Consider the following 60948-nt stretch of genomic DNA (forward strand, 5'->3'; position numbering starts at 1 on the left):
AAACTATCGCATTGTAGAGGGAAGATAGAAAAGAGCAATAAGCGGCCAGGTTAGATGAATAATGAGCTCTTCATTCACTTTTAACATAAGAATGAAGCATAAGGAAGTGGAAGCTACATCACATTATTAGATACAATTGGTATAGTGTAAGTATATAAGATAACAATCAGCAAAGTGAGGACATAAGATACAGGATATAAAATGAAAAATGACAATAGGAATATGAAAAAAATAATAATCCATAAGTACATCACCAATATGAAAGACATCTCCAAAGGGATTTGTCTGCAGTTCCATTGCAAGACGGTATCAATAAATCATGCTGTGAAAATAGTGTTTAGTGCCTTTTTGCATTAATCCTCAAAAATGAGGTCAACTGTAATCAAGTGGCTAGCACAATTGATTCCAGTAACAAAATGGCAAGATCTCAGTGAATGGAAAAGAACAGGTTAGAGGGAATTTCGGTAAACTACATGTTTTCCAATTATCAGGTCTTATGACTTACTTGTTAGAGACTTAAAGAACAAACCAAAATTTCCTAAGGGGAAGATTGATGATGTTCAGGGGGTAGATTGGTGAGTGAAGATGTGGGATCTCTCTGGTCAGAGATTTAATTCTTGGGGTGGTGGGAAGGCAAGTATTTTAAAGGCAAAGCCATTAACATTCTGATTAAACCTAGTGGGGGTATATGCAAAAAAAAAATTGCTTTGATGTAATTTAAACCTATAAAAGTAAGTGAATGTTTTTCATTTTACATATGACAATCTTTGGTCAATTCAGGTGGAAATTCGGAAAAGAGGAATGGGTTCCGCACAGGTGCTGCAGTACCAATGCAGTCTGACATTGCACAACATGCCATTTGACTGTGTTGTTGCTATGTATGATACCTGTTATGGAGGAGTGTCTGTTTGGAATACTGCATTTGGAAGTAAGGAGCTAGATGTGAAAGGATATTTTATTTCCACCCATACAGATAGATGTCTGGGAGTGAATTTGGTGCCTTATGAAACAGGAAAAATACATTTCTGCCTCAAGAAATATGCATGCTAAAAAAGTAATACTTTAAAAAGTACTTAAAAATATGTTGTTTTGATTATGTTAATATTCTGGCTGACACATTTGATCCAAGCAGCTACTTCTGCTTTCTAACTTCTCTTTAGTCTAGTGGCTGATAATCTGACTATTGGTAATTTGCAGCTGATGGAGGAAGACTGAAACATATTGTTTTGATTTAAATCACGATTTAAAGGGCACCTAGGGATTTATAATTCCCCAGTGGTCTCAGTTTAAATGCTTTTGTTTTCCAAGCAAATTGTTGTCGAATGTCAAGCCTTGCGTGCTGACACTGGCTTTGGGGTGGGGGGACTGGATGCTTTTCTTCCTGTGTTAGCAAGAAAAATAAAATCTCTGCAGGCCACTACTGTCCCTCTGTGCACATGTGCTGCCACCAGATTTACACAGATGTGATTGTCTGCAATTTGGTAAACATTTCTTTTGATGATGCCCCAGAAAGAGAATCTAGTTCACTCCCTCCAGGCTATGCAGAGCTAACTGGGATGGAAAAGAGTAAGCAAATAAGTGGAAAACAGCCAGCAGAGGCAAAAGAGCGGACGGCAATCCCAGACCACTGGGAAAGTAAAGCACAAGGCACAGCAAGAAGGTTTTCCTGAAGCTGCCAGAGCAGAGGGCAGCCAGCTGATCTTGTTAAACACACATTTTCTGATGAATAAATGTTGTGCCTCTTGTTTGCAGAGGTTATTTTTCCAAGGGGATGCTGTCTTCCCCAAACAGCCAGGCAAACAGACACAAAAATACCATTAAAACCCTGCTGCTTGGACAGGACGTACCAGGGATATGTGGCATTTGCTTACTTACCCAAGCTAATGTGAAGGGACGTGATTTCAGTGTCTGTAGGACCGTGTATTCCTCTGCAGTGTGCACTCAAGCATTCAGCCTTTCAGTTACAGTTTGAGTCATTTTATCATACCTCTATTACTAGCAATACCTGAGCAGAGCAAATAGAGCACATCCTTTTAGTGCAATTGTTTTTGCACTTAACCTATTGGTTTATTTATTTGCGCATACCCGGCTGGAGGAACTTATTAAATAATAATGCTGGGATATGGTCCTGAAACAGCTGGCATAGTGTAGTCTTAAAAATCTGACAGCAGTGTCACATTGCCATAAATTCAACATTGCAATGGATTTATAAAACATGTGTGCTTTTATATGGGTTGTATTCCCACTTTGGCTGGTTTCAGTTTCTTCTTCTCGGTTTTATTTATGGCCTTGCTCAGCACAGTAGACCTGACTCATTTGATTGCTGCTCAAAGAAATTAAAATAACCCTGGATTTCTGAGGCCTCCCTGAGCAGCCAGAGAGCGTGGGAGGGGGGCAAGGCATGGCGGCTGAGTGCCAAGGCTGGTGCTATTTTCTTTCCTGCACATTGCACATTGGCAGGGGCTGTCCCTTCCCCAGTGGAAGGACTAGGCAGTGTCATGCTGCCACAGTGATTTCCAGGGGGTTGGCATTTCCTTGGAAACTCAGCAAAAGGCTGCTCCTTAAAAAAAAAAAAAAAGATCACCATGTTACCATGTTTAATTTTTTCCAACTAAGGCAGCAAATCAGGTGCCCAAAATGAAGTGCCTGTGCTACTGCAATCCTGTTAGACTGTCTCTGCTTGCCCAGCTGTCCTACAGGGGGGACGCAGCCCTTCTGTGTGCCCCACAGCAACCCCACCAGCTCCAGGGGAGGTCTTGGACACCTGGAGGTGTTAGAATGGCACTGGGTGCCTATGGCTGAGGTCCTTAAATATTCTCTGGCAACCTCATTTGCATGGAAAAATAGTGGGAATTGAGTAAGAGTATAAGCAAGGCAGGGGAACATTGAGACCTTAATGTATGCAGGAAGTCTATATCTTTCCCCATTCTGGTGTAAGGGCCATTGTGCTGAGACACCTCGTGCAAATAGCAAGCTTTTCTCTTTGAAGTTCTGGCAGATGGTTGATATGAGAGCTGCTCTGCTCTGGGTGGTTTCCTTGCTTACAGCTTTTTGTCCAGCTCTGTCTTTGACAGTTGAGCCCTCAGAGTGCTTCTCCTTAATAATCTTGGTGGTATTAATTTCCCCACCTTAGACAGAGGTAAGGGGCATGGAGAATCAAGGCAATCTATCTTCAATATTAAATTAATTTCTTCCAGTTGGTTACTGGGTTGCACTTGTACCAAGTCCTCTTGCACTGGGCAATGACCACCAGTGCTGGCACAGCAAAAACTCGTTGCTTTCCCACCCAGCTTCTCCAACCCATAGCATTTGATGCCTTTTTCAAGGACTGGTTTGAAATACCTGTGCTTAGGTAACATGCTGTACCTTTCCACTCAGAAGTAGTCTCTCTGCACAAAGGGAGGCTGAGGGCTGCCCAGGGCATTTTTGTTGCAGTAAAACCCTTCCCTCCATCAGCATCACCGTGCTCCAGCAGCAATGCCTGCAGAGGTCACTCCTGTGGGGTTTCTCAACACACCTGCTGTGGGACCAACCTCTGATTGTAAGCACATTTCACTTGTAAAAATCTCTCATCACTCTTGTCACTCTCTTTATTTAGGTTGGGAATTTTGCTGGAGCTTAAGATACCCCAAATCCATTTCAGTGGGATTTGTGTCTGATTCCCCTAGCTCCTCACCGCAGCCAGCTCTCAGCAGCAGTAAGCTTTTCATCTAACTCAGCAGTTGCCTCACTATTAGTGTGATTTCCCAAAAGATCTCATCCCGGATCAAGCTCCTGACAGAAACCAGCATTATAATACTTTATAACTTTATATAGACTTTATAATGCTTGCTGCCGAGACAAAATGATTCACCACATCTTTGGACCATCTCGCTCTTCTGTAGCACATATAATGAAGTTATTATGGAAGCCTTTAAAATAGGAGCATGTCTGTTTAAAATGTTTGCAAATAAGAAGAACTTGGGAACAAAATTAGCCTCGTGCAGAAGTTTCTAGCCTGGCAGATTTAAAGCAACGCAGCCCTGCCATGGAGCTGACTCACGTACCAGTCCAAAATCTCTGCTTCTTTTCCTCAACTTTACCAGAGCCCCCCCCCACAGTGGACCAGGAGATTTAGGGTGTTTTGCCTTAAGGTTTTGGGGTTTTGTACCCCAGGAGTGGTGCCCAGAGATAACAGGGCTAAGCCCTAGCTGGGGTATTGCTAATGAAGCTCTGAGCTCAGGCTGTGAACCCACCGGGAGGCTGGTACATCTAGTTAAACATATCTATTTCCAGTCATTTTAGCAGACAGTAGCCCACTGAAATCACGTAGCAGCCAGAGCAGTTCTTATGGCTTTTGCTGGGTCATTATCTGGGTTTCATAATCAAAAGAGCCAGACATAGCTGGTCGCACTTGCTAAAATCTGTGGCTCAGCACAGATATGAGCAGAACACCCAGGTCTGTTTTGCTGTTGTTTCTGTGTGCATTCCTGAAGGAGTGAGAACAAGAAGAGGGCTCTGCAGGACACCTCTGTGAGCTGAGGCCAAAAAGGACTCTTCCATGCCTGTGTGTCGGCAGCTGAATTCAGGGCTTGGATCTCTGTGGCTGGGCTGGACACTGGATCTGCCCTGGGGCTTATCCATGCAAAACATTCAAGAAACATTAGTTAAGAGGTTTTCTATTCTTGCCCTGCTTGCCCCACCAGTGATTAGCACTCCTCCTGCCCAGAGAAGGGTTAAAAACTCCCTAGCACTGGCTGACATTTTCCCATTTCCAGAAGTTGCTCCCCACAGGCAGAATGCCAGCAATAGTTAGATCTCCTCCCTAAACTGACTTGTCACCTGAAGAGCAACCGGGGCAGCAGGCAGTCAAGAGATTTTCCACTTGTAATTACCACGTCTTCCCTCCTATTTCTGTATCTAAACCAGTCTGGATCAACCTAGGTCTCTCAGACTTTCTCCCCAGGTTTCCCATGATAGCCATCACCCTTGCCCTGTGAGTGTTTTCAGCCACAGGTAGCAAATAATAACTGAACAAAGTGATTCCTACTCAGTACATCATATATTTATACAACATACACATGACATATTTTTCTTGTGCCAATTGAACTTACTTGATGGCACATATCACTTGTTCTTTGCTGTGCTAAGCTGTTGCTATAGTGTATTGTATTATATGAAATGCTGATTGCATTGAAAGGTTTTCCTAGCACTGTCCCACTTCTTGGAAATACCCACAGGTGGTTAGAAAGATGTTGACCTCAGAACTGTTTCATACATGTACTTTTAATTTCACCAGAGTTTCTCATGATTTATGTTGTTGTAGCTGGTGTCAAAAAGAGGCTTTTGTTTTTCAGAGTGTGGAAGGAGACTCCTGAAATTGCACCTGGGGGTGTGCCCAGCAAGGAGGCAGCAGGACATCAGGAGGAACCAGCCCGCTGCCTCCACTGAGCAGCAGGTCCAGCTTTGGATATCTTTGCTGTGCTTTCTGTACAGCCTAGTCAGCTGAAAATCCCACCACTTCTCCAGGAGACCAGAGGGAGAACACCATTTATCCCAGAAGCACCAATTTCTGCAGTTTGGGCCACCTGGTGCTTACCTTTGGGAGGAACATGAGGAACACAAGAGGTTCCATGGAAACACCAGGAAGCTGTGTGGTGTGTGGGTGATGAAGCTTTGGCACAGGCTGCCCAGAGAGGCTGTGGAGCCTCCTCCTTGGAGATGTCCCCAAACCACCTGGATGTGGCTCTGGGCACCCTGCTCAGAGTGGTCCTGCTGGGGCAGGGGGGGACCAGAGGGGCCCTGAGGTCCCTGCCCACCTCAGCCAGTCTGGGATTTCTCTGCTCCCCTGGCATCATGCAGCTTCAGCTGTGCGTTGCTTGCTGCATTGACACCTCCCTGAGCCTCTGACTAATCACGGAAAGGGAAGTCCATGCCCACTGCCTGGGCACATCACTTGACCTTTTTAGGCAGAGAAATTTTTGAATTCTGCTGAGGTCATTTTCTGAGTCAGTTCTGGGTTTACTGGGTCGTACTGCAGTCCTGGAGCCTTTGAAAAGCATCAAATTTGTGACTCATGTAATCTATATATTTGTTTTTATAGCAACAGTAGATTGAGTGGACTGTTGCTGTTTTTCCAGCCATATACTTTCTTACCTTGCTTTCATACCTGTTCCCAGTTGCTACATCCCATCTGATGTTACACCAGGTTCTTTAATGTCATTATTTTTAAGCTTTGTATTCCTTAGCACATTTTAGGAGACTATAGAAAAAAATATAATAATAAAAAAAGTATATATAGAAGATGAGGCAGGTTTTAAATACAGCTGATCACAGGAAACAAATCTTTCACAGACTTTTATTCTAGTTCATTTTATAAGCAGGGAAAGTAACTACTTTTGTTTAGTACACAGTGTTGGTGTTGACTGGATTTCTTCATATAGACATTCATTCAGTTCCACTTATTAAATGTGTTAAATGGCCTTCTAAAAGTGCTCTGTGATGTCATGTAGAATATCAGAAACATTTTAGAACAGCACCAATGCATGTTCTTCTTCTTTGTTATTTTCACTATATGCTGAAAAAAATTGCATGAATTTTTTATTCTAACAGTCCATCAGATCAGCTACAATAACAGTTTTAAAAGAGCAGATAATAACCTTCAGTCCCTCCAAACAATTTCAAGTATTAGAAGAAATAAGGGACTGGCTGAGAACTGATCTATAATTTCATTTATTTGCCTAAAATTTTCACATACTTAACTGAAATGACCTAGATATTAGTCCTAAATTCTTCTACAATTTGCTTGTAGAGCTGACAAATACCTGGAGAGTGTATACAGAACAGCAAACCCTGAGGGTGTTTAAGATGAGTTGCATTAGATGTAAAAGCTTTAACATAATAATCTTTCAGAAGCCTAGATAAGCATAGCAGAGAAGAGATAGATAGACAAAATAAAGAAAAATAAATAAATGACACCAGGCAGTGCCCCAGGGTGCTGGCTGAGTGTTTTTGCATTCCTTTTGAATTTTTTTCCTTTTTAAGTAAAAGGCTTTTTTTTTTTTTTTTTTTTTTTTTTTGGTCCTAAATCCAAACAGAACAGTGTTCTTTATAGCAGTTCATTTAAAGGAAAGGGAAAAAGCTGAGAATGGGAAGTCTTCAGTGAGAGAGGCTGAGACAAAACTCCAGGCCAGGACTGTGAAATCCAATCATTCCTGAGAGCCCCACAAAACCAGCTTTGCTTGCAGCTGCTCACGCCACCGCTGATTCTTGCTGTTGCTTTTTCAGCACGTAACGGGGGAGCAAGTACACCTAATCTGGGACTCTGCTTTGCAGTGAGCTCTGTGGTAAATGCAGTATTATGGGGATTTGCTAGTTCTGTGCTACAAGTTGAAAGCTCGAATATGAATAAGTATGTGTATGGGGATGAGGAATGTGCAAAGTGCTAGGGGAGACCCAAGCAAGGGAATGACAGGGCAATAAGCAGACTGAGTGTCTCTTGAGGGATGGGGAAAGTGTGGGGCTGGTGTTTGTGTGAATGCAAAGACACCCACCAGATGCTACAGAATACTTTATATCACATTTGGGACTATCTAAATAATGAGCATCAGGTTTAACCCAATACCCATCAGGGTACAGATTAAGGGCTCAAAGCCTCGAGGGCAGGTGGAGTAGACTCATCATCCTAATAAGTACACAGTGCTGTACAGTAGTGTGCATCATGCTTTGCAGTAAGTTGAAAGTCTCTTCTTTCTTCCGTCCACTACTGTTACGTAGTGAAAAACTATTGTAATACTTCAGACATAATTGCACATTTCAAGAAATTCTTTATTGTATATTATAGATTATAATAGTATGTAATTGTGTATCCACAGAAGAGGGAAACACAAATATTCTTCAATATCTATAAAAGCCTAGAGCATTTGAAGCTTATATACTCATCTGTGCTGATGAATCCTTCAATACAATTTGGTGGGTAACACTGACAATTAGTTAGTTCTACTCTGTTTAATTTCTTTCAGTTTAGACAGTTAAATACAGATACAAAGTTAGATAATTATACTCCAGTTGGGAGATATACTATAAACAAATGAGATACAGTGTCTAAATTGATTAGTAAATCTGCATAAAGCTTTCTTAAATGCAAGATATTTTTTTCATTACTGTGTAATTATTCATTGAAAGCCATCTGTTAAAAGACAAGTTAATAAAATGTGAAAAAGTGTAGGAGAACAACAGAAGTCAACTTATTTCAAAATAATTTTCTTGAAAGGGTTCTCTGGAAATCGATATATTCTATTAGAACAAGTGAAAGTTGTCACACAAAACTGAGTGGAAGAGAGGATTATATTTGCAGAGGCTTTGGTTATGAAAACAAACACATTTCCATTTCCAAATACCATTTTCATGTTGGTTTTTGAGAATCAAATAGAACATTTTAGCCAAACTCCCCCAGAGCACTGTGATATTTAAGCTCCTAGCAAGCTTTTAGCAAGTTTATGGAAAAACAAAAGTCACCACTTCTTTTCCACATGAAAAATTCCCCAGACTTTCAATGTTAATTATTTCTCACTGTAATTTTAAAAGCCGACTTAATTGCTTTCAATACGTTTGATTGCTTTTTCCTTACAGAATAGGATCACAGTGAGACTCAACAGACCATAGAGATGCTCTGATTAGAAATCCTCTCATTAACCAAAGAGGTAGGAAAATGCTGCAGTGAGATGCTCATAGGTAAATTAATATCTGTAGATTTGAATGAACTTTAAATAGCATCAGACTCCCAGCTCCTTCTCAATGTCCTGCAGTCACCTCCCTGCTGCTGCCCTGGCATCTGTGCCAGCCGGTGCCACTTCTGTCAGGAAAGCCAGGAGCCTGGGACATGTTTAATCCAGCTGCATTTTTTAACCTGCCTCTCAGCTAAGCAGCAAGGGTTGCCATACATAAACATTTTTTCAGAAATCTGATATTATTCCCTTGTGCCAATTAGGTTTAGCATAAGCATTTTTTTTTCCCAACTCTTTTTCCACTCTGTGGAAAAGCCTGATGTTTTTCTTCCTAAGCTGGGCTGAAAAGTCAGTGAGCTGAGTGATGTGCAGAATGGAAAGTTTAAAAAAACATGGATATGGCAAAATATTTGGTTTTGACTTTTCAAATAGAAGGAAAAGTTTTGGACATGTCCAAGTCAAAGTGTCTGGCTGCTACTCCCCTGGACTCGTCATAATTCAGACACCAAGCTGATTTCACTGTGGTTTCTCCTCTTCAGTTCCAGGAAATAAATCAAATTAAAACTCAGAGCAAGTTTTGCTTGCACCTTCCATGCAAGTTATGGTGGCCACGTGGAAAGAATGAACTCATGGGAAAGAGATGAGTTGCTCTGTGCTGTGGGTAAAACTACTGGATTTTAAACCAGTTTGTCTGCTAAGCCCGTATTATACTGTAACATTGAGGACTTCCAACCCATTTTGAACCATTTGCCATGTCTTTCTATTCTACTTTATTCTTCAGAACTGGAAAACATTCCTTGCACATACATATTGCACAAGCCACTTTGGTGTGTATCAACCCTTATCCAAATTCTCTTTGAAATACTGTTTTTACTGAATTCTAATGGCAGTCTATGCCTACCCACTTTAAATACTGCATGATTACCTTGCTATGGAGTATCTTGAGGCTGACAAATTTCAGATAAGGAGCTGAAAAAAATACATATTTATAATTAAAATAATTAATAAACTGTAAAGCTTGTAACATATCTTAGCTGGTACAGTCTTTGTATGGCACTTAAAATCATGACTAGAACAAAAAGAGCCACACAAATATACGGCTCTTCCTGTTAAAGAAATAACTGCATTTTAGGAAGAACAGTGATCATGCTTATCACACAGATCATATGCCATGTACTGTCGGTGCGTTAAAGAGAACATCACACAGAGAAATAAATCTGAAATATAAGCATAGCCTTTGTCGTCATCATCAATCATGTCTTTTTACCCTTTCTTTCAGGAATGATTCGACTGGTTGGGAACTAACTGTTGGGTTTATTATTTCACTTTAATTCACTTCACTATAAATATACTTAATGGTCATGCATATGTGTTTCATGACTTGATATGTGCTCTCCCAGTCGCAGAAGTTCTCTCAAGTAGCCTTTCCCAACTAATAGAGGAAAGCAACTGAACCCATTCATTTTTCCTTGTTTGGGAAGATTTTCCTATTTGGTGAAAAGCTTAAGAGTTAACTAAAGCCCCTCAGATTCTTTCCACTAGTCTTTCCATAAGTCATTCTGCTAACTTCAGCAACCTTAGGATCAGGCCTTAAGTACTGTATGCCATGGGGATTGAAGTCTAAAACAAATAATGAAAAGAGGATAGAAGTGAGAAATAATACTGATTGCTAAAGAACTATCTAAAATATTGAAACTCTGGTAGACTTCAGTCTCAACACCTCATGCCTGTGAAAATAACAAATAACAGCAAGGCAAGGCACATAAGTATTATCTATCTATTCTAGCTTGAATTGCTCAAGATTATTATTATTACTATTATTATTATTATTATTATTATTATTATTAGGATTACCTGTTCCTCTGTTCCTGAATGTTTTCTTTAGTGTATTTGTCAGGAAAGCCTTTTTTCTTGTCATGTCTTTCTCACCTATGAGATTTTTCTCTGTAAAAAAAAAAGAAAACCGTAACCCAGAAGCTGCAGTTTTTCAGATCATCTTGGAAAACAACATACTCTGTTTGTCCCTTTTATCTTGCTATATTGAAGAAACAAATAATTCACAGGTCTAACAGCCTCAACAAACTAGAAAGGAGTAGCTCTGAGGAAACAATATGGATATGGTTCTCGTTAAAAAAAAAATAAAAAAATCTGCCCAAACACTTCCAACTTAATTTCAGTAAATCACTGAAGGGGAACTTAATAATGAGGGCTATATTTTCAAACATCTTCCTCTGACAGAGCTAGCAGCAAATAAACAGGGCGATTTCTAAAGCTACAGAGCCTGGTTGCAGTCAGGGTAGATCCCAAGTGATTCAGACGTAGCTATAACATATTTTCTTAGCGTGGCTGGAAGTCTGAACAGGCTGTTTCTGTAAGGTATGCCACTGTTCTCAGTTCATGTTTTTTCAAAGCCCATACCCCTCTATTTCTACATGTGCTCACATAAATGGCCTTTCTCAAAATTCATGCTCCTTCAATGCACATATAGTCAAAATGTTTTTCTTCATTTGTCTTGGGGATAAAGCAATAGGAGGTATTGAAAATTTACATTCTGTGCTATTCTGATAATGCATATTTTGCTTTCTACATGCAAAGTGTAACAGCTTGCGATGGGCAATAAAGAATTTGAGGAAATATGACACACCCTTTGTTACCGAAATCTCTTAGAGCATTTAAAGTTCAGTTTGGATAATGCATTACCTCTTAAATTTTTTATTGTAGGCCCTGTGTTTTTTTCATCCACAGTATAATACAGCTTCCCATGGTGAAAGTTACCTAACATCATGTTTAATTAAAGTCTCTCAGCAAGCAATCCTATCCATTACTGCATAAAAGTAATATCCTGGAATATTCCTGGCTATTATCTCTGTCTGTGTCTGTGATGACCTATCTATCTATCTATCTATCTATCTATCTATCTATCTATCTATCTATCTTTCTATCTGCTTATCTATCTAGAGTAATTTACCAAGAAAGACCCAAGAAGCAAGCGTTATCATCATGCTTAGCGGAGATAGAAATATTTCTATCAGGAAATAGAGGAGTTTAAGAAGAACGAACAGGAATACAAATTTATAAATCTGCAGATCCAGATCAGCAGTGGTGGGGAGAGGCTATTTTTCTGCCTTCCCCATTACAGGATCTCTGTGAAGAAGGCTCTCATGAGTCTCCAGTTCTTTCTGGTCGGGCAGCAGGAAAGGGCTGTGCACAGCATTGCCTCTATACCTGTGACCTCTGACTGAGGAAAATGTAGTAAATGTTTGCTGCTATAGCTAGGGACACCATCCACACCACAGCATCTTCAGGAGGAAGGTTTACTCACTGCTACATCCCCTTCACCGCCACAGATTTAGGCCATTTTATCTAATGCCTGAAAAACATAAAACCCCCTTGCTCAAATCTGTTATGGGTTAGCTCTCATGGGATCTCACTAAGGCAAAACAACTTTTGATTTTGCATGTAAAAATCAGAGTATTACTCTGAGTTACTGTCATTGCAGTTTTGTGTTTGCAGTGCTATAAAGTTGTGCCATCACTTTCATTATAGACCCATATTTTCAGTGATGCATGTTGTGTCAGGAAAAATTATTTTAAAGCTGAAATTTAGCAGTGCAGTCCTCAGCTTATGAGCTTTATAAAGAAAAAATTCCAAACCATACTTCAAATAAAAATATTGATTTTAACTGATTCAAGACTCAGTGGATAAATATGAGCTTTTATCCTGCTTTGGGAACCCTGAGAACACATGGCTTGGATGTCCCTGCTCTAGAATTACACTTCCAGTTTATTAGACCAAGCAAGCTGTTGGTAACACACCTGAGTTTGGTTTAACAGTGCTTTATCATCTCCTCTTGAAAAGCCCATTAAGTCTTCTTAGGGCAGCTTTTTCTTGCTCCTAAAATGGGCAAATTCTTACAAGATTTCTCCTGGAAATCAACCGGGGACTACATGGAATTGATGAGCAGAAATTTTCCGTCCTTTGGGAATCTAAGAGCTAGATTTCCCATCATTTCAATCCCCTTGTTATCTTTGAGTAATGTATAGGGAAATAATTCATGCAGATGGGAATAGAAATTGGTACCAGACTCTCCATCTGACATACATTCAATGCAATGGAGGAGGCAGGCTGAGTGCCTGTAATACGGCAGCAGACAGCCAGCTGTAACATTTAGGATGGCTTCAGGCAGCTCTAGAGTATGATAGGGTTATGACCAGAAGAAGAGGAGATGGCTACGATACTAATATTTCAGGAATTTTTGAGTGTTATAATGGTGTCCTTGAAACCATAAATGAGGCTTTCAGTTTGTCTTGATAGCAGGCCCTCCAGTACCAGAAGCCAGAGGACAGAATTACTTACACATCCTATAGCCCACATTCCTCTTTTACCTCAGATGTTCCCCTCAACATCCCTTCTGGGCCAAGGTACCTTGAAATCCAGAGAGCATGCACCCATGTTCCACTTTTATGGAGCACTTGAGCTTTCTTGGTTGACTCTACCTGAGGTGTTTCCAAATACCAGCATCCATTGACCACCTCTGACAAGTCCCTCCAGAGCAAAAGCAGAGACAGCAAGGCAGCTCTTATTCCAGGCCTTTCAGACAAAACACCTTTCTGTGAAAGTGCAGGCAAACCGGAGACAGACATCCTCTGGTCTAAGAGGCTTAGCATGCAATTCAGTAGCTAGATGTGAAATGCCATATTGAAAGGTCATTTATCTGAGAGGAGTCACTGACACTTGAATCTCTGCCCTGACAATGTATGTTAGAGGTTTTCCTAAGGAGCCAACATGTAGTTTATACTAATTGGATTGAATTTCTTATTCTCTGCATGTGCTGTCCAATGTAACTCATTGTAATGCTTTTTCCTTCCCTTGAGATAACACTGAAGAAGAGACAGATTGTCAGATGCTGAAAAGGTCTGTTGAGAATTAAAAAAAAAATAACAAGGAAAGTATCAGACTTTCGAGTTTTGTTTGTTTCTCTTCACTAATTTGCAAGAAAGGTTAGAGTAAACAAATTCAAAATCCACCGTGACCTTAAATGCCTGGTATCAAAAGAGGGAGAAGGCTATGTAGAGAGGGGAGAATTTATGATAGCTGGAAATCCAAAACAACAACACTGTTTGGAAGTGAGGAAACATTGCAGAGGATAAGTTTTAAGACATAATTTCTCTGCATTTAAAGCATTTTTATGAACATTTTTTCAGTTTAAAGAAAATGTATATAGAAGAAACCAAAGGTCACTTCAGCATCCTCTGGCTCTAGGACTCTAAGGTCTCTGCCTGTGTCTCCAGGCGTGGAGATACTCTTCACTGCAGCTCCTCACCTCTTGGGCTCAGAGGCAGAGGACTAAAAGAGTCCTTGAAGCTAATGGAATTATACTAATTTAAAATGAAAAGAGTATGAATCTTTTGTTAGCAATAATGAGATTTTTTTTTTTCTTTTACACAAGGGAAAACATCACCATTTTGTCAGGAAAGTGCAAACGCATTTGGAGGTTTCTGTCCAAATCCTTAGAGATGTTCGTCTCTTCAACAACAAAAAAAAAAGTGGACATTTTCTGTGAAAATATAATTTGTCTAAAAGTGGTGACAACAAGTAGAAGATCCTCAGCAGTGCAAAAAGAAATCAGTCAGTAACTCCTTTAATTTTTCTTCCTTTATAGTTACCAGATCAATGAGATACTCATGAATGCAGAGGAAATTCTTACATGAATACTGCTAAAGCATTATCATTTCCAGAGCTTGCCAAGAAAACGCAGGTGTTCCTTGAGCCCCAAGTAATAACAGCTCAGGGCTCTTGGGTCTGCATGACAGGTATTCATGACAAAAGGAAATAATCTTTCTGCGTGGGAGATAATTGCAGGCAATGTTTATTATGCCTGGAGTTGATAAAAATCAAATAGTGATTAAGGACATAGACGAAACTTCATCACTTTCTTCTTTTCTGCCATATAATTAGGTTTTATAGCTAGACTCTCAACTATCAGGTGAAATTTAATATAAGAAAAGTCAAAGGTGTTCTAGAATATTATGATATAAAGGATATAACTGATCACTTCAGGGTCTTTGTCCTCACTTGCTCCTTCCACAAATCTTAAATTTTCTGGAGGGTCTAAATTTTTTCGTCTCCCATGGCTCTGCTTAGTCCTTATCTGAACAGTATATTAAAAGGACAAATGTATTTGTAGCAGACATGGAAATAACCTATATGAATGTGGATTATATTCACCTTTGTTATTGTACGAAGGAATTCTCTTGAGACTGGTTGAGAAAAGTATTTGTTAAAAATAAACAGAATCTGTCCCTCTTTGTTTACAGCTGATAATTTCACAGTACTCCAGTGAACCTTTCCAAATGTTCCATCAGTGTCTTGCTGAGTTTGGACACCAGTTTTGGTTTGAAAACTTACTTATTTGAAAACTTACTTTCAAATAAGTTTTCTTTCACTATCAGTAACCAAGATGGTGTATGCTGACAGACATGAACACAGAAGGAGGTATGCAATACTTGTTATTTCATTGTTTGGGTTTATTTTAAATATTTATTGCATTAAAAATAAATAAATAAAGTAGATGACAAAGCAGAGTAGTAGTTGACTGAAATGTTATGACTTAGAGGAGTTTTACCTACACATTTTACACTAGTGGAGACTTGAAAGACACTGGCAATCTACTGAACACAGGCTGCAATGGCAGCTAAGTGTTTTGGAAAAATATGAAGCTCAGCAACAAAAACAGACCTCAGTACTCTTCTTAACAAAAGGAAAACTGATCTTGGTGGATTTTTCCCCCAGTCAGTAGAAGAGTGGTACTTTGTCTATGCATACTCTGTTACAGAAGAGATTTTTTTTCTTTTTTTCTTTTTTTTTTTTTTTTTCTAATTTGGGTCACATATTACACTTGTAAAAGGTCCAGGGAGATGGGTGTGATGCCCCATGTTCACTTAAGACCATCAGGAAAATAACATCTTATTAAATATACATATAGTTTGTTACTGGTGTCACCAAGAATAGATTATTTTCTTCATTCTTCATTTTCCTGGCTGAGACCTAACCTACAAAGGCAGTGTGGATAGACCAGTCATCCTCTGTCTTTGGGTCATGATGAGGCACTGAGAAAAAAGAAAAGGATTTTAAGGTCTTCATCAAGTGATTGACTGTTTCCTGAAGAACACAATAGTCCTTCCAAAAAATACTAATACATTAAAAGCTTTTTTTCATCATTATGCAATTTTGAAGAGCTCTTTTAAACAGTCTGAGATATTATTAATCAATCAATAACAGTATTTTTTATTGACTATGCACATAAATATCTTATAAGATAAATGAAATTCAAAAAGATGTAATTAAAGAAATTAGCCTGATATAGTTGCCCTATTTCTTAGTAGACATTAATCTCCCAGAAATTTAAATTAATGCTTGGTTTGTAGCTTTCTGACCCATACATCTCAATCCTGTACATTGCAGCATGTGTTTGCCCAGAAGAACTCCAAAAGATATTTGCCTAACTTTTCAACTGTATCTCCATTCAGCCCGCTATGTTGTCAGCACCTTTACTGACCCACATTTACATTTTGCTTAAATTCACTGTCAGTCCTACAGAGCCTTCTGACTTCTCCCCTCTGGTGCCTCTGTGAAGTCTTGTAGGTCAGCAACGTCTCCTGCCCCCTCAGTCGGGCTGCAGCACATGCACAGATCAGCTAGAGCAACTCAGATGCTTGCCAATTAGTTTTGCATTTGTATTTTTTCTGGAGCGTGCACTGCTCTAGGCCTGAGGAGAGCCACAGCACAGATTTGCAGTGAAATTAAAGCTGTGTCTGCTCTCAGCTGTAGAAAGCAACTGGTGAAACTACAAATGGGATATCATGGAGATAATGTGTTATTTGCTGTCAATAAAGGATTAGTGAATCAGCACTTACAGTTTATTGAGACCTTAAAATTTTGATACAAGAAAGCAAAAATCTTTTTTCAGACAGGGACCTCTACTCCATCTTTCTTGATTGCAAAGCAAAATGTCAGCAGAGCTACAGGTGTGGCAATTTCATGTGAGACAGTCCAAGAAACTCCTGATTGTGGCTGGTGGTCAAATGATGGTTGGAATTAATATAGAAAACAAGAATGTTTAATATTCAGCACCTCCCCCGAACACACACTCCTCCCATATCTCCCCCCTTTTGACTGTAAAAGTTGACTTAGATTTACACATTCTAACTAAACACTTTTAAGCTAACAACATTTTACAATGAAAAGGCTGAATTGATAACAAGAGCATGCCATATCTCGTTAATATTGCTTCCCAGACTACAGGCCTGGAAATAACTTTAATTATAAATTTTAAAAAGGCTGCCTGGGCTTATAGAAGAGATTGCATAATTCCTTCATTACCATGGCAAAACAGTTAAAACAATAATTAAAATTAAAATTTTAGAGTCCTCAAAGATAGTGGACCTGTAGAAAAGCTTCCGGTAGTAAGAAGCCTTATAAAACATTATCAATATATCACAAATCCAAGGGGATCACAAACCCAAAAAGAGCTGTTACGGGGAAATAAGTTAAGCCTTTAACTGACTGCTTCACAGAGTCTTAGTCTCTTAAAGACCTAGGAATTGAATGTTACATTCCCTGAATTGAAATGGCATTTATATACTTTCCATTATAGTAAAATACTTAAGGAATCAGGTGGAGAATTTGCAGGTGATACACAATTATATTACCTCTGAAATCCAGTTACATCAAAACGAGGGGTCTAAAGAAAGCTATGAAAAAATCCATAGGATCATGTAAATTACAAATATTTTGAACCCAAACTCTTCTGCTCAGCCTCAGGCAGAGATCCAAATATATTTCCTTAATAAAGCAGATGAATTTGGTTAGACAATCTCCATACTGACTTTCTCCCATTCAGAACAACAAGATGTAAAAATCATTTATTTCAATCAGAAGGTAACACTTGTCATAATGACCATTTCATGCAAAGAAGTGAATAGATTTGAAAATCCAAGTAAAAATGAAAAAAAATATAAACATACAAACAACAGCAAAAAAAATGAAAATACCAAGATAATGGATAAGTTTCTGAGAGTGGGTGCTCGTGGATGACTTTGTATATAGAAACAGGCACTGCCATCTACATATCATTTTTAGAGCCTTCTGTTACCAGCCTCTATTTTTGTCTTTGCTGAGTGAGAAGAGAAGGAGCTGGCCCAGTTTAAAACAAGAGGAAATGAAATACTGCACATATAAAAAGAGCAAGTGTGACAAAAGTGATTTCTGCTCTGACATTTTGAAGAACTACAGGGTAAAGAGAACCAATTCTGTCTAGAAAAGCATGGATATGACAAATACCACTTACTTATCAGAACATAGTACTGATGTAAAAGGTAATATCTAGCAAATTCATTCCTTCAATAAAATTAGGAATGAATTTATTTTAATCTGTCCTCAGACACCCAAGAACTTTTTGCGTCTTCCAATTCACAACTGTCTTTCTTCTTTCTCTAAATTGTGTTCCCTCTGTTTCAAATGTCTAACGCTTTTCTCATGACAGTTTAAATCCCACGGCTACTGTCACGTCATAGGTAGTCTTATGAACACTGCACCAGAGAACACTCATAAGTTTAATTACTTTCCCTGAATTAGCCCTCTCCAGCTACATTGCTTATTCAGTTGGACATGGGTTTCTAAATCTTCTCAGACACTTCTGAACTCATTTGCACATCCACAAACTTCTCAGGGCAAAGCTTTCCTCCTACACATCTATAGATAGAGCTAAGATGAGGTGTCTTTGGGTTTGGTGGCATTCCAATTAATTACTCACATAATAAGATGAGCACAAGTCTTTAAAGTTAGCGATCAAAGACAAAGAAAGGCATGGCTTGTGCCTTAAACAGTCACGATAACAAAATCATGCTTGTTAAACAAGCCCAGCATAAACCCAGTGATGGCTCCGAATCTCTGATCTCACATTGCTGCATCAGTTCATGAGCCAGCTTTGAGGGACAGTGCCACATCCTTGTGGCAAGGCTAGAAAAGGAAAGGACATTGTCACCAGCTGTGACAGCAGAGCTACAGTGTTGATATAGATAGTCTCAATATTTGATATAGTCCTCATTACCTCTCCTCATGGGAGTACTCATGAAGACTCATGGATTCCTGCTTACTCATAATCAGTTTGCTCTCATCCTTATGACAACATGGACAGAAAGACATGAGAGTAACTCAGAGTAATAATAACTTTTTTATTTTTATTTTTTAATTCAGGTGATATTTGATTGACATGTTTTTATGCGAATACCATCCGAATAGCTGTGCAGCTTGAGGATAATGATGGTATCATCTAAGTAGAGTTTCAAATGCATGAAGTCCTTTTCCCAATTTTCCAAAGGCAATTCTCAGTCACTTGGTGCATGTAGCATCTTGGATCACGTTTCAAAAGTTTCCAGGGGCTAGAAATCAGCCTTTCTAGAAATATATTCTGAGGTTTGGGCTGCAGATATGAATTTAAAATAATGAGTGGTAAAAGATCTGATTGATAGAAAAAATTAATTCCCTTCCCTGAAAACCCTGACATTATTCTAAAGGTTGCAGTATTATGGAGTATATTGGAGTATTATGGAGTATATATGGAGTATATGGAGTATTGTAGAGTATTATGCAGTATATTAATTTAATTATATTTTAAATATTTTTCTTAATTTGTTTAATGTAGTTTTTCAAAACATTTCAAAGAAAAATATGTTAATTTTCACTTGTTGTTCTTTTATTTCATTTGCATGTAAGAAAGGGCAATAAACATGAAATAAAAAGGGTTTAAGAGTAAAAAAAAAAAACACAGAAAACAAAACTAAAAGACCTGTTAGTTGCTTAAATATATATATAATATATATACACTCTTTGCTATTAAGTGTTTTTTTTGTCAGAAATACAAAGTTCACTTAAACGCTATTGACCAAGTTTTTCTTTGAGTCCTTATTGTCTTTATAGGTAAGACAAATATAGCAAGTTTATCTATGAATTAGCTCCTTTAGGTGAACGCCATTTCCTCTGAAGCTATATGCAGTTCCATCAGGACAAATATAGCTTCATATGAAGGTGAAGTGTGACTCAAGATGTGCATCATTGATAATATTGTCATTGAGTGATTCCAAAATATAAATAGTGAAAATGTGCTGGAACATGTCACCTAACGTTTCGCATTTGCAGAAATAACACAGACAGACGAAGTTGTGCTCTGACTTGCACGAGGGGACTAATGTTGCTCATCCACTAATTGGTCCCCAGGAAGAAAGCTCTCACCTTGTTGAGAAGCAGCCCAGAGAAAGGGAGAGCAGTGCCTTCCGCCTGTATGCACATCCACCCACCGAAGTCCCTGACTCAAAGGCTCACATGGCTTGCTGCTGCTGCTGAGCTGATTTGATTTCCTTAGCTGCCCTAACAGCCCTTAAAAATCCATCCAGCAGGCAGAAGTGCCAGAAGCATCAGCCATCTGCCTGAGGACCTGACGTTTCTTTAATTTCATGAAGCAAACTAACAGTGACAACCTGGGTATGAATAATTCACTAGGAGGGCTTTAGTGAGCAGTGCTGTCGTAGCTGTCATGGCACTCACAGCCACACAGCGAGGAAAATGAAGGTTTCTTTCACTGGTTCCCCAGAGTGGTGGCCTGTGGAAAACCACCTGGCTGGCCAGGAACCCCCAGGTAGCCCCAGCAGGCTGTGCAGTGTTCTCTGCATGTGACACATGGACCAACCAGAGGGCAAGGAAATAGGCAAGAAGCCATCCTACATGATGCTTTTTTTAGTAGCTGGGATGGATATGGGTTGAAGATAAGGAAACATTGGTCAGTGAAGTTGATGGAGAATGTGTAACTGTTACGTCTGCACTGCTCCTTCTCTTTCTGCCAACAAGAAAACTGGCCAAGGATTTGCAAGGAGCTTTGCTGAAGACAAACCAAAATCTGTCCACACACGTACTTAAAGTATTTCCTTGTGCCTTCCCTTTTGGCACCTCTATCCTGCCATGGATACCAGAGGTTTAGATCGCTTTCTGCATGCTGATTCAAAAGTTATGATTTTGCAGGCAGAGAGATGAAAGTGTTTTCTGCAGCTTCTGACATTTTCAATGGAGCAATGAACTACCAGTGCCAGCTGCCCCATTAAGTCTGTCTACTGTCCTGACAAAGTATGTAGATGTTACACAAGTCATTACTCACATTATATGTGCTATGCATACATGCTGAAATTCTGGCTGTTGAAGTCAGACTGTTACCATCGATCCAGCAGAACAACGATTTCATGAGCCATTATCTTACTCGTATAAAAACCGGTAAGACTTTGCCTCTTACAACGTGACACTTGACCCTCAAATAATCAGAGTAAAGATACTGCTTTTATTCAAGTTCAGGTTAACTGACAATAAAGTGAAAAAAAGTCCACTCTGCAGTTTATGAGCAAAGTCTCCAAACAGCCAAGAAACAAAAAGTAAAGGCTGATGGAGGCAAGAGGAAATACCCATGGGCTGTCTGCAGGCATGCTGGCTTCCCAGAGGAAATTGGCTGTCTTTGAGCTGGCTATGATACAGATAAAGGAGAAAAAATCTCTCCCATATGTCAATATTCCCATTATTAAAGTCCTGAGAAGTTTGTACACTGTAGATCAAAAGAGGAAGGTGAGACTGTAGAGCAAAGAAAGTGCAGTGAAAGCATGAAACCGAGATGCCAAAATATGATAGAGGAAAGTTGGCAAGCTGCAACCTTCAGTCCAAAGAAAATGTATCACTTCTCAAATACATTTTCAGGTTAGATTTTCAAGTAGTTTTCTGAGCAGTGTGAAGCCCTAAACACTAGCTTCCTATGAAATGAGTGACCTAGATGTTTTAGCTAGGTCATCAACATGGCCTCCTATATAGTATATATAAGAGATAACCTCAAAAATGTTGCGTATCCCAAGTAAGTATTTCATAGTCTCAAGAGGGACAGAATGCTGAGAAAACATTTCTGCTCCTTGAACTTCCCAGCAGAGACAAACTTTCCATCCATGTGTTATAGAATTCCATCCATGTGTTGTAGAATTTTTGAAACTGAAAAGTCAGCCCTAAATATTGAAGATCTTGTCATCTGTATGATTTGTCCATGGCCAAATATAGACAAAAATGTAATACAAATTACTAAATTGAGAGTGATAAATTAACCTCTTATCTAGAGAAGTTTCCTATTGTTGCAATATCCCTCCTGTTTGGTACAATACCAGTACAAATCTTTTCTCAGTCAGGGTAGACTGGTATGCACATGGTATGTAGACTGCAAATCCACTAGCTATAGGCTATTGTAAAAAAATAGCAAGAGATTTGTGCAGTCCTTCTAGAACAAGTCACATGTGGATAAAATTCATAATTTGATTAAGATAAGGCTTTGGGGCTCCCTCAAAGATCAGGTCCTCATTGTGTATGTTCTCCTTGCCTTTGTCCCCATGAGTTTACAATCTATGTGGACAAACAAAAGGCAGAAGAGATTTGGTGAACTGACGCAGGTCATGCAGGACACAAGTCTACTGGTTATCAGCCCAATACTCCGTCTGCTTGGCAATGCTGCTTCAGAAAGCCACCTCTGCTTTTAATATATAAAATCACAGTAAATGTTCTGTGGTTTTTGTGCTTGACAATGGGGCAAATGTCAAAGGAGTACTGAGCTTATATGTCGAGACCCAATACTGTCAGAGTTCACTGGTGGTAATTGATATTTATTAGCAGTGCTTATTGTTAATTCATAATGCAGCCTGTCATTGAAATATTACAAACAAAGCATGCAGTCCCTGCCGTTAGGAGCTCACAGGCAAGCTGTGCAAAACATTCATCTCCTCTACCATGATAAAATATGCACAGCATATTCTTTCCTCCTGATTTGTATAAAATGAAGCTATTTGATGGATCCATCATGCTCGCTTAGCTATGCATGATAAATAAATCCAGAAACATTCAGTAAATATCCTCAGCTGCAGGGATTACCAACAAGGGAATCAATTATGTAAAGTATGTGGGTCTTAGAGTTAGACATACACACCGAGACTCACATCAGTCATCAAGAGAAAACTTCAGCTTTCTCCTGAAATCTAGAGAGCTTTTTTCACTGGATTGCAGACTTAAGCCCTTTTTAGCTGCTACATTTTTTCCTGTAAGTAGATGGAGTTTAGCTTTTTCTATACCTGAAAAACTTGCACAACAAAGAATAACTTGATAGGAAAAAGTTAAGCAATTAGTAAACTGTGAAACATAGAATTACGAATGTTTCATCTATTTAGGCTAATAATTACTGAAGCATGAGCCAGACTTGCTGCTTGAATTTAGCTTTCCCACACCAATAACGAGTGTTACCTGCACCCTACCAAACGCTGGGCAAAAAGGGGCTGGGTTGAGGGAGGTGGGATTTCAGGTTTCAGAACAAGGAGCCAAATCACCATGCAGGGATAGGGGGTCTCCTCCTGCCAGCCCTGCAGCTATCTGCTCCTGCATGCTTCTGCAGTGCCTCAGAGACAAGATCCAGCAGAGCCAGCCCATGGTTCTGCCGACCTCTCCTGGGGAGATAAACTGAGATTTTCTTACATCAGCACCTCCCAGCTCATGTGGCCCTTTCCTGAGGACCCACAGCTGCCTTTCACAGCTGAGCCTGAGGCTGAATTTTGTGCCAGGACACCCTGCTCAGGCCATCGATGCTAGGGCACCTTTTTCAGCCAAGGCTTTTCCTTCCTACCCAGCAAAGAAACTCCTATTTTCTGGGGCCACACTGCAGTGAGATCTGCATGTTCTCTCTGATCTCCTTAGCATACCTCTCCTAAGAGGGTACAGAGCCCTCTTATCTGAAGAAGCAGACACCTATAGGGTTTTTTCATGTGGGTTTTGATCAGTGTCTCAGGACCAGACACTTTATTTGATGTCTCTAATGACAGTCTTCTGACTTACAAAGTGAATTCCTTTCACTCTCAGCCTTTTAAAGCCACATTTAAGAAGAAATGACCACGACAGAAACAACTGAGTGGAAGCAAAGGGGCCTTCCTGTAAGGTGCAGAGCACTGACACCGTGCACAGTGACAGCTCCACTACCGAGCCCAAGTGTCTGCAAGGCATAGCTGCTGTACATCGAGTGTGCACAGCGCTGGCAAGTGCTGCAAGCACAGGGGAAAAATCTGCCTAGGCATCTAGTTCTTGCACACGTGCCCAGGCACTTACTGAGCCACAATAACTGTGCTGTGGGGTATCTTTTCCCTCCTCATTGTACAGGGATTAAGGCTTGGCTGCCTTGATGAGAAAGCTGTCCCAGTTGCTTGCAACCTTTTAGCATTCCTGGTTAGAACTCTTTTAAAGGGACAGCAAAGGCAATCAGAGAACCATTCCCACTCCTTCCTTTAAAACAGACTTAATTTTAAAATGTAATTAAATGCAGTGCAGACGTAGCCCTGTTTGCTTTTGTCAAGCCCCTTTGTGGCTGCAGCACTCACTCTGCAGGAGGGATGCTTTGACTGGGGGAAACCCAGGCTGGGCAAGGGAGGAAAGCCAGGCTGAGGGGTGAGATCAGCATCACCTTGCTGTCTCTGCACCATGACCTCAGGCAAGTCACCGTAGCATTTGGGGTTTCAGTTGCCTTGCTTTCCAAGGAGGAGGGAAGGCAATCATTTTCCTCCTACGCATCGTGGTTGGAGACAGAGGATGGCAAAGTGCTAAACTGGAGCTGTAAAACTGTTCCGGTAGCCTAATGACAGCTCCAGAGGAGTAGCAGAGTACATCCATTTTCCCATCTTTTTGGACCCAGCTAATGAAGGGAAAAGAAAACCCCTGCCCTAGCAGAGAGCAGGCAGCAACTGTGAAAGTGATGCACTGAAATGCAGGAAACACAGCAGAGTGCAGGAATTCGGTTACATGGCTGTTTGCAAATTAATGGCTAAATCAATTAAATGAAAGCATGGGATTTCTCTTGAGGAAAGTCTAGTCACAATTGCAAGGAGAAGGGGAGGGGTTGTGGAGTGGGGATGACATAATCACGTTTGCGAATCACCAGCAGTGTGCATGCTTTAATCCATTAATGGGGTTTTTATCTGTGATCATAAAAAGCAGGTTACATTCAGCCTGGAAGGGAGTGAGGGTTGGAGGAGAGGGGAGGGCAGAGCAAGAGCAAGAGAGAGAGAGAAAGCAAGGGAGAAAGAGAGCACAATTCACTCGGTGAATTGCTTGCAAGCTTTGGGCTGATAATTAGGGATCTCAGGAGAGCAGTTTCTCAGAATAACCTGCTCGCCTTCAAATGGACCGAGTGGAGACAGTGGTTCAGTCCTGCTGATATTTTTTAAGCCCTCCTCACAGTTTGATGGGCATTCCCAGCGCTTTTGTGCACGTCTCGGAGAGCGTTGACGTGGAAAGGAGCAGCGAGGAGGGGGAGGTTGGAGAAAAAAACTGCAGCTCTTCTAAAAATACGGAGGGCATGCAAGAGTACGAGCAGGCTGGGGAGGAGGGCGAGGTGAGAGCGCCTCGCGCCATGGTCCCCGGGTGCCGGCGCGGCGCAGTTTCGGAGATGTCCCTCCTGTGACTGGACGCACCATGAGCATCTGGGAGGTGATCCTGGCTTTCGTGGTGGTGGTGCTGATGCTCGTGGCCCTGCTGGCCAACGTGCTGGTGCTGATGTGCTTCCTGTACAGCGCTGACATCCGCAAGCAGGTCCCGGGATTGTTCATCCTCAACCTCACCTTCTGCAACCTGTTGATGACCGTTTCGAACATGCCCCTGACCTTGGCTGGGATCATTTACAAGAGTCAACCAGGAGGAGATCAGATCTGCCACATTGTGGGCTTCCTGGAGACTTTCCTCACCACGAACTCCATGCTGAGCATGGCAGCTTTGAGCATTGACAGGTGGATTGCTGTGGTCTTCCCTCTAAGTTATCACTCCAAAATGAGGTACAGAGATGCTGCTCTCATACTGAGCTACATGTGGCTGCACTCGGTGTCGTTCCCGATAGTGGCAGCTTCTCTCTCCTGGGTGGGTTTCCATCACCTCTATGCCTCCTGCACCCTGTACAATAAGAGACCAGAGGATAGGACACAGTTTGTGATTTTCACTGGGGTCTTTCACACCCTCAGCTTCCTCCTCTCCCTTATAGTCCTGTGTTTCACATATCTAAAAGTGCTGAAGGTGGCACGGTTTCACTGTAAGCGGATTGACGTGATCACTATGCAGACCCTGGTGCTGCTTGTGGACATCCATCCCAGGTAAGGTGCCTGTGAGAGCAGCAGGTGAGACTTTGTTGCAGAGGAAGCAAGGAGCGGGTTTGGTGTTATGTTAAGTACAGTCTGATCGGTATCACAGCGGGGGATCGGGAGGGGAAGAAAACAAGCATCCCTGCTGGTTTCTGTTCTGCATGCTTCTTTGTACTTGTGTTCATTTTTGGGGTTGCAAAAACAACTCTTCTTTGTTATTTTTAGGAGCTTGTTTTGAGAGGGAGAGCAAAGAAACAGGCTGTTTTACCTGGGCAAGCATTTCCCTTCGAGGCAATGGTCAGATCACTGCCCCTTGTCTCAGAAGGTGGATTTAGTGACTGACAGATTTGTGGGTTTGGGCACTGTCAGCCCCAAATGCTGCTGAATCTCACTGAGAGGGGGCACATGTCCCTCCACTCGGAGCTGGAAGGGAAAGGAGTCTGGGGCACTGTGTGCTGCTCCTCTGCCCAGCTCTGTCTGTATTGCTGTGCCCTCTGTAACCTTATATTTTCTGAAGGCAGAATCATAGGGGAATAGCATCTGCAAAATGTGTATGCTTGAATGCCTGTATTTAAATCCAGCTGAGAGAGACTTCAGTAGCAATGTTAATATGACAAGCGAGGGATGTATAAAGTTCATTGCTAATGAGAGTCCGTAAGCAAGGAAATTGTTAGGAGAAAAGTCTCCAGGGGCTGGGAGAATAATGGGCTTACAGACAAGCACCAAACAGACATGAAAATGTGTTGGAAAGCTGTGCAAGAGTCACATCAGAGATTATACACAAACTGTAAATCCTGTACGAATAGGATGTGCCTGGATCTGGAAGGGAAGCAGATTTCACTGGAGAAGGGAGGGTGGGAGCTCGTTACGAGCTCCCTGGCTCGTTAAGGAGAACTGAGCTGTAAAGCTGAAAGAGAGAAATCCTTGCTGGATGGAAGCTCCAGGGTGGTGCTGGGCAGGAAGAGGTCCTGGCGAGGAGCCGGGTAGGTGCCTGGTGCACAGGAGTTGGTGTGCAGTGTGTTTGTGCCATCGTTCTGCTCACGGGAAGCAGAGAGGGTGAAACAGAGAGGGCTGAAGCAGGCATGGCTGGAAGGACGTGGGATTGGACTGCTGAGAACGGACCAGCCAGAGTGACCCACCTGGTGATTTGAGAAATGAATCCGCGGAGCTGGGGTAGGGTGAAGAGGGATGGGGGCTGATGGATCAGAATAACCGGGTTAGGGCTGAGAGGCTCCCAGGGGCTGGGGCAGATGGGTTAAGAACCAGCTCTGACTGGGACAAGGTGGCAAAGCCAGTGGGTGAGCTCTGGGCAGGGGAAAGCGGGGGCACTGGTCACAGTGTGGGGAGAAATGGGCCTGGTTTGCTCAGAGTTTGGTTTTGGGGAGGAGCGTGTCTGGAGGGGGTGATTGGAAAGGAAAGGGTTTGATGGATTTGCCTGGAAAAGAAGGGAGAAATTGGTTTGGCTACACAGAGTGACAGAGTGGCTGTGAGGGATGCGTGTGCTACTTGGGAGACAGTCAGAGACCGAATCTTAAAAGTTCAGACTGTCTCTGTCACAGGCTGAAGGGAAGAGAAATGTGTTTCAGCGAAGTGCTAGCAGCTGCCAGCACAGTGAGGTGTCTGATACGGGGGAAGAAATCTGGCTGGAAGCGAGGAAGACAAGAGCAGATAAAGAGGGCAGCCCCACGGCAGACATCCCTCCTGCCCCCCCTCTGCTTTGTCCTTTGCTCTGCAGGCTGGAGGCAAACACCAGCTCCCTCCATCCTCAGCCAGCTGGGAGCTGAGCTGCAGGACTGAGAGCACATGTGGCTGTCCTCAGAATAAGGTCACAGTTTGGGGATTCCTAAGCCCAAGGCAAATAAGTCTGAAAGGATCAGGGCAGGCCAGCACTGTGCCAGAGGAACAGAAACACTAGCTGAAAGTTCTCCAGGGAAGCTGTCTGATCTGTCTCTTGACCAAGAATGTGGAACAGGACTTTGGGTGAGTCCTGGTCCTGCTTTTGAGAAACACATGTATAAATCTTCCCTTATCCACCAAGTCACGCAGAGGAAAAACCACCCTTCTACCCCACGTGCTGTCTGGTTGCTAAACCATACCTCGATTGATCTTGATTTCTGCACAGACTTTGAGTGGCCTCTCCCAGGGCAGAGCTGCGAACCCACCAGGGCTGTTTGAAATAGCAATCGTTACACCTAATGCTTCAAGTATGGCTGGATTGCACAGAAAAGAGGCAAAAATCTCAATGGTATTTCTCCTCCTCTGCATTTTCTCTGGTCTGAGTTAACTTGAGGGTGTTCCTGCATTTTGTAATCACATCACTGAAGGGCAGGTTCAGTGGGGCTGTGGGCGTTAGACCTTTCTTTGGAGGAGACAAAGTTATACAGGCACTTTGCTGTGAGTAACCTCTATTTACTAACTGCTGTTTAGCTCTTACACCAGGCTATTCTCTAAGAAAAGGGAGTTTTAAGTTAATCCTTAGACCGCAGGGATAATGGCTGATTTTAACCCATGGTGGTGTTGCCTGAGGAGGTGACAGCTGCTGCAGCTGACAGAGTCAAACCTTGGATTGCCTTCCCAAGCGTGAGAGCTACACAAAGGCTTTTCACAAAGTGATGTTCCTAAAACTCTAACAAAGGCATAATTTGAGTTATATAAGTGGTATATATAAAGGGATGATTAATATTTGCTATGGTACCTAACAGTATAGACATGGGTGCTGTGAGGTTGAACATGAGGGAACAAAGTTTGTAATCCCAGTTTCACCTACCCTGACGTTTCTGGCTTTTTGCATGATCTAGTTTCACTGCTGAGAAATGTGTATGGACAATTCTCTGCTCCCTGTGACTCAGAACCACCCGCAAGGGGGTCTAGCGACAGGCATCGTGACAGATGGCTTTACTACCTGTGATTTGGAAAGACACAAGTGATCTTCTGAAGACCATTTGAGAAGAGTACAAAGGAATCCTCTAAATACCACATAAAATCGTGTGAATGTTTAGGGCACATGTCCTTTCAAGTTAGCTCAGGCATTTTTACTGGGTACTGCTTTCTCTTGACTTTGTTCCTAAAACCAATTTATCTGAGTTATAGTGAGTGGCTTGGGCAAGAATCCACTTAATTGCTTAACTTATGTATTTCTTAACCCAAATTATCTATACTAACTTTTTGGTGTATTCAGCTCTTAAAGATACTAGATCTTAAGGTCCAGTGTCTCATAAAGTTTGTTTAGAATACCAAACCTTTGAAGGGATATATCTCAGATTTTCCAGGATATTAAAATCTTTAAATAAAAGCTAAGTCAACTACCCAGTTCTGTTACCAGTGTCACTACTGGAACCTGTGTATATATTTTTATCTTACTGCACACAACAGCATACAAAAGCAAAATATCCATTTGAACACGTTCTCTGTTTGAAGGATTGAGATAAAATACCACATCACAAAGGTAGGTATTTATTAGCTACATCTGGAAAGGCTGATCAAAAGCAATTGGTTGAAGTCTTCAGGACTTTTCACATCATGCATGAGCACCAGAAATCAAAGACAGCTTTGCATGTGTCAAATAAAATGTGAAGAAATATAACTGGTAAAACTTCTAGAAACAAAAATTGTAATGCCCTCCTCCCCAGTACAGAACCCTAATTGAACCCACTTTGGAGTTTTCTTTTTCCATACCAGCATGTTCCTGGGATAACATGAATTTAACAACACTGGTCTTAAGTGAAGCTATTGAACCTCTCAGATTGGCTGTTTGCACCTAAAAATATTCCAGCTCTTGCAGAACTCAAAGCATATCATAGGTTCCCTTGAAAAGGTAGATTTTTTTTTTCTTCTCAGCTGTCACTTCGAGCTGCAAATAACTCAGACATAGAACATGTAACACTTTTAGATGTGTTTTAATTCTACTTAGGCATATTCTTCGTGAGGAAATTCATTATTTCAAGGAGAACAAACTTTTTCCCCAGTATTTTGTTCACTTTGCCAGTTACCATGCTGCTCGGAGGGCTTGATAAGACCAGAAATAAAATGGATATATAAAAAAAAAAAAAAAAAACATTTTTTTTTCTTTAGCCCAATAGAAAGGTAACATAGCAACTACCTGCCACAGAGAGCAGCAAAGCACACTGAGATTCTCAGGACACAACGCATACTTAGATGATTAAACATTTAATTACAACAAATAATGTAAGGGTATGGTCATAAACCCCACAGCTATTAAAATACGCGTGTGGAACCGGGCACTGAGTCACCGATTACAAATTTACAATAAAAGCAGAGGGAGACCAACCCCACGCAATTACAATGTGCAGCACGTGGGCCAGACCGCTCACTTCTCCCAAGACATGTGGTTGCTTTGCCCCGAGACCTGCGCAATAAACCAACACATAGTGCTGCTATATGCCTAGAGAGGGATTTTGGCATGCAGCCTGGCTTTATTTTTGTCCTTCTGCAAAGGAAGCATGCTAGCTGATGCACTAGTTCAGGTATGGGTTGTTCTGGCAGATACAACCAGTGCCTCCCATTCCCACCTGACAAAACCAGTTGCTTGTTCCCATCCCTGGGATTCATGCAGTCAGCACAGAAGTTGCCCGAACAGGTAGAGGAGGATGGAATTTCATGTTATCAGTCTCAGGAAGCCAATGTACTAATCTCAGAGTGGTGTTCTTGCAGTGGAAGGGTGGGCTCAGATCGTGGGTACCCCATGATCCTATTGCCCTGCCTGCACCCTGAGGGGCTTTGCAGCTCTCTGGCACCCTGTTGTGACCACCATCAGGAAGCTCAAATGAGAAAACTCATGTCCTAAAATGCCACAGGTAGGAAAGAGCAGGGCATGACTAATTTGTACATTTGATCTGAAACAAGGCAGGTAGTTTGATCTGTGGAGTCAGAACATCACAGTTCTTCAGATTTGTTGCATAATTCCCAGCTTTGCAAAGCACTTAGTCCGTGCAGGATCTGTCATAAGATTTATGGCCACACAGTTCACAGTTATGGGATGTAACGATTGCTCTAATGTTGGGCTGAATGTTTAGAGGGTGTTTTTCCTGTTACAATTTTATTATGTTTTGCTGCTTATCTCACTGGGCAGTTCCTCCTATCTGTGATATTGTCATTTGAATTGCTATTTCTAGGAAAGCAGCATGTTGCCTACCCCACTCTGGATATCTTCCAAATCTTTGAATATCATGAGGCAAACTCCAGCCTGCATACACAGCTTACAGTAATTCAGAAAGGAGTTGCAGCTGAATTCAAGGCTGAATTCCACCAACTTGTCTATATATGAATAGATATAAGGGGTGTGTGTAAATGTTTATATATATATATAAATATATATATATATAAAAGTATATACCTGCATTTCCCCATAATTATTTTTGAAGGATAAAATCATATAAAGGATTGATACTCAGTTTTGTCCTATAGAAACATTCTATTGTATATATGTGAATACAGCACTTGCTGGAAAGCACTTAGTGGAAAGATTGATTTCAATCATTCCAGAAGTATAGCCATTAAAGTCTGCTACCTGATATTATGATTCATGTTCTTGTTTGTGTTGAATGTCACAGTGTAAGAGAGCGTTGTCTGGAAGAACAAAAGAGACGGAGGCAACGAGCAACAAAGAAAATAAGTACCTTCATCGGTACTTTTATACTTTGTTTTGCACCTTATGTTATCACAAGGTAAGTGCAAACCTATACAGTGAAAAATACTGTGGAGATGAACTGAAGGTGGAAAAGCAGTGCACTCTGAACTAGAAATTGATTCTAGTCTTCTGTGAAAATTCTGTGCAGTATTTCCACTCCTATGACAGAGGCTGTATTTACTGAGCTAACAAAACTATATAGAATATTATAGCACTTATCTGATATAATCCTGCTATAACCTATGGGCCAAGCCCTGTTTGGTCAGCCAAGTCAATGTGTTGGTTCCATGGCAGTGATTTAGGAGTTCAGCCCACAGAGGCCCATAGATATTGTAGTTATTTTGAGACCAACTCTACTACTCTTCAAATTACCTCATTAGCCCAACGGGGTGATCCACAAGATAAGGCACTTGTCTGAATAGGTCAGGATGTAAAAGCCTGCTCAAACAAGATCCAGCTGAGGTGAAAACACAGTCCACAGACAACCCATAGGTTTTTGTTTGGACCGAGTTCTTGATCATATACATTAAATATCAAAGCTGTCCTGGATTACAGCTAAAAAAGTTCTTGTGATTTATGGTCAGGTGTCCTTATTTATCTACTAGTTTGTCATTGGAAATGGCTCCTGTGGGAAACACTCTTATGAAACAAAAATATGAAAGAGGGTGTATATCTGAAGAAGTGTTATGAAGTTATTAGAAATAAATTTACAACTTGTGCTTATTAAGACTCTGGAAAAACTGAAATATTGCTATGCAGAACAGAAAAAGAAAAAAGTATTTCTGAAACATCACCTATTTAGATATTATTGGACAGAAACTTTGGGGGATGACTTCTGTCAAATTCAGATTGACCAAAAAAAAGTAAAACAACACAATCCTTGAAAAAGCTGAATTAAGACTCAGTATAAGCAATTATACTAATTATATTACACAGCAAAACCAATTTTTCCACCTCAATATAATATCATGATTTTCTATGTCTAACCAAACAATTCACAAAAGGTCTTGTAGTCTCTGTAGATAGGCAAACCATCACACCACAGTCATTTTATGTTTATGATAATAATAGCTAATTTATTTGTGCTAACAATTTGTAAAAATGTTTCAAATACATTTATAGCAGTGTTAACATATTTCTTCACTTCTACTTAGTAGGGGCAAGAAGACACTCCATGCTCTGTGCACTAAAATTGCATGAAAATATTTATAATAATAATAGGCACTTAGCCTTAATTCTCAGGCTATAAGAGTATTTGTCATTGCAAGTAGTTAAGTTTAATTTTACATTGGGTCTCTGAACTTAATGAGAATCATCGCAGTCATTGAATAGCTCACAGCTCAGTCCTGAGTGACAGCGAGTGCTTGAGCCAGGGCTGTCAGAAGTATTTCTGTGCTCTTCACATCTCAGCCCAGTATTCAGGCACCATCTGCCCCCTTACTCTTAGTTCTGAGTCATCCTAATTTGTGTCGTCATAGTCCTGAAGTGCAGAAGAGGGATTAAAAAAAATCATGAACCTATCTGTTTTAATCCTTACAAGGCTCACTTAAATGTTCAAATGTCTTCATTCCATTAAAGACAAATAGCTTTTCCATGGGCAGTAACTACGAGACTTAAGACATAAGGTCCAAAATGCACAAAGATGTTTTTCAACAAAGGAAAAGACTTGTGCAATGGTCAGACATAAGAAGTAAGGGCTATCATTTTATTGGCCTTTTCATCTCTAACTGATCTAAAGGAATTACTGCATGACAGGCTAAATGGAATTCCTTGTTTAGCTACCTGAATCTTCCTGGGACCATGCTGCATGGATGGGTATTCCAGGATGCATGTTACTGTGCTTCCCTGTGCCTCCTGTGTATGGCTGAAATGCAGAACTCAGGGGAAGAATAGGTTTAATTATGCAAGCAAGTATTATTTTCTGGACTATGTCCAGAGTGTTTTGCACTTCACAAGACAGAGGCAATCAATCACTTTTCAAGGCAGCAAACAGAAGGTAACTGATGAAGTGTATTGTTCAGCACTGCTTGTAGACAGGAGACTCTAATTGGCAGAACACTTTAAACATGCTCTGAAGTACTTTATGAGTTAAGGCTTCAAAGCAGCTAATCACCAGGTTTCGCTATAATATTTCTGCTTCCCCACTAAAAACCACCAGCTGTCTGCTGCAGTCCCACAAGCCAACGAGGAAGCCATGCCTATGGCCCCAGTCAGACAAATTCTTCTCTGGGTCAGAGTCTTTCAGATTACATTAAGGTAAAAATCAGATTAGCTACCCCTTTTATCAGGAAAACACCCTTTTAATTACTTCAGTAGCTGACCTTAAGTAGTATATCTATACAACCTCATTCTTCTTGATTCCATGTTCCAAAGTAGCAGTATGACAGATGTACTACCCTGTATTGTATATTTATAGGCATAGCTTGTTGCTTGGTTTGGAAAAATGCTATTAGTACACATCTCTTTTTTTTTTTTTTTTTTTTTTGCTATATTTATCATTACGTGATTGAACAATATTGTTTGAAACCTGTTTTCGCTAAGGAGCTTTTTCATAAGAAAGATTAAAATAAGTCATACCAATTTCTAATATTCATGTCCAACTCCAGGCATTTCAGACAAATACAGAACTTTGCTCATGTAATTTAATAAGTGCTGTCTATGTGTGAGGAAATTGGCCCTAAATTAAAAATCCTGAAGTAATATCAGAAAGAAGTTTGCAATCCCAAACCCTCAGGTTAAGGAGGAGGATTGAATTTCTCTTGTATAATCTCTGGGGATCAGGGGATAAACAAACCATGTTTTTTTTACACTGGTCGACTGCCCTCTGCATACAAATCCTGCTTGGACAGACAAACAAGCAAACCCACAGAGGAGTTCTGAGTTATGTTCTTGTTCATGTATATTAAATGCATGCTTTTCCTATGCAATCTTAGGCTGACATATTTGAAGACAGTGGCCTTATAGGCTCCCTCAAGAGCTACAGCTGACATGAGGTAAAGAGATTTTCCTTCTGCATGAGAAATCTGCTGGCACAAGCTGGCCAGCGCTGCTCCCTATCATCACATCTCTGCTGCCAGCTGGTTCCCACAGCTCTGGAGAGCAGCAATGACTAAGAGCAACAGTTTACAAGAGCTGAAGGTCCACAAGTTACACTACTTCCTTAACAGAAGCTGTCTGGTTGTAATATATGTTCCACTTACGAGGCAAAACTGGCTAGGTTTTTCCACTAGCAAGACAGGATACATAAGATTCAGTCTACTAAGCAATAAAGTAAAATAAGCATAAAAGTCAAACTAAAACTGATGTTTGGCTTATTCATACCATTAACACAAAATAAATGACTAAGGTCAAATTCTGTTACTATGAGACTTCTATGAAAAACAAAAACCAGAATTAGTAACAAATATAAGTGTTAGAAGTATACGCTTAAAGAGTTGATCTAACTTCCCCAATTTGGGCCAAGAGAATAAATTTCTTGTAAGAAGACCAGTTCATCTACCAGCTCCAAAATGAAGTGTGACTTGTTTTACTCCAAAACAACCAGACATTTTAGCTTGTTTGAGGCTCTCTGGCCTATTCAGACTTTTCTTTGTAATTCAGTTTTTTCTCAAGTTAAGGCAATGCACAAGAGAGATGCTGCCATTATTATACTAGCCAGCTGGACCTATACACATTCAGTAAAATATTTTACTAAAATGATTAACTGCACATGTTGATAAAACATTTTCATTGTGTGTTCCACTGCATAAGAGATCAAGGTCTTACACATCAAGGTAACATTCTTGTTTGTTTACTGAAAGTGAAATAAAATAATTGGATAGCCACTTGACACCAAGTGCTCTACAGAAATATATTTCTAAAATATTGACAAAGTATCACAGCAAAACAGTTTATAGCTTTGAAGTACAGGTATTATCAGACAGTAAAAGAGCGGCTTATGAAAGCAAGTAGGGGAATTATGTAGACAATACTGTAGAATTTAATTTACAGGTTGATCTGAAATATTAATGCTCCTTCACTGAAAATATCTTCCTGGCTGAGATGTTTCGTGAAACCCTTTCAAAGGCAATAAGTTATATGATAGTCTTTACAAGAATGACATTTAATTGTTTCTACATTAAATGAAATTGCATATCTTGGGGGTAGTCTGCATTTGTTGCTAGATATCATAGAATAGCTTGGGTTAAAAGGGACCTGAGAAACCACCCAATTCCAATTCACCTGCCATGGGCAGGGATGCTACCCACTAGACCAGGTTGCTCAAAGTCCCATCCAGCCTGGCCTTGAAGCTCTAGGGATGGGGCATCCACAGCTTCTCTGGACAACCTGTGCCAGTGCCTCATCACCATCATAGTAAAGGATTTCTTCCTAACATCTAATCTAACTCTCCCCCTCTTTTAGTTTAAAAACATTCTCCCTTGTCATATCATTATCTGCTCAAGTACATCTGCAAATATACTATGAAAAATAACACACAGAAAATGCAAAATATAAAAATATCAAGGACACTTAAGGAAATAATTTGAGGAAATATTAAAGATTCTGTTGATAAAAGTGTAGCCTTTTAATTGATCAGTCACTGAAGGCAGAATTAGTAGGTCTAGGCTTACAACCATCAGGTGCCTATTTGATATATTTACATGGAGATTGCTAACGACTCGTAGAACTGAGTGACAGAAGCTCAGATACAAATTTATCATACCTTGGTCATTCGAGGCATCCACTGAATTTAATTAAGCTTAATCAAATTTACATTCGTAAAACATTTGACAAAGTAAATCAACAGGATTTAATTCAACACAGTAAAATTCAAAATGCAAGGAAGAAGCCATCAGATGTGTGAGGAACAGAAAGAATAAGAATGGCTCAATGTAAATTACAAAGTAAATATGAACTAGATTAATTTCCAAACAGTCAAATCTCATTTTAGAGCATACTAACATGGGTGTCATAGCTACATTTTGTTAAACAGGTGAATATACACCAGAAGAGACCCCCAGGAGCTTGAGTAGAAGAAAATTTTGTCTGAATTTGGATCCTACTTTGTATGAAGGACATTAGCCAGTAATTACAAGGAGAGGCTGAAGGATCAGCATTTAGGTAGTCAAGACAAAAGGAGAGAAATGGTACAGGTGGCAGTTTGGTATCTCAGAGCAGCTTACAGTGATAAGCTGTGCCAAACAACACCAGTGGAAGGGCAAGAGCAGTTCTCAAGTATTTTCATATCATATAGTCTAGTCACCTCAAATGTCTCATGTGGCTGTAAGCCCATAACTTGATAGTTATTTGAGTTCCTCTTTTCACATACATAATACTTTCAGCCTTTGTGTCCACTGAAGTTTGTACGATCTCCCTGGAGAATAGCACAAGACCAGCTGCAGCACATTTCTGGAATGGCCATTCATCTCAGTAAAATGTATAAAGAATCCCAAAATAATTTGTTCTTTGATAATAGGACACATCGATGTAAAGATGCTATTTGTGACAGGATGATACTTCTGTTTAAAACCTGTTATCAGTGACTGATGTTTAATTATTGGACAGTGAAATCAAGAGAGTATAAAATGAATTGTCAAACCTTGACTTCAGTAAACATCCTTATGTCATGTTTCCATCAAATTATTCATTTAATATAGCTTAGGCTTCCATGGCATGTCATTGAAATGTATGCAAATGGATACTAAAGAGGTTCTCAGAAATCATTTCAAAATGAAAAAGAAGTGGTCCTTATAGGTAAGAATTTGCAAGAGCAGAAGTACTTATAACAGTATCTAACTAAGAACCCCTGAGTATTGGGATGTTTTGAACACTACTGACATACTGAAGTGGAAGGTTTGTTTTACAAAGTTCACTTAAATCATAAATTGCTTTGCCTGACTTTCTATCCCAGAGTGCATCGGATGCTATTTTTATACATATTGTTTTTCTACAACAAAACACACAGGTTATATTGGGTAATGTCACCACCCCTAAAAGCATCTCTGAACAAATGGACCCCACTTCTAATCGAAGCGAAGTACAAAATGATCAAATTGCTAGCATGCAGCACACACAACTGTTCTCAGAATTAGAATTATTAATACCACATCACTGACTAAAGCCCCATCACTGGCAGCAGACCCATAGTGCTAAGCCTAGCACAAATACTTGAGAAGAAACAGTATTTTAGCCAGGGAATTTGCAGTGTAGGCAAACCAGAATGGAGAGAGAAGACAGAAGCTCCTAGTCAGTGATGCAACAAATTCAAGCTCTTTAGTCCCACTTTCATGCTCAAACAACTGGACCACACCATCTGCCAGTGCTATTTTAAACAACAAAATGTATGGAAAGTTCATGGAATGCAAATAAAATGAGTGAGGGGGAAAAAATCCTCATCTCTAAACTGCTTGAAATACACTGTTGGCATTTCTGCTGCAAGAATCACACTTCAGAATGTTCCTTGGAAATGGTCCTTTGTCTGAAGAAACATTAGCAAGTGTTTTCCAGGCAGGTTTAAGAACATCTGCTGCTGAAGATAGTTTTCAGCAAAGATCTTATTTTCCATTGCATAATGGGGCTGTCCAGCAGCACATGTACCCTTTAGAATTGTCGTCCCCTAGAAAAGTCAATAGTTTCTCATCAGCCCTCCCTTTAAATAGGCTGTTTTGAAGTCTGCCTCATACCCTGCTGGGTGGGAGAGGAATACAAGGGTGAGGGGTAGGTGTCATTAGTTTATAGCTGTGCTGTTACCTCATCCATTTAATATGAATATTCACTCTTTCAACCTTCCTGTTTCCACAGACTTGTTGAATTGTCCTCTGTGGTCCCCATCAATTCCCACTGGGGAATCATTTCCAAGTGCTTAGCTTACAGCAAAGTTGTTTCAGACCCTTTTGTGTACTCTTTGCTACGTAATCAGTACAAGAAGACATGGAAGGACATCATAAACAAGATCCTCAAAAGAAGCTCCATCAACTCCTCTGCCCTCACGAGTGAGTCGCACAACCGGAATATATTGCAACTGAACGAATGAGGAGCCTGGTATGGGATCTTCAAGAACCATAAAGTGATATATGGGAAACAAAAGTAACTGGCCTAACCCTAGTAGCTATCCTCAGCTGTCAAGGTTTTGGGAGGCAGCCACAGAGGCTGGTTGAAGCCCATGTCCCTCCCGCAGCCCCTGTAACACCTATGGGAGGCAGGCTGCTTGGTGCCTCCTGCCCACAACTACAAGCGTGCTATTGATAAGTGGTCCTGCAGGCTTTGCGGGTACAAATCTCCCATTGATTTTCATCAGCAGTTACACCTACATACAGGGTGAAAAGCTTGTCCTTCGTGGAAGGGCTCATGAGAGTAAAGGAAGCAGACTGGTGCGATCAAGAGATTATTTCAGAAAAGCCACACAGGGATACGTGTGTGGTGTTTTTCATGGGCTGCAGGTAAGGCTCACTCCAATCGAGCTGCCAATCTGGCTTTACTAAAACAACCCCAGTCTAGTTGCTCTTAAAAAGCTTAATAGCAAAATCTTTACCTGGATACTCATACAGTGCCCAGCATAGTTTTCAACCTCTTTTTAAACATATTATTTGAACAATTCTGTAGAACTGAATGGAGAGAAAGCCACTTTTGTAGTACACTGCAGGCTGGATTCGGCCATGTCTTCTAAGTAACTTTCACAGAAACCCATTATTTTCCTCCCCATTAAATTTCAGAACAGTAAAAAAGGTAGATAGGATGAAAAAATCAGGATGATTCCTGCCTACCTTCAAACCACTTTCTAGTATATCTGAGCTACACGGAGATTGATTTTGCCCCAAAGCTGCAAAATTGGTCTGCCTGCCCCATATATTAATAAATTAATAAATAAGTTAATGATGGTTTATATGTATATATCAGGAAAAATGAGCCCACAGCTGAGTTTAAAAGTATCATTTCCAAAGCAAGTAGAGCAAAAATAATAGACCTCCTCCCCACCATGAAAGTGCAGACAGTAATATTATTCCATATCTGAACAAGTGCAAATCTCAGAGGTTTCAATTTGGATCTCTGTAACACTGGGATGTTGCTCTGCTTATTAATGTTATTAATATTTACCATGCATTCAGCTCAGCCTGCAGCTAACACAGACCCATATACCACTAAAATTTTCAAGATCAAGAAAATCCTATGTGACACTTCCTCAGAAACTATCACAGTATCTTAATTTTTGTAAACAATATTTAGTTCATTGTAAGTAAAACTAAAGTGTATAGATGGCCTCATAAGCGTCACGTAGCCACAACATTGAATCCATCCTCCAGTGACTAATGACAAATTACTTTCTTTGGTAATTTTCAGTGATTTCTCTCTCAATTCAGGGAAAACACTATGAAATGATACAGTTTTAGTGTTTTCTTATTAACTAAGATGTAGAAAATAAAAAGCAATAATTAATCAGTTGTCAGCACTATGATTTTAGGAATAATCAGTTTACAAAACAACTTGCCTCCAAAAAAATGTAACTTAAAATTATTTTCAGGTAAAGAACTATTGGTTTCAAATGCTTCACATTTATACTTTGATTCACAAAAGACTTGCTACCAATCCTGACCTTAATTCTTCCCACATTTGTCTCCAGCAAGTGACTTAAATTCCATAAGACAAAGGCAAATTAACATGAGAAATGAAATTAGGTTTTGCTCAGTAGGTCAAGAAAGCTTCTCTCTAGTGGCCATAAATTAGATTTTATTTATTTATATATATATTTTTTGACGAGGGTAAAACAGTCAATGCATGCCCAGATTATGAACATTCTCAGTTAAACAGGCTTCATGCATGCAATGGCAACTTAAATAACAGCTGATATAGCTGGCTATATTAACATAAAACCTTGCATATTCCAACTGTAAATACAGAAGTTAAGACATATTGGTAAAATAGGGCCCCAAGTACTAAAAATGTTGAATTAATTTTAGTTGCCACCTCTTGTGTTCTCTAAACAAAGGGCACTGTATGGCATCTATCTGCATCTGCAGAAGCCCTGGCAGAAAAGGTTAATGAGCTAAATTAGTATATTTTGTTTTATTTGTGAGAAATCATTAATATCAGTTATTCTGCAAACCTCAGCATACTCCATTTTGCAAATTTCACCATGAACACCTGCCTTTGATAAAACGGATATTACAACAATATTTTTCCTTCATACCTTGCAAAAACACCCACTGCTATAATTTTTGACTGTTGATTAAGAACCCAGATAGGTAACTCAGTGAGAGGTTTCACCTCAAAGTTTCACCTCAAATTTGGGGTCACTAGTGTGAAGAACCTTGCCTTAGCCCTCTGGCATAATAACACAGGTGCAATCTATAAACTCTCATTGTCATCTGCTTTATAAGTGTAAAAAAAAAAAAAAAAATAACAGAAAGAAGATCATTATCTAACTACCATGTAAGTAAAAGTCTTCATCTCAGCTATTCAGTTTAGTTATAAAACTACAGCATATATATATAAAAAAAATACACAACTATAGTCATGGAATCCAAGTAGGTTTTTCCAACACTCTGTGGTACCCATTAGTCACATTACATTGTCTACCTCATCTTAATCATTTGACTTGTTAGTCTTAACATAATTTTCTCAGGTACAATAGGTAAAAACACCCAGTTCAATATTTGTTTCTTACAAAATTCAAGTCATTTTGATGGCTTGACTGTATTCTGAAAGGATAGTAGAAAGCTGATTATCAGCTTAAAAAGATAAAATGCTTTGTATCAGGATGTTATATGTTTTACTAAGACCACTTTTAGTTAAGAAATTAAAACAGGCTGATTGTTAAAGTCCACAACTGTTGTCGATTTAGACATGGGGCTGCTGCCAAAGTCAATGGGAGGTTTGTTGATAAACCTAGCCCCAGAGGGATTTTGCATTCAATCCATTATTCAAATAGAGCAAAATAATTTCCCAGAAGAAAAACTATAGTACTGTTAGGATGGCAAGTAAAAGGTAGAGAAGAATATAACATTGGACTTGTCTCATTAAGCCTGTGTATCACCATCAGTCACTGGTTGATTTATGTGTCACCATGAGCAATAAATCTCTCCCCTTGTATATGTTTAAAAATTTGTCTTTCTTTCATGGTGCCTTTCTTCTAGGATTAATCTTATAGCAGAGAATAAATATAATTTCCCCTTACTTACATCAGATCTCTGACACATTGTCATATTTCTACCATCTGAAGCAAGCAAGAATTGTACATGCTGGTGCTTGATAAACTGACTCAATATACAAAATAAAAGTAATACCCTAACATTTTCTGATGACATTTCATAAGATATTAGAAATATGATACTGTGGCTTGTTAAGTGCTAGATATTCATCTGAATTCTTATAGGCAACTGGCAAATTTTTCTAAAATGTGTGTCTAAGTGATGAATGTAGATATGACTATGTGTCTGCTGAGTATTATGTGTACTATACAACACTTTCACTCGAGTGAGTTAGAATAATGATGGCAAATGTAATGCACAATACTTTATTATCTCTGGTCATGAGGTGGAACTGTTTTCTTGTCAACGCAAATGTGAGTGTGTGTGCGAGGGGTGGATTTTCCATTTGTTGTTTAAATATTTTTGAAAAAGTTTGTAAAGTACAGCTACGATGTGTGCCCAAAATATGGAACTGCATGTGCAAAACTTGTGCAGCTGCTTAGGCAATATGCAGTTTTCTGTTTGTTGGTATCTACATTCCATATGCAATATCTATTTCTCACATGCATGTTCAATTAACATTTCCTTCATATCTTGTAAGTTTGGCAGGCAGAACATTGGCAGACAATTAAGAGAATTTAGTTCACTATGTCATATTGCAGATTCCCTCTGCTCATTTTACAGTTACTTGTACAATTTCAGAGCCATAACTATGAACTAGGACCCCATATTATGTTATGTTTTTGAACTAGTTTTGATGTGAAGATTTGGTAATTGCACATGGCAAAAACTGTGAGAGAATGATATGTTTATTACTGACATAAATCAACATAATATTTTGTTGCTTCAACTGACAATCTAGTCCCATTAGATAATTATATCCAGATTTTATAGATCTGTCTTCTGAATGTTTAGGGCTGTGTTTTCAAAGGTATTTGCACAATGCAAGATGTAAACAGGGTTTGTTGAGTTCCTCATGAGTGCAAGTACCCACTTTCAATGCTAGGCAACTACGTGATCCATCTCTAACTAAGGTCTATCCCCGTTGTTACCCCTCAAGTAAAAGGCCCACAAAACTATGTTGTCAGTGGCTCTGAACCATGCTTTTTATAACCTCTGAAGTTTTATTTATGAAATAATCAAGTTATAATAATCAAGTCAATAACAATTAATCAAGTCAAATAATCAATATATAAAAACTCCCAGACAAATCTTTATGAAGCCTGACTGCTGCAGCAGTAGCCTCGTGCATCACAGCATTGCAGAGCAGCTAATGGGTGGAAGGGACCTCTGGAGGTCATCTTATTCACCTCCCAAGAGGCACATCACTGCTTTTTGCTGTAGCTTACCATCTCAGTTTTACCAATGCATGTCTGCTCTGCAGTAGTGCTGGGAAATGATCCTAGTCCACATCAACAATAAAGGCATCCTGAAAATTATTTTTTCTGAAATCATTCTGGACAGCCAGCTTAGACTTGACTTCAAAAACAGCTGCATCAGCACAATTTAGAGGCTACAAAACTGGGTCAGAAATAGATGTGAATGGTAGGCTGAGGACCAGAAAGTTTGGGAAACCTAATCCTTACTTTACTGCTGTTGCAATGATATGTGTTGCTCTGGCTGCACTGGGCTTTTCCTGTTGACCTGCTTCCACACCAGGAACTCTCCAGGACTCTCAGCCATTCACTTATCCCAAAGACAAAGCGAAAACTTCTCTCAAAGCCCAGTAGCACAAACAGCACAGCCTCTATAGGAGGGTCCCTGTTGGTTTAGGAAGGCTTAAATGATTTTCAGTTGGGCTATATGGATACTCGTCACATACTTTGGATGGCCAGAAACCATCTACACCTGGATGAGCCTTGCTTTAAGAGACAGACTAATTCTTAAAGCTCAGAAAGTTTATGCAGTTTGCAGATAGAAAATTTTTCTGGGCTTACTTGCCAAACTTTTCATAGTTTCTCCATTCCTTTTACTACTGAATAAAGAAGGTTCTGAGGTCTCAGAATATCTTGTCCTGTTCATTTTTACATGTGCAGTGAATGCCACTGAAACAACTCTGGAAATTCCTTGCTTTTCACTACTATCAGAACTATCTTCCCCCTACACTAAATGTTTTTATGATTAAATGAACCTTATAAGCAAAACCAGAGACTTCACACTAATGTCAGATCATTTTTATTTAGCCCCAAAAATCTCTGTATATTACTGCACATCACATTCAGCACAGAAAACTCGGATTCATGGATCCTATGGTGTTTGCTTTACCAGGTGACACTGGATAGTTAGTGCTAAGCATAAGCTTCTGTGTTGGTAGAATCAGGGACTATATCTTCATAAGCTACCCAAGCCTGAATAGGTGAGACAATAACATTTTAGCCTTAAATCTATTATTTTTCAATTTGCTTTTTATGCTTTAACTCAGAGCACTAAGTATACCTTGTAATCTTTGATGAATAAGGTTTCATTATGAAAACCATCCCACTTTAAAAGACAGCTGTCCTTGTTGGGAGGTATAAAAGTTTACATGGAGAAAAGAGCTGCTGCAGTGTCTATAAAATGTCTACTTCTTATATGTATTTCTGGTGTGTATCATGTAAATATGTATTTAGAATTGTTGATTTTTAAGCAACTAATGCTGATCTAATGAACTAGAGAGGATACTGTCATATATGTCTATATTTATAACAAAGATGGTTAGCTCTATAGACTGTAAGTGCACTTCAGAAATGTGTGTTGAGAAGCAAATGTATCAGGTGGATGAAAGCATGCATGTGTGGTAATTGTGTTGTAAAATACGATTTTTTTCTTGAAGAAATACTATTGCACATGGTTTCAATATACCCAAAGGCATGAGTCCACTCAACTGATTAATAGTCTTCAAAAATATATTAGGAAAAGGATCTCCATTTGGAGTTTACTGAATACTGAGAAAGAATTTTCTAGTCCCTGTAGTTATAAAATTACAGTTCTGAAGCAAACATTTTTTTGTTTTAAATAACAGAAATAGCAAAAAGGAAATTGAGAGCCTCCATTCTACTGGGATTTGATCCAGCAAGAGTTTCTAAGGAAGAAGAAAACAAGTGCTTTCAAATGAAATGCCAGTGCATCCTAGTGAGACACTAAAGGAAATGCAACGTGGCCTAGTGTGCAAACTTGGCTATATCCTTCCATATGGTTGACCACCATAGATAGTCCTATTTAGTCATTTTGCACTTATGCTGTCTTGAGTCCTTGAACAAAATTAACAAATAAAAAGCTGTTGGATTTCAAAGTGATTTACGCTGCAAATCTGACCATGAAGTCCTTATGCAAAGACAGCTAATTTCTACTCCTCCTGATTTGTTAATGTGATCCACAAGCTACAGAGAAAAAAAATATATATATATCCCATGAGCTGAATGACATTTGACTTTTTCTGACTTTTGTTAGGAAAACAATGTCAGTAAAATATGTGGTGTCCTCAGGGTCATACAGCAAATGTGACAAGGCGGGGGACAACTTATCCATACTGTACCATCTGGTCCAACCAACTCAAGTAAAATAAAGCTATCTGCATCAGCCACAGTATGTGATGGGTCATTTATAGCAGAAACCATAGGGCTTCCCTCATAACATGTTTGAAAAATCATTATCACAAAATGCCTTGGAAAATAGAAATAGATAATTAAAAGGTGCCTTGATTTAGCTTTATTTATACACATTTTTCTAAACCTTAGATTTTTTTCATGTTGTTTTTATTTACTTAAGATCATTAAAAAAACAACACACATATATTTGACAATCATTAATCTTTCCCTTCTGAATTCTTGCAGGAATGTGATATATTACCAGTCCTTATAGATGCAGTTGAATATAAAACTTTTCCTCTAGATTAGATTATTAGATGATTACTTGCTTAAAAAAAAAGAAAAAAAAAAAAAAGTTAAAAGGAAAAAGTTAGGGGCTGCTAACTGCTTGCTATAAGGACAGTGGTGTTTCTTGGATCAGTAAGGAACTTCATATAAGAGGTTCAAAAATGTATGGCCTGTGTATTTAAACTTCATTTTGTTTTGTTTTGAAATAACAAAAATAGATTGTAAGCACCTAGTCAGTCTAAAGAAAGGTAGTTCTGAAATAGCATTAATAATAGCTGCTGTAGATAGGGCATGTTTTGACTATATTATAAGTATGAAATTATAATTTATTGCATTTTACTTTAATTTGTATAACAATGGGTTGTAATTGTAGGGGCTATTTATATGGGGGAAAAAAGGCAATATTAATAAATGGATAGAGTGATGCACAGACCAACTTGTAATGACAAAATACTCAAGAGTGCCATGGGTTAAAATGGACCATGGGACTTTAGTGTCCCTGGTAAGCTAAACTCCTGTAGTCTCTTAATATACATATTCATTCATGTAAAGACAGATATATAAAATTCTGTTGTACTAACACTTCTAGTTTAAAGGAATACAAAACAGTAAATTTTAATCCTTCAGTTTTTTGAATAAGGGGCCTGTGCTGCCTATTCTGTTTACAATGGCTTGTGCTTTGTGAATACATATCAAATGTTGTAATATATTTTTATTACATAGAGTTAATGGCTAATAAAAAGTAACATATAAATAAATACATACTATATATGTATATTGTGATTTTGTTATATTGACTGTTAATGAAATGTGATTATGATTAAATGACTTCGTGTGAGCTATTTTTTTAATATAAAAGTTTACACTTTAAAAAGTCTGTTGCATTTCATTGTTGCAAAAGTCATACCTGCAAAGTGATGACTGCAATGATGTGATCTGATAATTCTGTTGACTTTTGGAAAAAAAAACCCTACAAAGTCAACTCTAACAGAAGATTGCATCAAGGTGTTTATGAGCAACATACCTGAAATTATTGGAGAACCTTAATACATAATGCATTGGTCTAGACTTAATATATATATTATCCAACTTAAACTTTCCTTGATACCTTGAGCCGGTTCCACAGTTGCTGTGAAAAAAAAAAAAAAGAGGTGGGGGTCTCTGGTAGTATAGGGTTTCTCTTCCTGCTCTACAAGGCTCCAGATCCACCCTGAGCTCCCACAGAAGGTCTCTGAAGGTTTCAGACCCATCCTGAAACCAACCAAGAGCCAGACCTTGCAGGCAGTCCTGTCAGAGCAGAGGTCTTTTATTGTCTACATGAAGTCCAAGTGCTTTATCCCCAAATACATTCTTCTGCTGAGTCACAGGATTTAACTGTTAATCGTGCTTTAATAACAGTATTACAACTTCAGTTCCCAGATGTGGATAAGCACTCATTGAAATCAACGCAAGTATCCCCAGTCTTCTTCCTCTGCTCTCTAGACAGACATTTGAGCTGGAGATTAAATTCCACTCCAGTGCACAGATTAGGCCTCTTAAGGACTCTTTTGCTTCTCTTGCAGGTGTTAAATCTGTGCTGTAGAAAAGCAGAAGAGACCCCCAGATGAGCTCAAAATTCTCAGACATTGAATAATTTCTAAATTAACCAACATGACATCATTTGTTCCCATATTTCCCCTTTCTTTTAAACAGTTCAGCAAGCAAGTTTCTGTTGTCCATCTTTCTGTGTGCACACCTTCCCTTCTCACTCACACACAGACGGTTTTGTGAGGATGTTGTGTGTGGGTTTGTGAGCACTCAGCACTGGTGCTGAGATGCAATTATCTCAGAAAGACTGGCAGGGTAGGATGGGGAAAATAATTTATTCATGTTCATCTCATAGCTGCTTTCAATTTATACTGAGGTCAATGCACAAAGCAAGCTTCAAATGCAAATTTAGAGCATGAAAACAGTGTGACTGGTCAACCCAGGCAATAGCTTTCACCATTATCTTTGGGAGCAGAAGCTGGAGATGTGCTGGCTCTGCAAACCTCAGTGCCATGATAATGTCCTCTCACAAGGAGAAGACATTTTCCAATGTCACTGATCCATCCTGGGCTCCAGGTTCAAGCAGACACCCAAGGGAAACCTACTAGCAGAGAGTGAGAAGTTTTCATTTGCTCTGCTCTTCATTGCAACTGCTTTTTTTTCATCACTTAGGAAGGACCTTTCATATTACAAAACCTGACGCAAAGGAACATTCATTTCAGGAAAGTTTTGCCTGGAGATTTAGCAGAGACAGAATAATTATCCTGAATCTCATTTCAAAGGGCTTGCCATCCACATGGTTATAAAACTTCTTTCTTTTGCCAGCATTATGTTAGAACTGACTTACAAGCTTTACATCAACTTCTGCCACCCAGAATTTTAAAGGAAAGCAACTCTAATGCCAGCAACACAGTGGACATGCATCCAGCATGGAAAAACATCTCCAAAAATATTAAAAGGAAAGGGCAAGCAGCAATTCCAACCACTCCTCCCCTGCCTGCACTCTGATAGTACATGCAGAGCACTGGGGACTACAGAGTTCAAGTGTCATCTAAAAATTAAACATATTAAAAATTATTTAAAGTTTAATCATTTAAAAAATAATAGTGCACCTTTGTTGCCTAGGTATCACATTTAATTCCTATTCTATTTACCCCAGCTATGTAGCATTTTCCCATATCTTCCTATACATGATGTCACTTTTGCTTTCATTAATTCTTTAAGCATCTTAAACTGCAAAGCAAAAGATTTTATACCTTTTCTATGCAGCAGCAATTTCTGTTGGTACACATTAAATATCCTGACTTTCACAAAATGTAGCAGGAAATAATGTTTGAATTCTGTTTATGAAGTTGTGTGCTCAAACCTAATACTCCCAAAACCTTAAAGTTACTATTTGTCAAAACTGACCATCACAAGATCCCATGAACATCTTGGGATAAAAGCCTCACTCTGCCAGTGTTTGAGGAAAAGGCCCACAGGGAGAGGATCCAGATGAAAATATTTGTATTGTTACCTTATCATTCCTACTACTTTCTATTGTAAAACCTCCACTCCCCACAGGTGAACTGTCAAATTCATATTGTTTCATTTAAAAACAGATTTCTCTGCAATCCATACAACATCATAAAGGTGTGATGTGAACAGCCAGCCCAACAATGTGATACCCTACGAATGTGCTCTAGCCTCACTAGTTCTAACCTTTTAGATAAACCATAGTTAACATGTGACATTTCGAAAGGGAATCCACATCCTCTCCCTCAGGGGCTGTCAGTCACCTCCAGTGCTCCTGTGCTCACCCCACACCAGGACCACTCATGTGGGGTCCCAGGGACTCTGCAGGGCACAGTGTCCATGTAGGCCAGGGTCTCCTTTGGCAGCTTGGCAGCTCTTTTGCAAGGGACATCCCTTTGCATTATCACCTACATCACCAAGTCCTCGAGCTACCACTCCAAAGTTGTCATCATTCAAACAGACAAGGTCAAAGTGTGTTAAATACATTGTCATTTTCTTGTTTCTTGTAAGAGTTGGTAATAATCATAAACATTTCACAGATACCTTTAGGATATCCAGTGCTTTTATAATTTAGGAAGACAATTTTCTTTATAACTTTAGGAAATTTAATACTCCTCAAGAAATTAATGTAATTGCTCTGCCGAGCATTCACTTGCATGAGAGCCTTCACTGCTGTTTAGGAGAGGCTAAACTGTAGGTTGCTTTTCAGCAGCAAGCTTTGCCTCTCTGCCAGTGGGGACGTGTCTCGCCTAGTCCCTGGGACTGCTTTTCCAATCAAAAGAGACATGCATTTCCAGACAGCAATTCAGAAACCCCATGTTGGACAGAGTAAGAGACCTATGTAAGTGATATGTGATGTTGAAATGTCTAGACCTTCCAATAAATTCGCTGAGGATGTTTCAATAGCAAATGACAGCAGAATGTTCTTGAGAGAGAGCCTGAAGTGTCCTGAGGGATGGGACATTGTAGTGACTTTCCACCAAGACCAGCGGTCTTGGAATAAAGTCTCAGGCCAGAAAGAATTGGAATATTAAATTACCTATTTGCCCTCACAAAACATAAACATTAGATTTACAATCATGGATGATCTGTCATGTGTACACTAACAGAATCACTTCCAGCTGCAGTGCTTTGGAGTGGAGATAATAAAATAATTGTTAAGAAAATGTTTTAGTGAATCAGACATTTGGGGCCACCTGCCCTCAGGTAGGGTCAGTTAAAACTACTCCAGCACCGGTATATGATAACCTCACCTGTTTGTAAAACTCTTGGTGATCACAGTTCCACAAATCTTCTATCCTCTCCAGATAATTTCAGAGTTTTATTATTCTTTTAGTTATCTTACTCTCTATAAAAGCTAACATTTCTGCAAACCATGATGCAAACTCTACAGATCTTTATCTATTTTATGCATGTATAGTTATGGGAGGGAACAATTAAACAGAAACTAAAAAAGTAAAGAAAACTTCTTTACTGTCGTGGTTTAACCCGACCGGCAGCTAAACACCACGCAGCCGTTCGCTCACCCTCCCCCCTCCCTCTCTGGGACGGGGGAGAGAAATGGAAAGTGAAGCCCGTGAGTTGAGATAAAGACAGTTTAATAAGACAGGAAAAAAAAAAAAATAACAAAAATAATAATAACAATAATAATAATGATGATACAATGGGGATAATACGAAAGTAATAATAGTATGTACAAACAAGTGATGCACAATGCAATTGCTCACCACCCGCTGACCGATGCCCAGCCTAACCCCGAGCAGTCCGGCCCCCTCCCCCCGGCTAGCCACCCCTATATATTGTTTAGCATGACGTCAGATGGTATGGAATACCCCTTTGGCTAGTTTGGGTCACCTGTCCTGGGTCTGTCCCCTCCCAGCTCTTACTGCACCCCCCAGCCTGCCCGTTGGCAGGACAGAGCAAAGGCTGAGATGTCCTTGGCTTAGTATAAGCACTGCTCTGCAACAATTAAAGCATCGGGGTGTTATCAGCACTCTTCTCATTCTAAGCCAAAACACAGCATTCCACCAGCTACTAGGAAGAAAATTAATTCCGTGCTAACTGAAACCAGGACATCTATCCACCCCTTATTCCATACCATTTATGTCATGCTCAGGTTACACTCTTTTCCATACATTCTAATTAGTCACCTATAGTAATCATGGTAGTGATAACATACAGTATAATATACTATTTAACATGGTGCAATTCAGTTCATGGGCTATTCTCACCCAGTATTAAATCTCCTTGAGGTACACACCGGACCTCTCCGTTCTTTTGCATCACCCACCAAGTATATCCAGGTCCCTGAGCGAAAACAATTCCACGAATAGGTTTGCCTTTTCCTGAGGCAGGAGTAGCCCAGACTGTTTTACCCAGCATATTTTTTACATGCACTACAGGAACTTTATCCCCATCTACAGTACGTAACAGGTTTGATTGGGCAGGTCCAGCTCGGTTGGTAGATCCCCTAGTATTGACTAACCAGGTGGCCTTTGCCAAATGCGTATCCCAGTTTTTGAACGTCCCAGCGCCCATTGCTTTCAAGGTAGTCTTTAACAGGCCATTGTATCGTTCAACTTTCCCGGAGGCTGGTGCATGATAGGGGATGTGATACACCCATTCAATACCATGTTCTTTGGCCCAAGTGTCTATAAGGTTGTTTCGGAAGTGAGTCCCATTATCTGATTCTATTCTTTCTGGGGTGCCATGTCGCCATAGGACTTGCTTTTCAAGGCCCAGGATGGTGTTCCGGGCGGTAGCATGAGGCACAGGATATGTTTCCAGCCATCCGGTGGTTGCTTCCACCATTGTAAGTACGTGGCGCTTGCCATTGCGAGTTTGAGGGAGTGTGATGTAATCAATCTGCCAGGCCTCTCCATATTTATATTTCAGCCATCGTCCTCCATACCAAAGAGGCTTTGACCGTTTGGCTTGCTTGATTGCAGCACATGTTTCACAGTCATGAATAACCTGTGCTATAGCGTCCATGGTCAAGTCCACCCCTCGATCACGAGCCCATCTGTATGTTGCATCTCTACCTTGATGGCCTGAGGTGTCATGGGCCCATCGGGCTATAAATAATTCACCTTTATGCTGCCAATCCAGGTCCACCTGAGCTACTTCAATCTTAGCAGCCTGATCCACCTGCTGGTTGTTTTGATGTTCTTCAGTAGCCCGATTCTTGGGCACATGAGCATCTACGTGGCGTACTTTCACAGCCAGGTTCTCTACCCGAGCAGCAATATCTTGCCACAATGCAGCAGCCCAGATAGGTTTGCCCCTACGCTGCCAGTTGTTTTGCTTCCATTGCTGTAACCATCCCCACAGGGCATTTGCTACCATCCATGAATCGGTGTAGAGATAGAGAACTGGCCATTTTTCTCGTTCAGCAATGTCTAAAGCCAGCTGAATGGCTTTCACTTCTGCAAACTGACTCGATTCACCTTCTCCCTCAGCAGCTTCTGCAACTCGTCGCGTAGGACTCCATACAGCAGCCTTCCATCTCCGATGCTTCCCCACAATACGACAGGACCCATCAGTGAACAGGGCATATTTCTTTTCATTCTCTGGCAACTGGTTGTACAGTGGGGCTTCTTCAGCACGACCCACCTCCTCCTCTGATGATATCCCAAAGTATTTGCCTTCTGGCCAGTCCATGATCACTTCCAATATTCCTGGGCGACTGGGGTTTCCTATTCGAGCCCGCTGAGTAATCAGTGCAACCCACTTGCTCCATGTAGCATCAGTTGCATGATGCGTAGAGGGGACCCTTCCCTTGAACATCCAGCCTAGTACCGGTAATCGGGGTGCTAGGAGGAGCTGCGCTTCAGTACCGACCACCTCCGAAGCAGATCGAACTCCTTCATATGCTGCCAATATCTCCTTTTCAGTTGGAGTATAGCAGGCCTCAGATCCTCTGTATCCCCGACTCCAAAACCCCAGAGGCCGACCTCGAGTTTCCCCAGGTTCTTTCTGCCAGAGGCTCCAGGTGGGGCCGTTCTCCCCGGCTGCAGTGTAGAGCACATTCTTTACATCTGGTCCTGTTCGAACTGGCCCAAGGGCTACTGCATGGACTATTTCCTGCTTGATTTGTTCAAAGGCTTGTCGTTGTTCAGGGCCCCATTCAAACTCATTCTTCTTGCGAGTTACTTGGTAGAGTGGGTTTACAATCAGACTGTAATTTGGGATGTGCATTCTCCAAAACCCCACAACACCTAGGAAAGTCTGTGTTTCTTTTTTGTTAGTTGGTGGAGACATAGCTGTTATTTTGTTGATCACATCCATTGGGATTTGACGACGTCCATCTTGCCATTTTATTCCTAAAAACTGGATCTCCCGTGCAGGTCCTTTGACTTTATTTTGTTTTATGGCAAAACCGGCTTTCAGAAGGATTTGGACTATTTTCTTCCCTTTCTCGAAAACTTCCTCTGCTGTGTCACCCCACACAATAATGTCATCGATGTACTGCAGGTGTTCAGGAGCTTCCCCCTGCTCTAATGCAGACTGGATCAGCCCATGGCAAATGGTAGGGCTGTGTTTCCACCCCTGGGGCAGCCTATTCCAAGTATATTGGACTCCCCTCCAAGTGAAGGCAAATTGTGGCCTGCACTCTGCTGCTAGAGGGATGGAGAAAAATGCATTAGCGATATCAATTGTGGCGTACCACTTGGCTGCCTTCGATTCAAGTTCATACTGAAGTTCCAGCATGTCCGGCACTGCAGCACTCAGTGGTGGCGTGACTTCGTTCAAGCCGCGATAGTCCACTGTTAGTCTCCACTCGCCATTAGACTTTCGCACTGGCCATATGGGACTATTGAAAGGTGAATGAGTCTTGCTGATCACTCCTTGGCTCTCCAATTGACGAATTAGCTTATGGATGGGAATCAGGGAGTCTCGGTTGGTGCGATATTGCCGCCGGTGCACAGTTGTGGTAGCAATTGGCACTTGCTGTTCTTCGACCCTCAGCAACCCCACAACAGAGGGGTCCTCTGAGAGACCAGGCAAGGTAGATAATTGTTTAATGCCCTCTGTCTCTAAGGCAGCAATACCAAAAGCCCACCGGAACCCTTTTGGGTCCTTGCAGTATCCTCTTCTAAGATAGTCTATGCCAAGGATACATGGAGCATCCGGACCAGTCACAATGCGGTGCTTTTCCCACTCATTCCCAGTCAGACTCACTTCAGCCTCCAATACAGTCAACTGCTGAGATCCCCCTGTCACTCCACAAATATAGATGGGCTCTGGTCCTTTATAGCTCGATGGCATTATAGTACATTGTGCACCGGTGTCTACTAAAGCCTTATACTTCTGTGCGCGTGATGTGCCAGGCCATCGAATCCACACAGTCCAATAAACTCGATTGTCCCTTTCCTCCCCCTGGCTGGAGGCAGGGCCCCCCTAATCCTGGTCAGAATCTTCCTCGTTTCTGTGTTTGAAGGACTGTCTGCTGGAAGTTGGAGCAGCAAACTTTTCGGAGAATCCCTTTTTCCTGATTGTTTTCTTTTGCAACTCACGTACCCGTGCCTCTAGGGTCGCGGTAGATTTTCCATCCCACTTTCTCATGTCCTCTCCATGGTCTCGTAAGTAAAACCACAGGGTGGCACGGGGTGAGTACCCACCATATCGTCTTCCTTGTGTGGGTGAACGCCTACCCCTGACAGCTGAGACACTGCTTTGTACAGGTGCGAAGGAGAATAATCTCTCTTCAAGTTGGTGAACCTTTTCAGAAAGTTTCTCCCAAGTGTTCTCCTTTGGTCGGTGGGCACTGGTTGGTTCAGGTGGGGAGGACAATAGATTCTCTTCAAGTTGGTGAACCTTTTCAGAAAGTTTCTCCACAGCTGAGACGCAGGCCTGTAAGGAAGAGGAGAGACTTTCTTCGTACTGCCGGAGTTGTTTAGCCGCTTCACCCACTGTGGGTTCCTCATCCTCTTTCCAGGCCATTATTGCCAATGAGCTGGCATATGATGATGGTGCACTCCGTACAAACTTCCGCCACATGGGTCGTGTACACTTGACTTCATCTGGATCTGTGGATGTTTGATTGAGGTCTGGATCCTCATAAATCACTTCCCGTACGGCTAATTCCCTCAGGTACTGGATTCCCTTCTCCATAGTGGTCCACTTGCCTGGTAGACATAAAATATCTTCCTTGAAGGGATACCTTTCCCTCACAGCTGAGAGGAGACGCCTCCAGAGGCTGGTGGGTCGTGCTCCATCTGCAATTGCTTTGTCAATGCCGGCGTCTCGAGCAAGGGATCCCAGCCGCTTGGCTTCCCTGCCGTCTAATTCCACACAATTGGCTCCAGAGTCCCAGCACCGGAGCAGCCAGGTGACAAGCTGCTCACCTATACAGCGACCAAAATCTTTTCGCACATCTCGTAGCTCGCGCTCGTTTAGGCTTCGGGTAGTTACTGTTGCTCTTTCGGCATCCTCATCTTCCTCCTCCTGAATCCTTGACGGCCCAGCGTCGTCATCATCTTCGTCATCTCTATACTTAGTTTTGGCAGAAGCCTTACCTGGATTGGCAGAAGACTCTCTGCGTTCTAAACGACTTGAATTTCTGTACCATATTTTCACCTTCTCTACAGGGGCAGCTTGCACTGCTACTGCTCGTTTCTCTGACTTTGTTACAGGGTCTGCCACAGGGGTTGGAATGCCCTCTGCAGGGTCAACTTGCACTGCTACAGCTCGTTTCTCTGACACGGCCACAGGAGCTGGAGCGGCTACAGGAGCTGGAGCAGTTGCAGGAACCGGAGCTGTAGCGGCTACAGGAGCTGGAGCTGGAGCTGGAGCAGTTGCAGGAGCTGGGACTGGAGCAGCAGTAGGAGCTGGAGCTGGAGCGGCTTCAGGAGCTGGAGCTGGAGCGGCTTCAGAAGCTGGGACTGGAGCAGTTGCAGGAACTGGGACTGGAGTAGCGGCCGGAGCTGGAACTGGAGCGACTGCAGGAACTGGGACTGGAGCAGCTGCAGGAGCTGGAGCTGGAGCGGCTTCAGGAGCTGGAGCTGGAGCAGTTGCAGGAACTGGGACTGGAGTAGCGGCCGGAGCTGGAACTGGAGCGACTGCAGGAACTGGGACTGGAGCAGCTGCAGGAGCTGGGACTGGAGCGGCTGCAGGAGCTGGGACTGGAGCGGCTGCAGGAGCTGGAGCTGGAGCGGCTGCAGGAGCTGGAGCTGGAGCGGCTGCAGGAGCTGGGACTGGAGCGGCTGCAGGGTCTGTCACTAAGTTGACAGCAGTATCAATGGCAGCTCGATAGGCATGAGCCAGGCCCCAGCACGTTACAATGATTTGTGTTACTTTGGAACTGCCAGAATCATTACACCTTTTTTTCAAGCATTCTGCCAGTTTTTGAGGATTTTGCCATTGTTCAGGGGTGAATTTCCAACACACTGGGGGTGCCAACTGCTCTAGATGCCTGCCCATATCCACCCATACTCCCTGCCACCCACAACTATACTGCCTCCGGGCAGATCTCCGGATGAGCTTCATAAGTAGTTGTTTAACTTTAAGCAGAATCTGAAGTGCATTCATGAGGCAGAACAACAAGACTATGGTATTCTGAGTATTCCAGAAATATTCAATATCTTGGAGAGCTATTGTGACAAGCTCAGGGGATAAGAGGGTGGTGAAGGAGGAAGGCAGAGTGACCCAGGAGGATACAGGGGTGGTGAAGGAGAAAGGGAGAGTAAGCAAGTAAGGAAAAATATCCTCCCCTTTCCCCTCCACAGATTGACTCTCTAATGGAGAAAAACAATAGGTATAATTGCTAATAGTTCCCAAGATGCTGTTTCCAAAGTACAGAGTCCACGATGTTACTGAGTATAAATACCAAGTTAGAGTCATGACCAGATATCTTATCGTCTCATAAGCCATTGCTATAACACTTAGTACCATAATGGTCTGAAACCAGGGCCCGGAGAGGAGAAACAACACTACAGAGAGCAAATACGGAAAATAATGTACTATAATACTCAATTTGGAAAACAGGCGCAGCAGAGTTGTGATTAAAGCAATCAGCATCATGACAAGTGACTATTAAGCAGGTCTAATCCTTACACCAATTTTAGTTTAACACACTCTGATCAGATCTGCCGTTATCTCAACCTTTCGGGCCCCACGTTGGGCGCCAAAAAGACTGTCGTGGTTTAACCCGACCGGCAGCTAAACACCACGCAGCCGTTCGCTCACCCTCCCCCCTCCCTCTCTGGGACGGGGGAGAGAAATGGAAAGTGAAGCCCGTGAGTTGAGATAAAGACAGTTTAATAAGACAGGAAAAAAAAAAATAACAAAAATAATAATAACAATAATAATAATGATGATACAATGGGGATAATACGAAAGTAATAATAGTATGTACAAACAAGTGATGCACAATGCAATTGCTCACCACCCGCTGACCGATGCCCAGCCTAACCCCGAGCAGTCCGGCCCCCTCCCCCCGGCTAGCCACCCCTATATATTGTTTAGCATGACGTCAGATGGTATGGAATACCCCTTTGGCTAGTTTGGGTCACCTGTCCTGGGTCTGTCCCCTCCCAGCTCTTACTGCACCCCCCAGCCTGCCCGTTGGCAGGACAGAGCAAAGGCTGAGATGTCCTTGGCTTAGTATAAGCACTGCTCTGCAACAATTAAAGCATCGGGGTGTTATCAGCACTCTTCTCATTCTAAGCCAAAACACAGCATTCCACCAGCTACTAGGAAGAAAATTAATTCTGTGCTAACTGAAACCAGGACAGAGCAAAAAAAAATAATAATAGTTCCCCAGTTCTTTTCTGCTGCAAGAAACTCTTTGAAAGGGATAAACACTTGCACAATAAGACACGGCACATGTTGGCACAGTTTAGTTGCATTGTTTCCAAGCTGTTGATAAATCAAGAGAAAGACTGCCACATGATATTTTTGAGAAGACTTCAGGAGATGATGAAATTGAAAAAAATAAATTAACCCACATTTTCAAAACTTAATTTACAAAAAACTTGGTTGAAATCCGAGATTCTCACTTTTCAACGTTCTATATCTGTAAACTTTAAATCATAGAATCACAGGATGGTTTGATTGAAAGGGGCCTTCAAGACAACGTCATTCCAATCCCCTTCCATGGCAGGAACACCTCCCACTAAATCAGGTTTCTCAAAGCCCCATCCAGCCTGGCCTTAAATTCTTTCAGGGATGGGGCATCCACACCTTCTCCAGGCAACCTGCTCCACTGCCTCACCACCCTTTGAGTGAAGAATTTCCTCGTATCTCACCTAAATCTACCCTCTTGTATTTTAAAGCCATTACTCCTTATCCTAACACTGCACCCCTGACAAAGAGTCCCTCCCCAGCTCTCCTGTAGGCCCTGCTTAGGCACTGGCAGGATGCTATAAGGCCTCCCCGGAGTCTTCTCTTCTCCAGGCTCAACAACCCCAACTCCCTCAGCCTGGCTTCAGAGGAGAGGTTCTCCATCCCTCTGGTCATTCTTGTGTCCCTCCTTGTGCTGGGGGCCCTAGGGATTAACTCAGCACTCCAGGTGGGGTCTCAGAAGAGCAGAGTAGAGGGGGAGAACCACCTCCCTTGACCTGCTTGTCATGTAAGATGTTATTTTAGAAATTAAATATACATGACACACAACATTTATGTCACATGTAAACTGTTAGTTGAATCCCTGATAGACTACATTATTTTCAACACTGGTTTTCAAATGAGATTGGGAAAGAGTTAGTTACCTATGATTTTGGAGTATATGTTAGGCTGCCTTAATTTTCCATACTGGAGAGCTCACTATGTTTTCTTGGCCATAAGAAAGCTGGTGTGTGTGTGTTTGTGTGTGTGCATGTGCATGTGCACCAACCCATTCTGTTAGATAAATCCTCATGAGATACAAACAAGGGTAGCACCAGGAGGGCCCTCCTAGCTTCAGCACACGCTACACAATTACCCGCTGCCAGTACAAGGTATACATGGAAAGCAGGAGCTGAATATCCCATATGAGCTGAAAGCTGAGAGCTCCTCTGTAGTTTCAGCAGACAGGACCAGGGTTTTACATCCTTTAAATGGTACCAAACACTAGGGCTGGCATGTGGGGCAGATGTATTTCTATTTGCTCCTGTAATACTTGTGTGTTTTTACAATCAATGTCCTTTTTAGTTGTCTGAATGTCATTATGAGAGCTCCCACATTGCTCTTATGTGGATTCTTTTGTCTAAACAGAATAAACATACCCTGAAGTGATATCTGCTGCTCTTAGCATAGCACAACTCTCACACTGAATTTACTTGTCAGATCTGTGTCTCAGCAGCTTCAGATGCTAAAAATTCCAGGATTTTCCAGAGAACAAAGTAGGAATTATGAAAAACAGGTACTTAAAATGTTGAAAATTACTGCAACCATTATCAAAAGATGTTTTTCTATAAAAAGATCCTCCTGAACCACGTGCTTCCAGAGAAAAAGGATGCCACAAAAGTCATCAGTCAACATTATAAAAATTGCAACAGCAGAAAACATCAAAAGCTAACAACAAACCTGACAGTTTTCTGAGGCTCAGGCTTGACCCAAGTATTTTCTGAACTCAGACAAAAGTGCAAGAGACAAGGCAGCACTTTGGTGTGTTAATTATTTACACAGGCACACACTTTCTCACTACTGAAACTTACTGTTTAATCAGTATGAGAAAACAACAACAACAACAAAACAGCAGTCTATTTAAAGTTTTTGATACATACAAAGTCATGATAAGTTCATTTTCACTAGACTTCCTTTTCCTTCCACTTTTCTGATATAAAGATTGCTTTCAGTGCTTTGTCATCTGTCCTTGTTTAATCCATTAAAAAAATATCTGTACAGCATGAAACATTGCTGTTGATCTCATAAAGTGTCTTCTAATAATTACAGGTTTAAAGCAAGCTAAAGACAGAAACTGGTTGAAACAAAGCTTGTAGTGAAAAGGAACACGAAAAAAATGAGTAGGAGTATGGTAATTACATGCTTATGACTGTGACAGTAGGCAAAAGAAAACAGAACAGCAGATGGTATCTAAATCTAAAGGAAAATGTAAATGATGCTAAACTCAGACAGTTCTCTAAATAATGGTTTATTTAGCAGCAGGTAGATGTTCCACCTGCTAGATAATTCAAGGACATGCATCCTAGAAGGGACAAAATAGACTTCTTTGTTTGATATCCTACATTATCGTTATGTTATGTACTGCAAGGCCTGTACTTCACCTTTCTGGCCATCTCTATGATTTTGCTATTGATTAAGTTACATGCTTGTCTTTGGTAGTCACACAAAACACCTCTTCTGTGACCTTGGTAGTCTTAGCATGGACATTTGCAGTGTAGCCTTAGTAAGTAGTAGCTGGCTTCTAATTCAGTGAGGAAAATAAACATAACACTAAAAGCCAACAAAAATAGCCAGCTTTTTAGGACTTGCCCCCAGGAATGTGGCTGAGCAGTTGTAAAGGTGTCGTCTGAATGCATGTAATGCAAGAAATCATGTCTCCCTGATTTTCCATGTCTGTGCCTGCAATTGAGCCCAAAAGGGCAAGAGGTGCTGGGAAGCGGCTCTGGCCAGCAAAGTGCCTGAGAGAAAAAGAGTTTTTTCACAGAAAGGTAAAAACTGGGACATGGGTGCAGCCCAAATGTTTCACCAGCAAAAGCAACACATTGGGTCTTATAAACTACTGGCTGAAGTATGCCTGTTTCCAGCTATGAACTACTGGGTGTGTGTATAAACAGAGTTAATAAGTTTCTTTGGCCTTGTTTTGCTCACGTTGTTATAACTCTGGAACCAGCAAAGTATGAGACCAGTCTGTAGAGCCAGGATGTATTCACTGAAAGGTATTTTTAGTCATACTTTATTTCTCCATTCCAATGTAAGAGGTTGAAGAGGCAGTGAAAATATGTCTATGCATTCTTTAATATTTATATACTTATATATTTATATCACATATAAATATGTACATGTTTTATAAATGTATTTCTCCAGAAGATGCTAAAAATGCAATAAAATCTATTATCTGTTAAAAATAGTCTATTTTTATATATAAAAAGATAATAATATTTTAAAAGTATAATTATTTTCACTTTTCCTATGTCAACAGAACCTAACAAATATTGCTGCCAGCAAATATCGAATATATAGAGACAGCGAAATCATCATCTTGGAAGAACTTGTGATTACTTTAGATTGCTTGCTCCTCTAGTGTCTGGCCAATTTGCCCAGACTTTCTCTGGGGACTGAGGCATGTTGTTATCCATGGTAGAAGCGAGCAGTTAGTTGATGAGATTTTGAAGATGCTGCCTCTGTCTTTCTAATTTTACTTTC

The 60948-nt window shown here is 40.8% G+C and overlaps 1 protein-coding gene across 1 annotated transcript; it reads left to right on the plus strand.

Annotated features, from left to right (window-relative positions):
- Positions 1-25280: 25280 nt before the first annotated feature.
- Positions 25281-38595, plus strand: GPR26 (G protein-coupled receptor 26; the record flags this gene model as incomplete). The annotated part of the gene is made up of 3 exons (XM_084290380.1): positions 25281-25948; positions 31507-31620; positions 38364-38595. 3 exons carry the CDS (start codon positions 25281-25283, stop codon positions 38593-38595), a joined length of 1014 nt encoding a protein of 337 aa, XP_084146506.1.
- Between the last annotated feature and the right edge of the window lie 22353 nt (positions 38596-60948).

This window comes from Netta rufina (assembly GCF_964035555.1).
Source record: "Netta rufina genome assembly, chromosome: 7".
In the NCBI taxonomy this organism is placed as follows: Eukaryota; Metazoa; Chordata; class Aves; order Anseriformes; family Anatidae; genus Netta; species Netta rufina.